Below are 72,089 nucleotides of genomic sequence, written 5' to 3' on the forward strand. Positions count from 1 at the left end.
AACATACTGGGTAAACCAACTCACGTACCTAACAAACCACACAGACACAAAGGGGGGTGGGGGAGGGGGGGGGTAGAGCCCAAAGTCTTCTGTGTGTTCACCAACTCTATTCTTGCCTTTCCTCTGAGGAGCAGCCTGTAACTGTGGCAACCCTATTTGACGTCTTCCCTACCTGTACCCCTCCTACGCGTTGTCTGTACTGGCTCTTCATAGGAGAATGCATCTAGTTATATTATGGCATGATGGTGGTGGCATTCACCCCCGGGATGTCTGAGTGGTCTAGCCACTTGGTCCAGATTTTAAGGAAATTTGTGCCGGTGTCGTTGACCAGACTTGTCAACTGTTCCATCCGGCAGATATACCAGATTCTGTTCCGAATTTTTGTAATCGTGGGTAAGTCTGGTAGCTTCCACAAAGCTGCGAGTTCGCACCGCATGGCTGTTGCAAAGTGTGCAATCAGTTTTTGTGCCGGTCTGCCTATGCCCCGAGTGCGCCTGCCCAGCAAGAACAGCAGGGGTCCAGGGGGACCGGTTGTCCGAGAATACTCGTTAGCCAATCCTGGATTTCCTCCCATAAAGGAGCCACTTTGGGGCAACCCCACAACATGTGAAGCCAGTCTGCCTGTTCCCCGCATTGTTTTGGACACAATGGGGGGTAACCTTTGACGAACTTTGCTAATCGTGTTGGGGTGAGATACCACCTCATTAGGACTTTATATGCATTCTCCTTCAAGGTGGTGCATATAGAGCTTTTCGCTGCTGCCAGTACTATTGTGGACCAGTCTTTGTCTTCTACTGTCTCCCCTAAGTCTGTTTCCCATTTGATTCTATAGTTAAGTTTAGTGTCAACGTCCTGCCTTGGGCAGACGACCTCTCTGTATATCCGAGAAGTGAGTCCCGTGGTGTCCGTGCCTCTGGAACACAGCTGCTCAAAATTTGTGCGCTTGGGGCGTTTGGGAATTTTCGTGTAAAATGCTCGCACCTGGAGGTATCTAAAAAATTCGGAATTGGGCATCTCTGTTTCTGATCGAATTTGTTCGAATGTTTTGATAGCTTGGCCTCCTTCCAGGTGTAGTAGCCTAGTAAGGCCTTTTGCTTTCCAGACCGCTAGGTTCTTGCGTAACATACCCGGAGCGAAATCAGGGTTCCCCGCAATCGGGGTCATAAGTGTGTGCTGGGTTGTCAGGGCACACTTGTGTTTGGTGTTCTCCCAAGTAGCCAACGAGCAATTCACTGCGGCTAGCGGCTCACTCAAGGTCTGATATATCTTTTTGGGTAGCCAAATTAGGTCTTGTATGTCTACGGGGTCACAGCATGCTTTTTCTAACTCAACCCATCGTCGCAGGCTAGGATGCATGTGCCACTGAATAATTTGGGTTAATTGTGCCGCTTTGAAGTACGATATCAAGCAAGGTACACTGGCGACACACTTTATTCGAGCTTGGCTAGTCCCACGAATTCGGGTATACCCGGGTGTATTGAGGTTTGTGACTGTTTTCTGCCCGAGTGCATTGAGTTATTTTCCAAGCAGGGATTGAAGCATTTTATTCCCGCTGGCTGCAATACTGCACAGTATATATATATATACTGCATTACAATTCATGAATTTATGCCATCTGGTAGACACGCGAAGCATTGCAGCCTATTAAATCCTAATCATTATCATTTAACAGATCAGCCGCCCATCAGCCAGGCATGAACCCAGGCTGGGAAGGCAAATGCAACGGGGCTTGTCAGAGGTGAGGAGCGGCGCATTCCAGGTATCTGCCAGGTACATACCGGGTATTTGCTCGAATAAAGTGTGTCGGTGCAGTACCCCTAAACCTCCTCTAACTGTTGGCCTAGTGAGAATGCTATTTTTTATACGTGGTTTTTTATTACCCCAGACGAATTTCACCATAGAGGACTGTAAACGGAGGATGTCGTCTCTGATCACTTGTATCGGAAGGGTCTGAAACAGATACAAGATTCGGGGGAGGAGATTCATCTTAAGGCACTGGATCCTGCCGATCCATGAAATTGTGTGGCCTGACCAGATCCGTAGATCCTCCTTCAGAGTCCTAATTAGCCTGGGGTAGTTGGCCTTGTAGAGGGCCTTGTACTCTTTGGTTATATAGATTCCTAAATATTTAATGGAGGAGGCTTGCCATTTGAAATTAAAATTCAATTCGATTAATTTTTCTGTGACCTTTGGCAGGTTGATATTTAAGGCTTCTGACTTTGTCTGATTGATTTTGAAACCCGAAATCTTATTAAATTCGTCTAGCAAGCTGAAAACATTTGGCAGGGAGGTAAGGGGTTTGGACAACATTAGTATAATGTCATCTGCATACAGGGCCACTTTGTGTGACTGATCCTTAATCTGTATACCTGTTATATCGGGGGAGTTGCGGATGTGTGCCGCTAGGGGTTCTATACATAATGCAAAAATAAGTGGGGACAGGGGGCAACCCTGCCTGGTGCCGCTCTTTATTGGGAAATCTTCCGACGGGAAGCCCTGGTGTCTGACCTTCGCCTTCGGTTCCCTATAGAGAGCCAGAATAGCGCCCAACATTCTCCCCCCTATGCCAAACACTCTCAGCGTCTCTGGAGATAGGGCCAATCGATGCGGTCGAAGGCCTTTTCAGCATCCAGACTCAATGCCATAGACGGGATATGTTTTCTATGTGCCAAATCAATTAGGTCTATTATCCGCCTGGTATTGTCTGTAGCTTGCCTCCCGCATATGAACCCTACTTTATCGGGGTGGACCAGCATCGGCATGACTGAATTCAGACGGTTAGCTAGTAATTTGGAGAAAATTTTGTGTCTGAATTGATGAGAGATATTGGCCGGTAGCTTTTGCAATCTGCTGGGTCCTTCCCTGGTTTGGGGATCACTGTTATAGACGCTTGGAGCATCTGGCCAGGAATAGGGGCACCATCTAAAAATGAGTTAAATAGTCGGACCAGGTGAGGTACTAAGGTTTTTCTGATTTTTTTATAGTAAAGATTAGAGAAACCATCCGGGCCTGGGGCTTTGGATGGTTTTAGTGCTTTTATTACCTCTGATATCTCCTCACCTGAAAAGTCCTCCTGTAATGCTTCCCTTTCCAATCTGCTCAGACTGGGTAGTTTTGCCTCAGTTAGAAATGTCTTCAGCTGCCTATGAGTGCTCTCGCAATGGGAGACCTTCGCCCCATCGTACAGGGTCTCATAGTAATTTTTGAATTCCTCTACGATTAGTTTGGGATCAGAAGTAAGGTCACCATTCTTGGTTCGAATTGCTTGAATATGGAAATTACGGTTACTATTTTTGAGTTTATTGGCAAGTGGGGTATCTGGCTTGTTCGCTTTCTCGTAAAATTGTCGCCTAGACCAGGTCAGCTCCTTCTCAGCTCGGGAGGACATCAATAAATTTAGTTTTGTTTTAGTGTCGCGCCAGGCCTGTAGGGTCTGCGCTTGTTTGTTAGTTTTGTGTAGGGCGGAGAGGGCTGTTAACTCGGATTGGAGAATCTTAATCTTGTTTTCCCTTGCTTTTTTCTGCCTACTTGCTATCCCTATGAGCTCTCCACGAAGAGTCGCCTTATGGGCCTCCCATAGGGTGGATTGAGATGTCACACTACCGACATTCTCCTCAAAGTAGACCCTGATTTTATCCCTTATTGCCGTTTCAATTTCAGGGATTTTCAGAAGGAATTCATTAAGCTTCCACGTCACTCCTGGTCTGTCTAGTCTGAAGTCTGTGCACCGCAGCTCTATGGGTGCGTGATCTGACCATGAAATATCATGGATGCCCGTATGGGAGATCTGCGAAACCATTCTGTTGGACACAAAGAGGTAGTCTATCCTGCTGTATCTGTCGTGTGGGTGTGAATAAAATGTGTACTCCTTTTCTCCTGGGTGCTGTTCCCGCCAGATATCTACTAGTCTGTTTATCCTGAGGCTGTGGGTCCAAGTTGCTCTGCTTTGTGTGTGCTTCGGTACTCTGGGTGTGCACCTGTCGGCCTTAGGATCTAATGTGAGGTTGAAATCACCGCCTAGTATGATACCGCCTTGTGCCACTCTATGTAGGGTTGTAAAAAATCTTGTAAAGAAGGTATCAGCTCCTTCATTGGGAGCGTATACATTGGCTATTGTGAGAGGTTGTCCTCCCACAACGCCTACTAGTATTAAGAAGCGCCCATTCTTATCCTTTTTTGTTAGTGTTGTGTTAAACGCAAGGCGGTTGTGTAATAAAATTGCTACTCCTCTTTTTATTGGCTGACGCAGAGAGCCATGTTCTATATCTGCTATCCAGATACTTTGGGGAACTGGTCCTTGAGAAGTGGGTCTCTTGGAGTAGTATTATGTCGGGGTCCTGTCGTCGGTAGTCTGTGAAGGCTAGTTTTCTTTTCAGGGGGCCATTAAAACCTTTTACATTATGTGATAAGATAGTAAAATCCTTACCCATTGGTGTTTTCAATATGATGTGCTACGTTGCCTCTTTCTGTCTGGGTCGCGACTCTCTTCAGAGTGTGGTTCTGTGAACTGCTTTGTACACTGCTCATCTGTACAGGGGGGAAACATTGGGGTATACACATCGGGAGCATGGGGGAGACAACAAATAAACCTTGATAACTTTTGGCGACTTCAGGGGACCGAGTCCCCTGGGGTGCCTGAACTGCCCCTTGTGGGATTCCGGTTCGGGTGGGCTCACCTCTGAACAAGTCAGGGTGAGCTTGACCCATTTCCACCGGCCCACCGGGGTCTTGCATGGGTCCCTTGGGGTCTAACCCCCAAGTATCCATGAGGAGACTCATGGCGACGGCGAGAGGGCAACCTCCCCCTCCCCCACCTCTTTTAACCAATGTTCATGGCAAACCGTTATAGCCAATGCGATCGTCCAGCATCTCGAGGACCTCGGGCACAGTTGTTCTGTATGTATCCTATCTATGTGGGGTACTTTCCTACCTCCCTGCTCATGCCCTCTGTGTAATCCCACCTCGCCCTTTTACTCTTATGGGTCTTGGGGTCCTTTATTCCCTTCCCTCTATTCCTTCTATTGTAGGGACTCTCCCTTCTTGGCCCTTACCTCCGGTGCTTGTGTCTATTAGATCATTCGCCCCCCTGACTGCTTCCGCGGCTGGTGCCCTCTGTTCGGTACTACCGGGGTCTATCTCATCCTTGTTGGATATTCTCCCTCTCCTTACCTCCCCTGGTGCCCTAATGCTGTGTGTCCGGGCTATGTGTGGGTATTATGACCCTGCGTTCGGTCCAGGGTATCTGTCCTTCCGGGTCCTGCTGCGGTTCCGGCGCTCCTGAATGACGTGAGTCCTCTTTTCCCCGTCAGGTCGCCTCTACCAAGATGGCTGCACGGCCATATCCGGTGACGTCCTTCCGGTCTTTGGTCTTTAGCAGCCGGATGTCGACGGAGGCGGACGTCTTCCCGCGCTGGGCCCTTCTTCTTCCGGCGATGCAGCTTTCTTCCCGCCACGAGTCGCGATGCCTCCATCTTCCCTTGATGCGTACCACGCGCTTCTTCCGGGTTGCGGGGCAGTCAATGTCGCCGGGATAGCAGGTAAGTCTCTTATTTTTCAGGTTTGGCCTGAAGCCCTGGGGTAGAGTGTTCATGTCCCTCATTAGATAGGTGGTGTTGTGGCAATATGAAGCCATATTCTGCTGCTCAGCACTCCGAGATGCAAGCGGTCCAGTTAACCCAAACTTTGCGCCATAACTTGTAGGCAACCAAACAGTGAAATGTACATTTTATTTTGACAGTGAGTGAGTGCTTTGTGCCTTGTTCACTCTTTCTCCGTCTCGGTGGTAACTCGGGTCTTCCGGGATGTGCCGGCCTGTTGCCACTCGTTATCCGATTCTGCCTCTTTCCGGGGGCTCACGGCTTCTCCGTTTGTCACCCCCAGTCTGCACAGGAATTCATCCCCTTCCTCTAGGTTTTTCATTGAGGTGGCCCTCCCGTTTTTGATGACTAATAGGCCAAACGGGAAGGTCCACCGATAACGAATAGCTCTGTCTCTGAGGAGTCGGGTGATCGGTTGCAGCTTCAGGCGTCTGGCCAGGGTCAGGGGGGACAGATCCTGGAAGAGCTGCATGGAGATACCCTCAAATTTACATGCTTCTTCCCCTCGGGCTTTTGTGAAGATTGCCTGCCTGGTGCGGTAGTAATGCAACCGGGCAATCACATCTCTCGGTTGTGCATTCGCCAGCGGTTTGCTCCTTAGGGCCCTGTGGCACCTATCCAGCATTAGTTCTACCGCCGGGGTGTCCGGGAGCAGAGTCGCCATCCATCTTGTGATGAACTCTTCTATCTCCATTATGTCCTCGGGTATGCCGCGGATACGGATGTTACTCCGGCGGTCCCGGTTCTCGGCATCCTCTTGGCGCTCAGCCAACTCTGTAATTTGATTTTGCAGGTGGGAGGAACGCTTGTCTGACTTTTTAATTGTTGTGGAGACAGTCATCATTTTGTCCTCCAGGGCCCCGGTTCATTCTCCAAGGCCCTGTACCTCTTTCCGGAGTTCTTGTATTTCGGCTCTAAATAACGATTTCATATCGTTATATAGCCGGTCAAAATCACAGCGCCGTACGGGCCGCTGTTCCGGCATCTCCTCCAAATCCTCCTCGCGCTCCGACCCCGATCCTGGCGCTGAGCCTGGCGCCATTTCTGCCCTCCCGTCTCTGGATGCGGATCTGCTCAAATATCTCCGGAGATCCCCCGTGTTCTTCTTTTTAGTGGATGGCGGGGCCATCGCTATGTGTTCCGTCGCCGGTAGCAGTGAATTTTAAATATGAACTGTGAGTTTGGTTTGCCTTATTTTGAATAATGCTTTGGCGGGGGTAGGAGCTACTGGATTAGGCAGCTATTCCCCTCACCATCGCGCATGCGCCTCCCTCCTCCCCCTTTTTAATGGTGGATCTCATTTTGCTGCAGGTAAGGAATCTATTATGGTTCTTCCACCTCATACAGAGGTATAGGGAACAGATACAGTGTAGCGTAGGACTTGCACTTATTATGGTTTACCTTGACGTTTGGTGTGCAGGCTTGTGATGCTTTGGCCAAAATATCTAACTAAAAAAACATATATTATTATTATTAGTATTAGCATTATTATCAGTACTGAAGCATTATTTCTTGTAATTATTACCATGTATGTTCTGTCATTTGGATTTAGCACTGGGCACCCCCCGTCGTTTGCTATATTCACTTGCCAAAGCCCTCTGGCACTCTATGTGACATTACACGATGTTAAATCCACTCGCATGGGGCGTGCAAATGTATAGGTTTGTCGAACACTCTATATATATATATATATATATATATAACAAAATGTATAACGGGTGCCGATAAAAATATCAGTAATTAATAAAGTAATACACAATGTGTCATGGAAGATGTTCAGGGTAGTAACCAAGTGCCAATTTTCTTTGATCCTAAAGAGAATAAGAAAAGGGCCACAATAATGAAGTATGAAAAGGAAACATTATATAGAAATAGCAAATTGGCTACTTACAACATAGCCGATAAAATCAGGCAGCATGGGTGTGTTTCACCTTATAGACAATTAGTGTTCAGATCAGCTGGCTCCCATTCTGCTTGGAATCCTCTGTGCCTGGAGTTCTTAACTCCTGCATGTAGCTTGTGCTCACCACAAACAAGGCGGGACCCCAGAACTGAGGTGGGATAGTATGAAACTGCGCACCTACAGTAGCGGAGAGTCATGCCGAAGGGTGGATAGTCAAGAACACCAGTCTGGTCTGGAGAGAGTGGTTGGTCTTGATACTTGCCAAGCTCGTAGGTAGGAGCCAGAAGAGTAGTCAGTGTGAGTGCCGTGGTCTGTGGTTGGAGCCAGGAGGAAGGTAGTTGGTCCGATAGCTGTGGTCAGGGATGGTGAATAGCGGATGGTCAGAGGCAATCTGGGGTCAGTAATCCAAAGAGTGGTCCTAAAGTCAACCCGGGTCGGTACACAGAAGAGATACAGTAAGCAGCAGGGGGTAAAAGCCCAACAGGAACAAGGCAGAGACTGGGACGTGGGAACACAAGGCTACCATGAACTAGGCTTAGCAAAAGAATGAAAGGAAAGGTTGAGCATATATAGGAGATCTGGACAAATAGGATTGAGGGGAGGAGAGGAGGCGTGGCCTCCGTGAAAGCACGGATATGCTGCAAGGTGCAGGAGACAGGAGGGAGAGAGATCAGTGTTGACGTGCAGCTGGAGAGCGGTGCACACGCGTCATGTGTGCGTGTCACGTGGTAGCAGCGGAGGGGCAGAGCCAAGCTATGTGTGATCCTTGAAAGCCCTCCATGGGTGTGCATGCTCTGTAAGGTGCACGGGAGGCTGTACAGCAGGAGGCAAGAAGTAAGTGTGCCGCGAGGAACGCACTCTCTGATCGCTTGCAGCAGGATGCTGTGCAGCAGGAGGTAAGGAGGGAACATGCCGCATGGGACATGTTTACCCGATTCCTTTCAGTACCCCCCCTGAGGAGCAACCTCAGGATGACTCCAATATGGCTTGTGGGGGTACCAGGCGTAGAAGCGCCGCAGCAAACTGGGAGCATGTACTTGGTGATGGGGTATCCAGGACTGATCCCCTTGATCTTCTAGAGTCGATGATGGACTGTATCTTGTACTCCTCTTTTCCTTGTATGATCACTGGTTTAGGTGTAGAAGAAGTGCTAGGAAATTGAGAACTCTGAAAAACAGGCTTAAGGAGAGAAACATGAAAGACTGAAGGTATTTTCATAGAAGGAGGCAGTTGTAACTGGTTCGCAACCGGATCGATTTGCTCCAAAATGGAAAATGGGCCCAGGAACCTGGGGGCCAGTTTGAGGGTCGGTGTCTTCAGCCTGTTTTTTTTGGAAGAGAGCCACACCCTGTCTAATTGGGCACCTTGCGCTGATGGCGGTCCGCTTGAACCTTTTTTCTGTGGGTTGCTTCCACAAGAGTCCTCTGAATCTTCCTCCATGATTCTTGTAAAGAATTGATTCTGTTGTCTGCTGCTGGGACCCCGGAGGGAGAAGAGGAAATGGGAAGCCGTGCCGGGTGAAATCCATAATTAAAGAAGAATGGTGATTCTTTTTTTTTATTTTGTAACTTATATTTTATTCATAGAAAATTCAGGTACAAATATAACATAGCATATTCATGTGTGACTTGAATACAGCATTTTCATACAACAACAATACGGAAATCTGTTAAAAATGAAGACAGGACAAGACCAGACAAGACGAACTAGGACAAAACAAAATGACACATAACTAGACCATCCCATCGTAGGAAAATCACAACACAAAACAGGGTGGGGTGGGGGGGGAAGGACCAAAGGGGTAAATGAGGGGAGAAGTAGGGGCGAGAGGAACCGATGAAGGAAGGTGACGGGGGGAACCACCTCAGCCTGCCCGCTTCCAGCCAGCATATCACCATGTCTCATCTCATCCCGTGCTTCTGTCCGATGTCCAGCCCCATTGCTGTGTGTCAGAAAATCTTGCTACAAATTTGGACCTCTTATAAAACCCTATCAAAGGAGAATGCGCCTAGATTGTGCCAGATTGTGGCACGATTCACCCCTGGGATGTCTGACTGCGCCAGCCAAGGCTGCCAAATTTTTAGATAATTGACGCCAGTGTCATTAACCAGACTCGTTAATTTCTCCATCTGCAGACAAACCAAATCCTGTTCCGAATCTTTGGGATTCAAGAGATCTCATTAAGTTTCCATACTGCTGCAATCTCGCACCGGTCACCAGGGCCAAATGCCTGATTAGCTTACAATTTGCATTTGGCAGGCCCGCCAGTGGTCTATTCAATAAGAACAGCCACGGTTCGAGGGGAATCGGGAGGCTTAAAATTCTCTGGGTCCAATCTCTAATTTCTTCCCAAAGTGGGGCAATCCGTGGGCAAGACCACAGCATATGTAACAGGTCAGCCGACTCTCCACACTGTCGAGGGCACAGCGGGGAGAGTCCCGGCACATACCTAGATAATTTTAGTGGGGTGTGGTACCACCTCATTAGGACTTTATACGCATTCTCCTTTAATGTGGTGCAAATTGAATTTTTAGCTGCGGCCAGGTAGATCTTGTTCCAGTCCTCATCCTCGAGAGACTCGCCCATGTCGGCCTCCCAGAGGGCTCTGTTGTGATGGTTCAGGGGATTCCTTCCCCTTCTTTCTCTCTCTCTGTCCCTTCTCTGGCCAATCCCTCTGCACCTACCCATTCCTGTCCCACTCCGTCTCCCTCTCTCACTGCCCCATTGCCTCAGCGCATGCCGCGCAGGTCGTGCGCACCCGCGCGGTCCCCGAGCCCCTGCGGCAACACTCCCCGCTCCCAGTCACCCCCTGTGCCCGCTGCCTGTACCTCACCTCCGGTGGCGGTCCCGTCCGGTCCTCTGCATCCCTCCGCTGGGGTGCCCGTGGCGCGGCGCTCCGTGCGTCTGGTGACGCAGCCTGTGCGCGCGCACCTTCGGCTTACAGAGGGCGCATGCGTATGCTCCTCTTCTAAGCCCTGTCACACTCCTGACTCCTCCCCCAATCCTTGCAGGCGATCTCACTCTCTGATCCTTCTGTCTCCTCCTCTTCTCTCCCTGACCTATCCTTGTTGTCTCCCACTTCTATCTCTGCTTCTCCCCTTTCTCCTATTGGTGTGTCTCCCTTTATAATCCCTGTCAGTCCTCTCTATCATCGCTCTGCATAGTTCCTGTTTCACTGTGTGTGCTGACCTATGCTGTGCTCCCTCTGTGTCCCTGCTGTATCCTGCTCCTGTGTTACTTTGGATTTCCCTGGCTTTGACCCCTGCTTGTCCTGGACTACCCTGCTCTCTGTACCCCTTGAACCTTGCTACGAACTCTACCTCGCTGACTTCTGGAATCCTTGGACCTGGCTTTGAACTCTGACTACTCTACTCTCTGGACCCCTGGACATTGGCACACGGACACGACCATTCTTAAGCTTAACCCTACAAGACGTTGCAAGTATCTTAACCACTCTCTCAACAGGCCCAGAAATGCTATACCACACTCCGGGCTTGCTCCCACTGCTGTGGGTGTGTGGTGTAATACCGTTCCCACCTCAGTATTGGGGTCTTGCCAGGTCTGCGGGCATACAGGTGTGACATCTGTACCTCGGGTATTTCTGTTGAAATGACCACTTCCCTATATAACTGCGATGTAAGTCCTTATGTATCTGATTCAGCCAGACAGAGTTTTTCAAAATTAGTCAACGTAGGGTAGGGAGCTAATTTATTATAAAATGCTCTGACCTGAATGTATTTGAAAAATTCGGAGTGAGGGATATTTTTTTCAGATCTAATGTGCTCAAATGATTTAACCTTTTTGCTCTTACCCTCCAGGTCCTTAAGACGTAAATATCCCATGTTTTTCAAAATAGAGGTGTTCCATCTAACAGGCCCGGAGCAAAATCGGGGTTCCCCCATAGGGGGGCCATCTGTGAGTTTTTAGTTTTTAGTAGTGAAGGAGTGTCTGAACTTAGATGCATTCCATATCACCAGCGAGTTGGTCATAGAGGAAAGTGGCAAATCGGCATCCACTCGTGCTGTTTTTGGGAGTGAAGGAACTTGTCCTGCCAATTGGAAAAGGGCTGGAGGCCTTGTGACTGGATACACACACAGCACCCTGCAGACTCCCCGGGAAGCTTTGGCACGCCCTGGCACTGTTATCTCCAATCTGATGAACGTGCAGGCCAGGGAAAACGAAGGAAATGAAACGGAACACAAGCCAGGTTTCAAATTACTTTGCCTCAGTTTATTAAGCATTGGGTAAAGATTTTTACACAGAAAAAAAGAAAGGTTTGGTTAGAGGCATAACATAGGTTTAACCTGGGTGTGCTTGGGTGTGGCTTAGATTAGAGGCATGATTTAGGGGCAGGATATATTAGTGGCGTAATTCTCCCAATACAGGCACTGTCTAAATACATAGCCTATTCATTGTCTATGTTTTAAAAAAAACTTGAATTTCTCTAGCAATTATGTTAGATAATTTTGCCTCTCGCAGAGAACCAGTCTTATTGTTTACTGACTAAAACAGCAGGAAACTGACAACACAAAAAGTATCTTAGCATAAAAAGTATCTTAGCAAAATCCTGAGCAAAGAGGAAATGTAATTTGGCAGAAGCTGAAAACCTAAGAAATTATATTTCAGCAAAAGCCTGACTACATAATCTTAATAGGTTATTGCAGACAAAATGGATGGTTTAACACAAATGCAGATCCTGGCCTTGCCTAGTGTCCCTAACAATTCCCTCCTTATTGTTCTCTAAAGAACAAAACCCTTACTTGGTACTCCTCTCTATGACTAGGGCCTTGTAGTGACCAATAGAGTCTGCAGATAAGGAAAATGGCTTATGTCTCACATAATTTAAGGGTCAGCTATTTGGGAGAATTGGTGGTGGCTAATTTCTGCTAGGAGCGATTGCACAAACATCCTTCTTGCATGCATCTTTCAAACTGCATTTACTCAAAATGGGCCAAAATGGATGCTATGGTCAAAATGGATGAATTGTGATCCTTTCCTTGTGGTTGACTCATGCCCTTTGGTGACCTCCCACCTTCGTCATATCCAATCTTCTCAATCCCCCAATATCCTTAAGAGACAATCTATTTAATGAACAGTTAACCATTTCATAGTCCTGCTGGATCAAGATGTCCAAGTTGTGCATAACTTCATGCCTTCCCAGCCATTACATCGGCCCAGTTGACTTCTTCCTCGGTCTCTTCTTCTGGGGGACTGGCGACATCATAACCGAAAAGAGGCAGAGCGTTGGTGGGGGATTGCAGCGTACTTCTGGACCAACATTTTGCTGTACTTAACACAAAGAGGGCAATGAGTAGGACAGATACACATACAAAAACATTCGCTAGCTACGCTTCCAGAGAACTAATCCAACCACCAAGTCCCAATGGTTCCTGAATCCTGGATAAATACACAACATTGTGCTTTAACTACTGTAGGGCACATACATACCTCTCCCTTTGAGGCTAAAATATAGTCAATATCTATTCCATTCTGCAGGGCCATTAATCTAAACTAAACCTATTCTTGGTTAAGTGAGTAAATGGCTGTCGTTGTATGATTGAGGATATCCCTGTAAACCTATCATACAGTAAAACAACTCTTACATTTGTGAATAAGTTCCCCGAAACTTGTTCTTCCCATAGACTACTTTTTTAGCACTAGGGTATTAGGTGTCTCTATCCTGTTTCCAGGTCTACCTGTGAGCAATTAACATAACCGTGTGTTTGACTGATAAAACATCCTCCCACCGGGATATCATTCTGCAGGGAGATTCTATTAATCGATAAATCCAAACAAAATGAACAGCGTTAAGCAAATAATACCTTATACTATTTTTGTCATCCTTATGGGATGCCACTTACACAAACATAGTAGAGCATACATTGTAACTGAAAAATAATAAAAACCTGTAAAAATAAAAAGTTCAAAGTTCGTGTGTTGAGGCCTGGACTTTTGCCTGTGACCTTTCTCCCTTGATGAATAGTGGTCAGGAAGTATAATGCCCATCAAAACACTAATTTGCAGGCACTTTGTCTTTATTAGCTGTTTGTGCCGAGGCTGGCACTATTTTGACGTGCGTGATGTGCATCCATTATCATAATTAAGCAAACTTTTACTGCAGTGCTTGGGGTGAGTAGTATTTAAATGGCCTTTTCATCTGGGATGAAGAGCGTGCTTGCTTAGAAAATACTTGACCATTAACCCATCTCGCGTAGGTGCACTTTCAGCTTTGACCTGTGCCTAGAGAGACTCAAAAAATATATTAGTTGCATGCAATACTTATTCATTGTTTTATTACCAATAACATGGTCCTTAATTCATTCCTTTGAACTACTGATAGTCATAAGTGTCTCATAGGGAGATAATTTATACCTAGAAATAAATTTTTGTATTAATATGGTTACTACTGTCTTAGCATCCGCATATAAACAGAGGTATCCCCTATTAACGCTTCTCAAATTTCAAACTAAGCAACCAATGTGTACTTGACTTCACTACAATCCAAGTTCCTAAGACTTGGTACCTCAGCCTGTGCCAAACCAATTACTTCCATAATTAACTCTATCCTGTATGCAGGCCATATCCCTAAGACCAGGAAAACTGCCAGAGTTGTCCCAATCTTAAAAAATGGGGACAAAAACACTGTCTCAAACTACAGATCAGTCTCTCTTCTCCCAATACATACTTGCTCTCATTCATACCTAACTGCCATCTGCCATCTCCTCTGATGCTAATGGTGTCAACCTTTTAGCCATTTAATACTAACTAACCTTAAAACTCGCCCCACAAATCAAACATCCCAACAGCCAGCACTCATGGCTATTGTCTAACACGCACAGGTTGCTTGATATATAGCAAAATTAAACTGGTAAATAGATTTGCATGTGTAGCGACTATAATTTTTTTTACTGCTTGTGTTAAAAGAAAAAGCCTGTAGTAGGTATTTTAACATCTGTGGCATTATCAATAGTAAACCTGTAAATATAAGAAAACCCCTGAAATCCTGAGCAGGAGATTTCCTTTTAAAATAGACAAAAGATTTTGCATAGGACTTCACACTATATTCTTGTAACTCTTTGCGAAGTGCCGAGCACATGGCCAGCTATAATTTATTAAAGACATTCCTTATTATTCATTTGACTTTAAAAAAAAATTATTTTCAAAGCTTTTTTTTTTCCGGGCAAACAGCCAGCCTGATCCAGGCGTTTCGCCAAAAACCTTGAGCAGTACAGATAGCAGATAACGGGTTTTGCCGTTTTATACATATTAATTGCTGGACTAATCCCTCGTGCAAGGGATTGGAACATTAGTTTAATGTTAAAAATGAAGCTTCCTACAGAGTTCTAAAACTGCATATTGTATGGCCTTTCAAAAATTAAATAACAGGAATTTTATACCAATAAGTTAAATTACTTATAAATACCAAATCTATGCCAACTAGAGCATGCAACATTCTTCCACTCATTCCTCTGAATGCCTTCTGAAAGAAATCTCATACTTTTACAAACTTCCTTCACTATACATTTTTGCTATCCTGTTTCAACTCTGCCCTTTCTTAAACTAAACAAAATTATTTATCTCCATTAATCAATCTCTTCAAACATGCAACAGTTATACCATGACTCAAAAACAGCAAGCTTGACCCTGCCTGTCTTGTATGGCTTCTACACTGCTTATTAAACGGAGACAATTCTCACAAAAATAACTGATGACCTCCATGCTGCTAAAGACAGATGTCATTACATTCTGCTCATATTTCTCAACCTCTCTGCAGCATTTGCCACCATGGACCCCCTTCCACACCACTGTTGGAAGCACTATCATTCATCCAGTACTCCAAGCACGCTGCTTTGGTATCACACTTGACTCCTCTCACATTAATGTTACTTTTATGTCTGGATCACTTATTCCATTACCCATTAACTTTACCATTTGCTACCTATATGATTACCACGTGCACCACTCCTGTGAAGCGCTATGCACATTAATGGCGTTATATACATATATAATACAATATATAATTGAAACAGTGTTTGTGAGCTTTTACCAGCATTTTTAAACAAAAACATTCCCAAACATATCCTAATCCTGTAGAAATAAAATTGAAATGCATTTTCTTACTGGTTACACATAATACAGGACACACAACACAAAACCGTCTCTCATACACAGCCAGCCAACTTCACAGAAATAACAAACAGATGATAAAACATTTCAAAATTACCTTGTTCTCAGAAATAAACTGCTTAAGCACAGAGCTAGTTAATTTTAATGTGAATGCATTCTTTAAACTGGAAGGGAGAGGCTGTGACCCTCCTTTTGTTAAGATAGAAATATAGCAAATGGAAAGAATGTGTCCGGTTTAAAAAGTCTTCGCCTGGCCAGGATGAATAAACCTTTCAAACTATCACCAGGGAAATGTAGTTTATAACTAGAGGGTAATAACACCACTGGGCAATTATCCTCTAGGGTGAACTTACCAATACCCTTTGACCCTCCAATAAAAGATCTATCAGTGTCATGTACTTGAGCTGCTGAGACTTTGAGCACTATTACATACAAACACAATACCAAGCAAGGGAACCATTTTTAACTTTAATCGAATATAAAAAATTGTGTAGAAATTTGGTCTTAATAAAGTGTCATATTTTAACAGACTCAATGTGAACATCATTGGACCTATATAATTTATGGTCTGTTGTGCGCCAATAATAGGGATTTCTACTAGTGGCAAGTACTCTCTAGTTACAAACCGCTATTCTCTGACATTTCGTCTATCTCCCTGGTAGCACACAACCTCCATATGTCCCTGTGACAGGGTAAATAAAAGCTACCAGTTATATGCCTGGAAAACCTATGTCTAGTCTGCAGTGCAGCACTGACTAGGTTAACTTCAGCTGGGAACCTCAGGACAATTAGTTGGATCCCAGCTGCCTAATCAAGGTGTGTTAAAACCCAGGCTGTAGACACATGGAGGGTTGTTGTTGATGAGAGAGGAGTAAGCTGCTGCTAAAGAGATTTCCTGATACAAGGTCTGATAAACAAAGTAACTGAATTATAAACTGTCTGTCTCCTGCTTAGAAAAGGGTAGCAGCCTGAGTTACACACTGTCTGCTAAAGAGAAACTGTTTTGTTTTGTTGCTGAAGAAAAGCTATTTTTGTTTTGTGTGTTGTTTATCTGTTAAGGCTAAATAAATAAGCCTTGGCAAGAAACCCACATGTGTAGTTGCATGTACCCTGCAACATATGGTGTCAAGAATTGGGAAGGATTTTGAAAGGCCCCTGCAGTTAAAGGGCCATACACTGACCCAATTCCAGAGGTCTGCCAGTCCAGAACTTGCACGCACACCCCCAATATTCCTGAGGAAAATGGCTCTGAATGAGGATCCAGAGGCTTTTTTACTGACATTTGAAAGAGTTGCCGAAGCTCAGGGCTGGGCTACAGATCGCTGGGCAACTGCTTTGGCCCCGCTCCTTATAGGAGAAGACCAGGGCTCATATCAGCGCCTCCCAGCAGATCAGGCAATGGACTACCGACAAGTAAAAGCCGCCATACTGGATCGCTTAGGTCTGACCCCAGAGACCTACCGGCAACAGTTCCGGAACATGAAGTACACCGCTAAGATGAGACCCCGGGTCCTCGCACAGAGGTTATTGGACTTGTGTACACACTGGATACAACCCGAGGAGTGCACTAAGGAGGAAATTCTTGAGCAGGTGGTTTTGGAACAATTTCTACAAATAATACCCCCTTCCGCATGCTTGTGGGTAAAACGCCACGCTGCTGAAACCCTGGCTTTGGCGGTCCGACTCGTGGAGAACTTCCTTGGGGCTGAGCAGCAGGCGAGTGTCCTGGATCCGACTCCACCGGCACTTGCGGACGCCCAAAGAGGGAGATCGGATCAATGGGGAACCTATGGCCCGTCATGGAACCGCCACGTCCAACGGAAGGAGCAGTCATTCCAGAGACCCTCATCTCCTTCCGGATGTCGGCTCGTCGCAAAATGAGAGGAACTTCCAACGACGACGTCCACAGGACCCACCAGATGCCTGGTCTCCAGTAACCGATCCAGCAGAGAGCTATCCGCAACCCCCTCCTGCGAGGGAACCCTCTCCATATTCCGCCTGCGGAGAACAAGGCCACTGGTATGTGGACTGTCCACTGATGTATTGTTCATTCAGCAGAACCGTCGCCTCGGCTTTTACTGGGGAAAATTACAAGCCCTGGCTACTTCCAGCCCTGATTGGGGGAAAAACCATGCAGGCCCTTGTAGATTCGGGCTCTGGGAAAACTCTGGTCCTACAGGAACTGTTACCGCCCAACGTGTGTACTTTTGACTCCCCGTGGAGCATAGAATGTATACACGGCGATGTAAAATGCTATCCGACGGCCAAAATCCGGCTACAGGTAAAAGGTCAGGAGGCTTACCTCGAAGTAGGAGTCGCTCCTTGGCTCCCTGCCCCCGTTGTGCTCGGTCGAGACTGGCCTTTCTTTTCGGACCTAATGGCCCCAGTCTTTCACGAGGAGCCTCCTTCTAGGGCTCAGGAGAACCCTGGCAAACTGTTCCCCTTCTCGGCAGACCTTTTTCCAAGTAGACTCTGGGTTGAAAAGACACAGAAACACAGACGCTTGGACAAACAGGACTGGTTGCAGAAATCTGGGTCTCAAGGTGACCATTCTAGTAGTCAGAGGTCACAAGTGATGGCTGGGGATGGCCAAAGGGAGGGGGATATAGGCCCTGGATATTTACCAGACCTGTACCTCCCTGACTTTCGCCAGAAGCAAAGGGAAGACCCAGTCCTTGCTAGACAGTATGACAAGGTGGTGAAAATTGATGAACAGATTTTAGATGCACTGGGGGTGATAGTATTCCCCCATTTTGAGCTATCAAAGGATATCCTATATAGGGTGAATAGGCAGACACAAACAGGGGAGGTCACCAGACAGATATTGGTTCCCAAGGCGTTTGTTAAATCTGTGTTCACTCTAGCCCATACTGTCCCTTGGGGTGGTCACCTGGGCAGGGATAAAACATTGGACCGTATTTCATCCCGATTCTATTGGCCAGGGATGCATAGTGATATTGCTAAGCTATGTGCAGCATGTCCGGAGTCCAAGCTAACTAGTCCAAAAGGACAAAAACCAGCCCCTTTGGTTCCTCTACCCTTGGTGTCAGTTCCCTTTGAGAGGATTGGGGTAGACTTGGTAGGACCTCTAGAACCTTCTGCGAAAGGACACAGGTTTATCCTTGTAATAGTTGATTATGCGACAAGATATCCTGAGGCGTTCCCCCTGAGAACAGCAACGGCGAAGCAAGTAGCCAACAAGTTGTTGGAACTGTTCTCACGGGTTGGACTTCCCCAGGTTATGTTGACAGACCAAGGTACAAATTTCATGGCTAAACTGATGCAGGATGTCTTAAAGTTACTAGAGGTCAAGTCTGTTCGGACATCTGTCTACCATCCACAGACAGACGGATTGGTGGAAAGATTTAACCGAACTCTAAAAGGGATGCTGAGGAAATTTGTAGATTCAGAGAAGAGAGCCTGGGATGAACTTCTCCCTTTTCTGCTGTTTGCAGTGCGGGAAGCTCCCCAGGCCTCCACGGGATTCTCTCCATTTGAATTGCTCTATGGCCGCCAACCCCGGGGTATCCTAGACCTCCTAAAGTAGTCCTGGGAAGAACAGCAGTCCCCTTCTAAGAATACCCTGCAATATGTACTAGACCTTAGGAAGCGCCTAGATGTGGTCGGCTATTTTGCCAGGGAGAATCTTAGATCAGTAGATAACAAAAAAAAAGTTGGAGCGCAGAGAGAAAAAAGAGGTGGTATTAGGCAAAATCACTTTAATGGGTAACAATACATATAAAAACTTACAATCAGTAAAGCTGCATCGCCCGTAGGGTTCCCAAGCCTGTCCTCACTAACGCTGCCTCACTAGGCAGTGCCCTGCTGCGAATCTCTGCCCTGCTCCAACCCGGAAGTGGAAGTCCAATGCTGGGCTCTCTCGCGAGATCGCTCTTAGGGGATGTGATGGCTATGGCTGTAATTCAACTCCGAACCCCTATAGGCTACGGGTACCACTCTCCAAGACCGAGTGTGTACCCTAAATTCTATGCAACCCCTCAACGCGTTTCGCGCGATCTTGCGCTTCGTCAGGAGGTAATAAACATCTCAGGGGGCTGCCTTATATAGGCCACCACCCCCCTGATTGTGCTAAATCTATTACACATGTGCATACTTGTTACAATGTTTAATAGATTTAGCACAATCAGGGGGGTGGTGGCCTATATAAGGCAGCCCCCTGAGATGTTTATTACCTCCTGACGAAGCGCAAGAACGCGTGAAACGCGTTGAGGGGTTGCATAGAATTTAGGGTACACACTCGGTCTTGGAGAGTGGTACCCGTAGCCTATAGGGGTTCAGAGTTGAATTACAGCCATAGCCATCACATCCCCTAAGAGCGATCTCGCGAGAGAGCCCAGCATTGGACTTCCACTTCCGGGTTGGAGCAGGGCAGAGATTCGCAGCAGGGCACTGCCGAGTGAGGCAGCGTTAGTGAGGGCAGGCTTGGGAACCCTACGGGCGATGCAGCTTTACTGATTGTAAGTTTTTATATGTATTGTTACCCATTAAAGTGATTTTGCCTAATACCACCTCTTTTTTCTCTCTGCGCTCCAACTTTTTTTTGTTATCTATTGACTGTTGGCCCGGGTGATCGCCGGAGGAATTGGGAGCTGCGGGAGAAGGTAGATAACGGAGATATCCAGGAGACAACAGACAAGCGCAGCCTCCATTTTGCTGAGAATCTTAGATCAGCCCAGGACAGTCAGGAGAGATATTACAATCAGAATGCTCGCATGAGAGTGTTTCACTCAGGAGACCAGGTGATGTTATTGTTACCCAGTTGCGAGAGTAAACTCCTGGCCAAATGGCAGTGCCCATTCGAAGTACTCTGCCGTACGGGTGATGTGGATTACGAGATCGCTCAACCAGGGTCCAGGAAGGGTAAACAAATTTACCATGTGAACTTGCTGAAACCCTGGAAGATGCAGCGGTCTCTATTCATCCATCCGGTGGAGGAGGAATCGGACTTGGGTCCTCAGCCTCCACGGGAGAACATTGTGAGTGACGATAAAATCCCAATGGGTAAACAGTTGTCCTCTGAACAAAAAGGGGACTTGTTAGCAATAATTACACAATTCCAGGATGTTTTTTCTGACTTACCAGGACAAACTAACTTAATTTCCCATGCAATCAAGCCAGCACCTGGGGTAAAAGTACGTTCCCGTCCTTATAGGTTGCCTGAAAGTCGTAGGGCTCTGGTAGAGGAGGTACAAGAAATGTTACACTTAGGAGTGATTGAGGAATCATGCAGTGAGTGGTGTAGTCCACTAATTATGGTCCCTAAACTCGATGGGAAGGTAAGATTTTGTGTGGACCTCCGAAAGGTCAATGCGGTATCCAAGTTTGATGCATATCCGATGCCAAGGGTGGACGAATTCATTGACGCCCTTGGTAACGTGGAATATATATCCACGTTGGACTTGACAAAAGGACACTGGCAAATACCCATAGAGGAAAATTCCAAATGCAAAACAGCCTTTGCCACTCCCATGGGTTTATACCAGTTTGTGACAATAAAGAAAAATATGGCGCCAAAAGTTAATTGGATAATCCTGTACTCCTCAGGGGATCAGCACACTTGCTTGACAGGCCATGTAGGGGAAAAACATAAACAGACACAGATCATAGTGCAACACTGTAGGGTTAAAACAAGTCTACACTAATACACACACTGCACATATAACATAGAAACTCCTAGTGACTATAAAAACTATTTATTAAATAAAAAGAACTATGCCATAAAATGGTATGGACAAATGAGAACACCGCTGGTCATCCAGATGGGAAAAATCAGAGCCCTACTTACAAGCAGCAAGGCAAATACAGGCAATGCAACAAAGAGTCCTCCGGGTGCTGCTGATGTCTTTGCAGAGATGTGATTCCTGCTGCACCGCGACTCTCGTGCTGACTCTCCCTCCAGGGGTTAACAGGAACAGTGGCAGTGTCGGAGGCCCGCTCGTGGGGCTCACAGCTCTACTCCACGTGAGTGTTTGAACTGGGGCGCTCCCTAGAATGTGCGGCTAGAGGATGTTTCAACGCCTATGATATATTAAAAAATTAAAAGATGTAAAAAATTGTATTGTCGTGTAAAAAGAGTATAAAAAATTATACTGGCCCTTGTTGTTGATTTTTGGCTGCTGCTTGACCTTGAAAAAGGGAACCCCGAGTCCTTCTTAGCGTTGCAATAGAAGTATGGAGGTGGTCAGCGCAAACTCATGGACCTCACGGTGTTGATGGAACAGAGTGGAATTCAGTAAAAGATGGAATAAAAGATAATAAAACACAGTATTAGTGCATACATCCACATGTGTGGGGAACGAGGGGGGGAGGGGGGAGGGGAGGAGGAGGGGAATAGAAGGGTGGGGTGATAGTGGATTGCCACTGGATATATAATAAATGAAATGTGAACAAATAGTTTCAATGACTCACACGGGCTTGTGTGAGACTTCACCCTCAACGCTGACTGTGGTTGGTAAATGTAAACTCCTAAAGTGGAGTAACAATAAACAGAAAACTCACACGGCCTAATGTGAGTTCGTTCCCTCAGTGGGTGATGTCAGCCTGCTTAGGTGATGTAGGTACTTCTCAGCAAACAATCCCCAGTGGGTGTAGTGTGTGAGTGGCTCTTTCCCCGTCCCCATAGACCAAAGTATAACAGAAACCAGAATTAGCAAAATAAACAGGTCTTTAATGGTAACAGTTTATAACATGAAACATGAACATGAAAAACAAGCATGAATATACACAGTGTAAATACAAAGTTAATAACGAACACACTCACACTTATTTTTCCCTTGGCTGTCCCACTTGTCCTTATATTCCAGGAGCTTGTTCCTGTCCATATCTTGAACTAAAGAGATAGTATAGATAAAGATAAATTATGTTATGGCCAACAGCCATTACAATCCGCAATGGATTAGGAATATTCCGAAAGGACAATTCATCCGATTTAGGCGCAACTGCTCCAGGTTGGAATCTTTTATAGAGCAAGCGGATGAACTCAAAAATAAGTTTCTAGATCGGAATTATCCCATAGACGAACTAGAGAATACTATCTCTTTAGTTCAAGATATGGACAGGAACAAACTCCTGGAATATAAGGACAAAGGGGACAGCCAAGGGAAAAATAATATTTCCTTTATAACACAATATAACGCCATGGCCCCCAAAATAAGGAATATTTTTGCCAAACATTGGCCTATATGGTTGCAGGATGCAACTTTGTCACAGATACTAACACCACAGCCATCTATTGTTTTTAAGAAAGCTGGTAACTTTAGGAACAAACTGGCACCTAGTTACGCTTTAAACCAAGGTGAAATAAAAATGAACATCAATCAGGTTAAAAATTGGTTTAAACCATGCAGTAAATGTATAGCCTATAAGTACAGCTGTTGTAGCACAGAATTCAAATCTAATGTCACCACCAAAAACTACAAAATCATGTCACATATTTCATGTAAGTAGGAGTTTGTCATTTATATGTTGCAATATGTGGGTCGCACTGGTCGTACGTTTCAAAGACGTATATATGAACATATCTACAACATCAAAAAGGGTTTAACATCACACAGTGTGTCCCACCACTTTTTGGTACATCATGGCAAAAATCCAAAGGGCCTTATCTGTCAACCTATTGAATTGTGTACACCCAATTGGAGAGGTGGTAATAACATTCAACACATCAATAGGAGGGAGGCCTTTTGAATCTATGAACTTAAGACTTTATCCCCATATGGGCTCAATATTGATTTTGAACTGGGCTCCTTTTTAGGTAGATGAGATGGCTCAAACAAACATTAAGTTAAGTGCAACCATTACTTAATGGATGACACCTTATCCATTTGTGTATTATGTTGTTAGAGACGTAGTGATTTGATATTAATGACATGCAGGCTATACAGCCTAATTGGGCAATTAATTTTAAATTTTTAATTGGTTAGGGTATATGTATATGTCATTCAGTGTCAGTATTTGTAGCCCCTGAGGAAGTGGAGTAATATCCATGAAACGCGTAGGGCAGGTGACACAGTCACTTTGAGCTTGGTATTGGACTTTTTGGGATACTTGGTCACATTTGAGCCCCATTGCAGCCGTCAGTTCTTGGCATACAGGACGCTTGTACTGTCCCTTTAAGGAGATGGGCATTCTCTGAGACAGCCTGTGTAACCAGAGGAGCAAGTGAGGAGAGCAGCCTCACGTGGAGTAGAGCTGTGAGCCCCATGAGTGGGCCTCTGACACTGCCACTGTTCCTGTTAACCCCTGGAGGGAGAGTCAGCATGAGAGTCGCGGTGCTGCAGGAATCACATTTCTGCAAAGACATCAGCAGCACCCGGAGGACTCTTTGTTGCATTGCCTGTATTTGCCTTGCTGCTTGTAAGTAGGGCTCTGATTTTTCCCATCTGGATGACCAGCGGTGTTCTCATTTGTCCATACATTTTATGGCATAGTTCTTTTTATTTAATAAATAGTTTTTATAGTCACTAGGAGTTTCTATGTTATATGTGCAGTGTGTGTATTAGTGTAGACCTGTTTTAACCCTACAGTGTTGCACTATGATCTGTGTCTGTTTGTGTTTTTTCCCCTACATGGCCTGTCAAGCAAGTGTGCTGATCCCCTGAGGAGTACAGGATTATCCAATGAACTTTTGGCGCCAGGTTTTTCTTTGTTTTCACTTTTTCTGTTAGTACTGACAGTATTACTAGGCAGCCTTTATATATATATTTTGTACTTGTCACACTGGTGTTCTAGTCTTTAGCGCTTGTTCACATTTTTTCTTTTTCACAGTTTGTGACAATGCCATTTGGACTGCATGGAGCCCCAGCCACATTTCAGAGACTCATGGATAAGGTACTGAGGCCCCATAGGACTTATGCCGCAGCCTACCTAGATGACATTGTCATTTATAGTAAACACTGGCGGGCCCATCTAAATAGGCTGAAAGCGGTCCTCAAATCTCTAAGAGAGGCAGGGCTCACAGCCAACCCTAAGAAATGTGTCTTGCATAAGGCAGAAACCAAATACTTAGGGTATGCAGTGGGAGGTGGAAAAGTAAGGCCACCAGCCGACAAGGTAGTTGCCCTGAAAGAAGTTCCGACCCCGCCAAAAAAAACGCAGGTATGCTCTCTGCTGGGTTTAGCAGGGTACTACCGGCAGTTCATCCCCAACTATTCGGAAGTGGCAGCCCCTTTAACGGACCTCACAAAAAAGTGTGCCCCTACACAAGTGGTGTGGTCAAGGGATTGTCAGAGAGCCTTTAAGGACATAAAAAGGTGTCTATCAGAGGGTCCCATCCTTAGAAGCCCAGACTTCAACAGCCCTTTTATAGTGCAAACAGATGCATCAGAGATAGGGCTAGGGGCAGTGTTGTCACAACAGATTGAGGGAGTTGAACATCCTATCCTTTTCCTGAGTAGGAAATTGTTCCCAAGGGAAAAAACTACTCAGTGATTGAGAAAAAGTGCCTCGCAGTAAAGTTGGCAATCGAGGCGTTGAGGCATTACCTGGCAGGAGTCCATTTTATTTTGGTGACGGATCATGATCCACTGAAGTGGTTAAATAGCATGAAGGATTCCAATGCTAGATTGACTAGGTGGTATATGGCCCTCCAACCCTTATCATTTGAGATTCAGCATAGGCCGGGAAAAGAGAACGCAAATGCTGACTTCTTTTCTAGAGAAGGGGTGGATGGTCGGGCTTCCGCCGTGCGTAGCCCCAGCCACACACTAACAGGGGAGGAATATGACAGGGTAAATAAAAGCCACCAGTTATATGCCTGGAAAACCTATGTCTAGTCTGCAGTGCAGCACTGACTAGGTTAACTTCAGCTGGGAACCTCAGGACAATTAGTTGGATCCCAGCTGCCTAATCAAGGTGTGTTAAAACCCAGGCTGTAGACACATGGAGGGTTGTTGTTGGTGAGAGAGGAGTAAGCTGCTGCTAAAGAGATTTCCTGATACAAGGTCTGATAAACAAAGTAACTGAATTATAAACTGTCTGTCTCCTGCTTAGAAAAGGGTAGCAGCCTGAGTTACACACTGTCTGCTAAAGAGAAACTGTTTTGTTTTGTTTTGTTGCTGAAGAAAAGCTACTTTTGTTTTGTGTGTTGTATATCTGTTAAGGCTAAATAAATAAGCCTTGGCAAGAAACCCACGTGTGTAGTTGCATGTACCCTGCAACAGTTCCCCTTAGTATAACAGTGTTTGGTGCGAGGTACCCCCACCCCTTTCAAAACAATCACTAGAGACAGAGTTGAATATACTCGTTCTTTTCCGTTGTTATGTATTTCTAGATTGGTGTACACCTTTTAAAACCTTTTAAAAATGTAATCATGACCTATACACATATGATAATCAAATCATGACCTATACACATATGATAATCAGCATGACCCACAGTATCTTTCACAGAAGACATCATTCAGGAAAAAATTCATCAGGGTTTTAAACAAACTTTTTACATGAGGTAGCGTGTTTTTTTTTGCTTTTTTTACAGGGACTTGCACTCTGAGCCCCCACGGGCAAAGCAGCAGTTTCATGCTTCTGGCTCTGATAGGGACACTCTCTCTGCCAATGACCAAAATCACTACAATTAAAACAGGCACCATTATTCTGAGCTCTTCTTCCTGATTGATTTCTGGGACCAGCATAAACCATTATTAGTTTATAGAAAAACAGCTAGATTATGATAAATAATTGCAGATAAGTAATAATAGAATTCTTATACTTACAAAATATACAATGGTCATTCACCCAGATCAGAGATGACAGTCCAGTCATGCACAAGATTATCTGGATTTAAACCAGCATAATTTAGGTACTGAATTTCCAGAGGGGGGGAGGGGGGTGAGACAATGTAAAAATCACATATACTCACTTGCCGCCTTTGTGTATCCCACTTCTAACACCAAAACTGAAGGAACTTACCATGCCAATTGGAAAAGGGCTGGAGGCCTTTTGACTGGATACACATACTGCACCCTGCAGACTCCCCGGGAAGCTTTGGCACACACTGGCACCTTTATCTCCAATCTGATAAACGTAAAGGCCAGGGAAAACAAAGGAAATTAAACAGAACACAAGCCAGGTTTCAAATTCCTTTACCTCAGTTTATTAAGCATAGTGTAAAAAGTTTTATACAGAAAAAAAGAAAGGTTTGGTTAGAGGCGTAACATAGGTGTAACCTGGGTGTGGCTTAGATTAGAGACGTGATTTAGGGGCAGGACATATTAGTGTCGTAATTTTCCCAATACAGGCACTGTCTAAATACATAGCCTATTCATTGTCTATATTATCAAAAAACCTTGAATTTCTCTAGCAATTATGTTAGATGATTTTGTCTCTCTCAGAGAACCAGTCTTATGGTTAACTGACTAAAACCGCAGGAAACTGACAACACAAAAAGTATCTTAGCATAAAAAGTATTTTTGCAAAGTCCTGAGCAAAGAGGAAATGTAATTTGGCAGAAGCTGAATACCTAAGAAATTATATTTCAGCAAAAGGCTTACATAATCTTAACAGGTTATTATAGACAAAATGGATGTTTAACACAAATGCAGATCCTGGCCTTACCTACACTACCGACACAGTTTATTGCACTGCGGCCAGTTCCGCAAGCCGGGAGATTTCCCGGCTTGCTAGTGCACGCCCGGTGACGCGCGGTCACGCGTCATCGGGAGCCTGCGCCCCCTGCACGCGCGTCCAGGGCTCCCCGAGGGAGCCCTGGTGTCCCGCGATGTGGGGGACGGCGGCAGGGGGTTCCGGGGGACCCGGCGGACCCGGCAGCGGGAGGGAGAGCGCCCCGATCGGAGGGCGCTCTTCCGCTGCTTCGGCGCGCGCCCGGCACCCTCCGGCGCGCGCCAGTTTACTGCTGCGGCCGAGAACGGGCAAATGCTCGAATAAACTCGGCCGCAGCAGTACTGTCCCTAACAGGGAGCCAAACCAATGATTTCAGCTCTAGCGTGGAGCAAACCGCTCCCTCTAATTCCACCCATCTTTTCAATGCAGGGTTGGAATGCCATTGAACAATTTGGCTTAACTGTGCCGCTTTATAATAGGATAACAGGCAGGGTACCGCCAAGCCCCCCTCTGGTGAGGATCGCTTCATAATTGATCTGTTTACTCTCGGCTTCTTGCCTCCCCATATGAATCTGTAGATTTTAGACTGAAGCGAAAGTAAATCTTTCAGTCTCAGTGGCACCGGTAACGTTTGGAATAGGTATAGGATACGGGGAGAAGATTCATTTTAACACTTTGTATCCTACCTATCCAAGAGATTCTCTGAGAAGACCACTTCAGGATGTCAAACTTCAGAGACCGGATCAGGGGAGAATAATTTGCCTTTTAAATGTCTCTGACATCTCTGGTGATGTGGACTCCCAAATATTTAACCTGGTTCTGTTTCCAGTTGAAATTAAAATTTAGCTTTAGTAATTGTTCTACCTCTTTGGGGAGGCTAATGTTAAGAGCCTCGGATTTAGCTTGATTGATTTTGAATCCAGATATTTTTGAGAATGTACACTGGCGACACACTTTATTCGAGCTCGGCTAGTCCCACGAATTCGGGTATACCCGGGTGTATTGAGGTTTGTGACTGTTTTCTGCCCGAGTGCATTGAGTTATTTTCCAGGCAGGGATTGAAGCATTTTATTCCCGCTGGCTGCAATACTGCACAGTATATATATATACTGCATTACAATTCATGAATTTATGCCATCTGGTAGACACGCGAAGCATTGCAGCCTATTAAATCCTAATCATTATCATTTAACAGATCAGCCGCCCATCAGCCAGGCATGAACCCAGGCTGGGAAGGCAAATGCAACGGGGCTTGTCAGAGGTGAGGAGCGGCGCATTCCAGGTATCTGCCAGGTACATACTGGGTATTTGCTCGAATAAAGTGTGTTGCAGCAGTATCTAGTAAGTCAAAGAGATTTGGAAGAGAGGTGAGGGGCTGTGATAGTAATAGTAAAATGTCATCGGCATACAATGTTGCCTTGTGAGATTGCGAGTATATATCTAAACCCGCTATGTCCGGACAGCTACGAATCCGAGCTGCTAGGGGTTCTATACAAAGGGCAGACAAGAGTGGAGGTAACGGGCACCCTTGTCTCGTGCCGCTTTTAATTTGAAATTGAACAGATGGAAAGCCCTGATGTATGACCCTATGTATGTATGACCCTAGCAGTCGGGCTTGAGTATAGCGACATAATCACACAACTCAACCGATCCCCAAAGCTAAACGCCCCGAGCGTCTCTTTTAAATATGGCCAGTCGATCCTGTCAAACGCTTTTTTCTGCATCCAGACTTAACATCATATTTTGTGATTTTCCTCTATTAGTCAATTCTATCAGATCATAGATTCGTCGGGTGTTAACCGCTGCTTGCCTACCTTTAATAAAGCCGGCTTGATCTGGATGTATCAGTCTGGTAATAAGTGAGGGGAAGGGGGGTGTGGAGAAAGCTCAAGCTACAGTCTAGGGGATCGTGCCAGGGGTAGAGGGTTTAAGAGCAGCAACTACACTTGTCTAGGCAAGAAAAATGACCCCTTTACAACAAGCACTCATCTGATAGTGGACGTGAGGAAATAAAATAAGTAAACCTTTATTAATTATGAGGGTAAAAAAGAAAGTGAAGGGATAGACACACAACGCAATAAAAAAAGTATTAAACAAAATACTTCTCAGTCCTTGTATTTAGACTGGTTAAAATATAGCTGTAGGGAACCTTGTAAGAACTGGCACATGCAGAATGGATGTATAGCTTGTGCCTCAGTGTGGTATCGATGTTAAACCAGTTCTAATATCTGTCACTGATGTAATGGACAGATAGTGGTATGTATACCACCAACTGATAAAATTGTTACTCTGCAAGAGTGTTTCAGTGGTTGGATAGGTGAGTAGGGAGTAATCTGTGCACAATATCTCAGGCTCCCATACCAGATATCTCCAAATACTTAAATCTCTGGATACTACTCTATATATTGAAGAGTAAGCAAAATTGAATAAAAAGGACCCTATGGGCGACGCATCAAATTAAAATTGAACATTGAAGCTACTGTGTAGCTGGGAAATCAGGCTATAAAGCAGAGAGCTTTAGATATAAGTGTATAGAGGCTCCCTAGTAAGGCACATTTTACAGTAACTGATTAATGCTATGGAGTGCCTAAGCCTGCAAGGAAGCAGTAGAACAGGTATGTTATACACAGTAAATTTGTAAACTGCTTCACTGGGACCTCCGTGGGAACAGCACATATGTAGCAATCAAGGTAAGTATGTAGGTAAGTATATTTATTAATGTATAAACAGATGTTTCAAGGTGATACCTTAAAGCCAGTTGGTAACAGTGACCAGTATATAGGATAGATATATCTCCCTGATACCACCCAGATATATTATTTGGTGTGGACACAGTTAGAGGAGTATCAATAGTACAGTTCAGTCCATTGACCCAGGTAATATCCATATAGGTCACTACAATACATATTATATTTCTGTGCAGTGTAGGCACAAACAGGAATCATTTATCCAAACACTCAGACTAAAAGTGTACCGAGATAAATAGTACCTGAGTGAGTGAGACCTGATGCCGTGAGAACGTTATATTAATCGGATAGTAGTAGCCACTGCACAGACTCGTGCTGATGTCACAAAGGAGCGCCCAATGTGCAGTGGCGTCTAGCGTTTAGTGTAGCTACGAGGCAGCCATTAGAGGGCTGAACTTTATCGAAGCTGCCTGTCACTTATAATATACTTCCCTCCACCCGGCTAGCTAATGTTCGGTGGTGTTCATTAATACACCACGCCGGGTGGAAGTTGTGGCTACTACTATCCGACTTATATAACTTATATAACTGAACTGTACTTTTGATACTCCTCTAACTATGTACACACCAAATAATATATCTCGGTGGTATCAGGGAGATATATCTATCCTATATACTGGTCACTGTTACCAATTGGCTTTAAGGTATCACCTTGAAACATCTGTTGATACATTAATAAATATACTTACCTACATACTTACCTTGATTGCTACATATGTGCTGTTCCCACGGAGGTCCCAGTGAAGCAGTTTACAATTTTACTCTGTATAACATACCTGTTCTACTGCTTCCTTGCAGGCTTAGGCACTCCATAGCATTAATCAGTTACTGTCAAATGTGCCTTACTAGGGAGCCTCTATACACTTATATCTAAAGCTCTCTGCTTTATAGCCTGATTTCCAAGCTACACAGTAGCTTCAATGTTCAATTTTAATTTGATGCGTCGCCCATAGGGTCCTTTTTATTCAATTTTGTTTACTCTTCAATATATAGAGTACTATCCTGAGATTTAAGTCTTTGGAGATATCTGGTATGGGAGCCTGAGATATTGTGCACAGATTACTCCCTACTCACCTATCCAACCACTGAAACACTCTTGCAGAGTAACAATTTTATCAGTTGGTGGTATACATACCACTATCTGTCCATTACATCAGTGACAGATATTAGAACTGGTTTAACATCGATACCACACTGAGGCACAAGCTATACATCCATTCTGCATGTGCCAGTTCTTACAAGGTTCCCTACAGCTATATTTTAACCAGTCTAAATACAAAGACTGAGAAGTATTTTGTTTAATACTTTTTTTTATTGCGTTGTGTGTCTATCCCTTCACTTTCTTTTTTACCCCATAATTAATAAAGGTTTACTTATTTTATTTCCTCACGTCCTCTATCAGATGAGTGCTTGTTGTAAAGGGGTCCTTTTTCTTGCCTAGGCAAGTGTAGTTGCTGTATCAGTCTGGGCAAGATCTGACTCAGTCTGTTGGCCAGTAATTTGGCGTAAATTTTAACATCAGTGTTGTTCAGGGAAATTGGCCTTTAACTTTTACAATCCAGCGGATCTTTGCCTGATTTGTGGATTAATGATATAGACGCCCGAAGCATCTCACCGGAGATTGGGGCTCCTGCTAAGATCCCGTTATACATGTGGAGCAGCCTAGGGGCTAATACTTTGCTAAATATTTTATAGTATAGCCCTGAAAAGCCGTCCGGGCCAGGCGCCTAGGACGGCTTTAACTCTTTTATGGCTGTAGCTAATTCTTCCATAGTGAATTCAGCCCCCAGACTCTCTCTGTCATCGTCTGTAAGCTTTACCAGATTCGAGTTTGCCTAGAAATCCCCTATGGCCTTACTCGTTTTGGGGGTGTGTGCCACTTTCTCCCCGTTATAGAGTAATTCATAGAATTTGCTAAACTCGTCTACAATAATTTTGGGGCTGGCCGAGGTGGAGCCAGATTTTAGTCTAATCGCCTGAATATTGATGTTGGCCTGTCTATTTTGCAGTAACTTGGCAAGCATCAAATCCGGCCTGTTAGCCTTCTCGTAAAATTTCCTCCTAGACCAACACAGCGAGTTGTCCGGTCTGAGCGTTAATAGTAAATTTAATTCAATCTTAATGTCCTTCAGTTCCTTGAGGACCTGCGGGTCTGGCCTTTTTTTATGGCTCTCCGAGAGGGCGCTTAGTTTAGACTGAAGGGTGGCAATTTTGGCATCCCTCTCCCGCTTGCGTCTCATTGCGACACTAATCACCCTGCCCCTAAGGGTCGCCTTGTGAGCCTCCCGGAGGACTAACTGTCCATTGGCTGGGGATGATACCCTTATGAAAAATGAAGAGCAATATCTATTCTTTGGGCGAATGCACGCCAAAATTTGCGTAGGCCTTTAAGAGGGATGAAGTGAGATTGTTTTGAAAATCTGTCGATGACAACCAAAATAGTATTCATTCCTTTTGAAATAGGAAGCTTGACAATAAAATCCATCGAGAGTTTACTCCACAGGTCTTCAGGCACTGGCAGTGGGCGTAGGAGACCCGGTGGTTTGTTGCGTGCAGCTTTACCCTGTGCACAGACAGAACAGGACTTGGCAAACTCTTCAATGTCCTTTAGCATGGTAGGCTACCAGAAGGTTCATCTGATGAGGTCAGAAGTTCTTCAGGTACCAGGATGACCGTCAGACTTAGATGAATGACCCCAGTTTAGAATATTTTAACGAAATTGAGGATCAGCATATAGACAACCATCCAACACCTCAAGACCATCGGGAATGCGTGTTTGAGTAGCCAAAATGTCACCAGGACATCAAAAGAATTGTCTGAAATAACGTATTTGGAAGGAAGAATATACTCTGATATATCTTCAGACTTGTCTTCGACCACGAACTGCCGGGACAGTGCATCAGCTTTCATGTTTTTTGACCCGGGAATATTGCAAATAAAATAATTGAACCTAGAGAAGAAGAGAGACCAACGGGCCTGACGAGCTCAAAGACGACAGGCATTTTCTATGTACAGCATGATCTGTGAGAATTGAAATGGGATTTTCAAGAGGTGCCTTCATTCTTGTAGATCGAGTTTGATAGCGAGGAGCTCCATTTTGCCAACGTCATAATTCTGTTCCGCCGAGGAAAACTTCTTAGAAAAGAAATCGCAGGGGTGAAGCTTGGCATTAGGGATTGCCTTTGAGAAAGAATAGCGCCTGCGCCAACGTCAGATGCGTCCACTTCAGAGTAAAAGGTAGTTTGGGATCTGGATGACACAGGATAAGTGCAGTGCCAAAAGCTTCTTTGAGAGATTTGAAAACTTGAAGTGCCGCAGGTGGCCAGGAAGAGGTGTTTGCTCCTTTCTGTGTCAGGGCCGTGATAATAACGTAACATGACTGGGACATTTCCTTGCATAGGAGATACTGGCACCCCATAACGGGGCCTGTATCTCGGGAAGCAGGGGGTCCCCGGACATAAAACCAACGCGGTAAAGAGTTCAATCTGCACGACACTGAAGGAGAATGCATAGAAAATTATGATCAGACGTATCTCACCCCACAAAAACTATCAAAATTTGAGTGAGGCTACTCCACATTGTGTCCTGAACCTTGCGGAGAGCAAACAGACTTGCTTCACATGCTGTGATCTTGCCCTCGGATTAGGCCACTCTGGCAGAAAATTCACATTTGGCTACAGAGGATTTTAGTATCAAGTTACCATTTGATCTGTGCCTGCTCCTGATTAACAGGCCAGCTCAGCAGAGCTGTCCAGAGAAGAGAACACATTTGTTGCACATTTTGCAATGGCAACGAGGTGCGAGATCGCAGTATTATGGAAACAAAAGGATTCTCCAGTAATTGGAAAAATTAGAAACACAATTTTTTTTTATTAGATGAAGAAACTTATAAGCCTAGTGAATGATACTGGCATTAAATTCAATTGGATATATCAGGGGTGGGTATAACCTCTATTATTCTATGATAGAGGATACTGTTGTTGGTTATGTAGTGCATACATGGACACTAGGTGAGCACTCATGGGGTCACATGTGCTCAGAGCAGCGAATGTCCAGAGGAGAGGACTAGTGGGCTTTTGATTAACAAGTTTTGATGGAGGGGTCACCATTTCCTTACCTTACCTTTCCCTACCATTCTGTTCCCGTTCCTCCCCCCAAGTTGTTATTCACTGACAAGGTCCTATGAAGACAATGTGATACAGATGTAAATTGATTATATGCAATGTATTGAAATTGTACTCTGTCTGAACGAATTGGAAATAAAATTTAAGTTACAAAAAAAAAGTAAACATATAAAAAATCCCAGAAATCAATAAAGAATTTACTAAAGAAACACCAAAATTAAAAATGCTAACACCAAAAAAACCATAAATAGAAAGAAAACACCAAATAAACACCATTATTAAAAAGAAAAACACCAAAAATAAGCCACAGTTAAAAAGCAAACAACAAAACAATAACAGAAATGTAAAATAGAAAAAACAAAAAAAATCCCATTATTAAAAATCAAACCACAAAAGAAATAGTAGAAATAATTAAAAGCAAACAACCAAAATACATCTCAAAGAAATAAAAGCAGTAATTTAACAAAAAATGGATTGCTTGTTAATATATGTACAGCTCAACAACGTTATAGCGCGATTCGCTACAACGCGTTTTTTTTGTGGCAAACTTCAAAGGATTTGCTGAGACACAAACACACGCACGCACACACACACACACACACACACACACACACACACACACACACACACACACACACACACACACACACACACACACACACACACACACACACACACACGCACACACCCTAAGTCTCATATGAAGGTAGATCCCCAAACAGTGTTCAGTTGTAATTGGGGAAATCCAGAATATGCAGGTCTCCAAAGCTGTAATGGCCTCTCTTCTCCACACTGACAATGTGAGGTTCTAACCAGCTGTGACTGAGATATACACTGTTCTTTAATAAGCTTATTTGCACTATATATGGTAACATTTGTTTGTTTTACATTCACCAGATATTTTATTACACTTTTTTTATATTAAAGTTAGTGACACCTAATAGTTTATTTTAGTCCAGCACTAATTCAATTCACCACACACTACCTCTCTTGCTGGTGCCTCCCTTCACCCCCCCTCCCCCTCACATGCTACCTCTCTTGCTGCTATGGCCTCCCTTCCCTCTGATGTTTCTGCCTTGCAACGTGGGGAGAGGCCCTATGTCACGTTAAAACAGATTAATAGTAGGTAGAAGTTACTCTCTGCTGATGTTACTTTCAGACTACATACTCCCCAGCCACCCCACACACTACCTCTCTTGCTTATGCTGCTGCTGCTGACACCGACACACACCTCAATACTAACTGGTTGAAGAGGGTGCCTCACAGGCCCAGTGCCCCCGTTTGTATACTACCCACCCTTGTGGGCCTCAAGCCCAGACGCCTCCTCTGATGTGGGACTATCCCCTCCATGGGGCTCATCCTGTCTGCAGGTCTGGATCGCATCCGCTCTCTTCACATTTGCAGCACATGCGCATACACCCCTTTTCCCCCCACTGCCATTTTTTTTGAGATCCCGGTTATAGCACGGCCTTATCATGTAGCCCTCAAGAACCGCATTATAATGGGGTTCAGCTGTATGGATAACCCTAAAGGGGCATACATTAATATTTTGCCAATCAATGGCCAATGAAAAAAATTAAAATGAAAAAATACAATCAAAAAACCTGCAAAATTAAAATAACATACATTCAATGATTTTTCTTACCCTTTAGATGTCTTCACCCTCAGATTCCATGGGTCTCAGGAAGCTCTCAAACACAGATCCCAGGTCCTAAAATACAGTAAGTTGTTTTCTTCTTCTTTCTTTTCTTCATCTGTTAATTGTAATCCAATTATGGGTCTTCTTTCTTCTTCATCTTCTTCATATGCCTCTTCATCTGTATCTTTATCTGTACTGCCCATTGTAATTCAATATAGAGGAGATGTTGCTCCTTCACCTTCTTAGCATCAAATGAGATGGTACAGGCCTTTTATATGGCTTGTGATATCACTTTTAAGTGGTAAATAGTTCCCAGGCAATCTGATTGACTGGGATAATCATGTGATATAATTTTTTTTTGGGTGGATGTGACATCATGTAAAGGGAGTGAAGCCAGTCAATCAGAAAGACTGTGCTTCCTTTCCCTTTAAGATGATGTCACCACAACCAAGATGGCTGCCATCACATGTTACATCAACCAATCAGATTGTGAGATGTATATCCCCAATCTGATTGGTTGTATGAAACCATATTATGTAGTCAAGTTTCCTGCTTTTTTTGGACCGGAAATATCTTGCAAAAGGGAACAGCCCTGTTATTGACAATTGAACTGGACTTTTCTAAGCCGAGATTTTTTGTTGCTTTAAACCTATGCTGATTTAAGCTCTTTTTGTATTCTACAGAATGTTTTGTGGCTGAATAAACCAGCCTATTCAGGTGTGTTGACCTTGCAACAGGTTCTGAGCTAGGTTAGGGAGAGATAATCAGAGGTGAGCGTGAGGGTCCTAACATCTTTTTATTGGTGCTACCACAAAATAGAAGTTCAGAAGAGTTATGGTGTATAAAGAAATGTTAACATTTAATATTAGTGTATCATCATATCACCATTATCATCATCATCATTTTTGTAAGTAAATACAGGCCTCCATTTAAGGGGCATTGCAAAACTATACAGTTAGTTTAAGAACAGACAGGAAAAGACAGAGTTATAATAATACATGTTTGCATTAAATGAACAGGGGTTATACATTCAATTTACAGACATTTCATGGAGAGTTAAAGATATGATTATGGGCATATGTAACAGTAGCACCCATGGGGTATGCTAGAGTTTTCTTAGTACACCCTTGTCCCAAACGGGAGTTAAAGGGTAACTTTCTCTTGCAGGCAATAGTTGTAACCAATTCAAGTAACTTGATTTTGATGGGATACTTTTCCTAAGCCAGGGGATAGAGGTGCTACATAACATTTACAGACAAGATTAAAATGGTGTTAGATGAGGCAAGCTTGGCCTGCAATGTGTTAGAAGAAGCCCTCTCTCAAGGAGCTTACAATCTATAAGGCAGGGTAACTTGGAACAATAGTTACATGCGGATGAGATGGACGATGAGTTTCAGATTGCAATAGAGCAGTTATAACATTACCAAACATCAGAGAACAGCAGCACATGGTTGTTACCTTTGGAGAGACTCCTGTGTTCTCATATCAGAGACGTTGTGAGCTCAAGTGACGGCAGCTGGAAGCAAACAGACTCCCCCATAAAAATATGCAAGGTGGATGAGAAGGTGACGATCTGCAGGTTTTATAAGCTGTCTTTTTCTTGATTAAATAAACCCTGTCCATGCCGACTTAAGGGACAGTAGCAGCGAAGGTGAAGCATAGTAGGGAGACCTTCTTTGGGGGGCGAGGTGAGGGTACCTTTGGGGAGACTCGTGTGCAAAGAATGTTCACAGAAATCTGAAAGCTGCAAAGCAGCGAGTCCTTATAAAAGTGTAATTCAGTTCTCAAAGCATCTTGCTACATGAAAACATTCTATCCTTGAGTATTTCTTTAACATTCTGGTTTCTCAGGGTATAAATGAAAGGGTTGATCAGAGGGACAACAACAGTGTTCACGACTGCCACCAACTTGTTAAAGTCAGAAGTCTGACCCAGCGTTGGCCTTGAATACATGAATATACAGCTGCCAAAAATTAGGGTCACCACTATGGCATGGGAAGAACAGGTGGAAAAAGCTTTTCCTCTACCCTCCGCGGTTTTAATTTTTAATATGGCTATCGCAATATTACTATAAGATACAAAAGTAACCAAGAAAGTAAATAGCAATATGGAAGAGTTGGCAAATATCAACATCTGGATTGCAGTTGTGTCGGTGCAAGAGTTCCTAAGAAGTGGACCTACATCACAGAAAAAATGGTCCATCACGTTAAAACAAAATGACAATCTCAAAATTAAGGTTGCAGGTACAAGGATGGAGAAAAATGAACCCAGCCACACTCCAGCTATAAGCTGCAGATATACACGTCTGTGCATGATTGCTGTGTAACGTAGGGGGTGGCAAATAGCTACAAATCTGTCATATGACATTACACCAAGGAGTAGGAACTGAGCAGTTCCCACTAGGAAATAAGTACATGACTGGGTAAAACAGAAAGAAAAAGATATGGACTTTCCATCCACCAGGAAAAGCCCCTTAGCATGTTTGGTACAATGGTGTTGGTATAACAGATGTCCATGATAGCCAAGTTACATAGAAAAAAATACATAGGCCTATGGAGTCTTTGGTCTAAGAAGACCAATGTAAGGATGAGGACGTTCCCTGCCATGGTGAGAAGATAGGACAGCAGGATCAGGCAGAAAAAGAACACACCCAAGTGTGGAAACAAATGGAAACCCAACAGGATGAACTGTGTAACATTGGTTATGTTTCTCCCATCTACTGTCTGCATTCTAAGAATGTAAAAAGCAGGAGAGTCAGGAGCAAGTAAAGCACATAATAAAACACAGCTGGTGAGAATGGTAAACATCTGTAGATGTTGGAATTAATAACAATGATAAGGATTCCAGGCAATTCATCAATACGATTCACAAATAAGTGACTTATCCAAATAAATGCTCTCTAAGCGAAGTGTAGAGGTTATTCCAGGAGGCTGCTAGAAAGAATAGAAAAATAATATAATTATTGTGAAACTACAACAATTATCCTATGAACAAGTGAAGAGGTCAAAACTGTTTTTGATCCAAGCCCTTGTGAGATTAGTAATTGCCTAGTATTAACTATTCTTTAAAACAAAATGCTAAATGTACAGATGTTTCAACATAGTCAAACATACTTCAGAAAATGAGAAGGTTTCCAAAGAATTCAATGATTATGTTGCCATAGAATTCTGCAGTATGCGGGGTACTGTATGAAAAGGAATAGATACAGATGTTGTCAGAGTTACCTTTTTCGTGGCCGCGGACCAACAGGCTGAAATCCTCAGATTGTCTGTGGTTTGTCCACAGACCCCACAAATAGTTAATTTTGCTATAAGGGAGAATTAATCATTCCAGGCCAGTCCGTTTGTATTAGCTGTGCAGAGGAGTCCCATAGAGTAAATACCTCTCCGTGTCTCCCCAGAGCTGTTCTTACAGACTCTAGTCTGTCCTGAACCTTAATGATGTAGATGTGCGAATATGGGGCTCTACAGTACTTCATGAGGGGAAAAGCTAAAGGACCATTTTCAGTAATTTACGTCATCAACGACAGGACATTTACATCATTTATCTATAGAAGTTTGAAGCAGGGGGTCTCCGGAGCTGAACCCCATTAATGTCAGCTCTGAAGACCTCCTGCTTCTGAAGATACAGAAATAGGGGCCACCGGTAGCTCCTGGAATGGGACTCAGTTCCCGAGACCGCCTGCTTAAATCTGTATTTAAAAATGAAAAAAAGATTAATGTAAGAGTTGCTCTGGCGAGGAAACTGCTTCTCTCTGGGACTCATCTGCGCATCTCTTACAGACGCGTGGCTGGCTTGATAGGATTAACACTGCGGGGGTCCCATTCAGAAGCAGAGCCCCCCGCTGAGTTAATTCTCCCAGGGCGTTTTCTGATTTCTAGGCAGCAACCAAGCGCGGCGGCAGCGTGTTCTGCCCCTGCAACGTTTTGTTATTACATTGACAGTAAGTCTGGCCCCATGTGTATGATGGCTACACCAGGACTGAAACTCTAAAGCTTACAATATGGGGTCTATGTACCAAGCATCAGAAATGGCTTTAAAGTGCAAAATTGGCAGTCAGAAATATCAATTATTGTTTTCTTTGATGCACAGAAAGGAATTGCGCTAAACGTACACGTGTAAATGGTTAACACTAAAAAAAAGAATGTTTCGGAGTCCAGATAAAAGAAGAAAGTGCCTCAAAATAGTCAGCCAAGTTCAACTTGGCATAGACCCTAAAACATAAAACATAACGTGATAAAAGTTCTACCCAGTGACTCTTACACCAAATAATGTGACAATACGGTTAACAATATCTAAATAGGAATAGAAAACACTTAGGAGGGACAGGAGGTTGCTGCAAAAATATCCAGTGAACTTTCCAAAGTTCTTCCTGGAATGTTCCTCCAAATTACTGTAGGAAGGGAGCGCAACCGAAAAGAACAATATACTGTGGTGTATTAGTCTAAATAAAATGCAATGTGATATCTATGGTGTTTATCTATGCACTCACAAATTCCCTGATGTATTAGGCGCTCAGGAAATATTATTTATTGACCTTCAATGAAAGATACAGTACAGTATTTCCTGAATGTCTAATACTTTTTGGGGATTTCTGAGTGTATACAGTAGGGTGCACACCTTAGATTGAACTTTATTTAGACAACAGTAATACATTATATCGTTCTTTTCTGGTGCACACGTTATCTAATTTGGAAGTAAACCCTACAATGTCTGTTAATGTGTTTGTGCATAATACATTTTTATGTATCAATCAAAAATATATTTGATGCAGCAAGGATGTTTCATTACATAGGTTAATAAAATGTTTTATTTTCACAGTATGGCTATTACAAATAATATTACAATAATATTTGATATTTACTAACACCAGTTCTAAATACAAATACACACAATTCTGTTTTAATCTAAATTGTATTTATAAGGTATTTAACATGAAGCGGTATGTCAGAAAAATGTACTGTTAAACAACAAATAATGCATCAAATGTTAGAAGTCTTCATACGTATGATGCAAATTTTGAAGCACTAAGATTTAGAAGTTTTTTTTTCAATTACAATTTTAAGAAGTAGACCCATGGAACCAAGCCACGCTTTCCTGCTGTAGAACTGACTTTTAATTTGATGTGTTAAATCACTCTAACCATAACACCATATAAAGAAGATCAAAGAAATGTGCATGTACTGTAGATAGAGGTGGGATTTTGTCTCTGTCAATTGTGCTTTTTTGAACCAATATTGAAACTGTGTGGGCCATTTCCCCTATACATTTACACGTATAGGAAACATGGGAATCAAATGTTTGAAATGGTCGAAATAGGAGTTAGAATTCAGTGGAATGGTTTAGACTCTAAAGTATGAGGAAAATGTCGGGTTTCATACAGTATTTGAGAGGGAAATGAAGGCAGATTCTTAGAGTTAGGGAGGAGAAAGTAAGAATTGGACTTTGATAAGGTTGAGATGTCCTGTAGCAAACCTTAATGTTCCCAACATCGGGGTAAGCTGCTACCACGTTACCACAGTTGCCCTAAACGTTACCACAGTTGCCCCAACACTGGAGGATTAATGCTACTGGGTCCTATCCAGAAGCATGCACCCTCCACAGCACGGCCGCGGCAGACACTGTCTCAGGCACAGTGGACTTTCGCTCTTTCAGTCACGGCTCTGTAGGAGGTAAGTCTTACTCCATCTGCACTGTATGTTAGATGCAGAACATCAGATAAACCTACCTTATGTTTGGTGAGTACAATACAATTCAGGTTGCAGGCAATAAACATCTGTGCTGAAGATTTAGCTTGTAGTTGACTCCATAACTGCAAACAAAAACCAGTACTTCACTTTCCATTCTACAAGCAAATAACTTTCGACAGTTTGCTTTAAGTCCTGTCCAACAAATTATTGTCCTTCTGATATGTACCTGTAGTATTTTACATCAAATAACATAACAGAACACATTGTGCAGACTTACTGTAAGTAATAATAAAATCTTTATATATATAGTTTTTGCCCCCTGGAGGTTAATTACTTATGAATTGCGTATATACAGTAGTGTGGACCAAACAGCACCACTCAAGAGAGAAAGAGTAATTATATGATATAGCTATTGGTGCTCGAGGACAGAAGGAATCCCTAAGTTCTAAATACCAAAGGGCAGTAGAACAGATACTAATGGGACTATAATAGCACACAAATATGCATAAAATGTGTAAGATAAAATATTCATTTTAATGATGCAAGAATAAAAATAACAGTGGATAGTACAAAAAGAGCAAAGAAAAGTTCAATATGAATGAAATAAAAAATAAAAATGTGTACAATACTATGCAGAGTACATAAAAAAAGAGAAATAATACTTATTCACCACTGTAGAGAATAGCCAAGAGGCAGCAAAAAGTAACATATACTACAGTATGTACTCATTACCCCTCTAGATTGTGAGTTCTCACCAGCAGGGCCCTCATTACATCTTTGTATATGTTTGTACGAGTTTGTCCTCACTTGTATATAACTGTTTCTGATTTTCTAATATACACAACTCTGTGCCCCATTGTACTGTGCTGCGGAATATGTTGGCGCTTCACAAATAAATAATAATAATATATACCTCTGAAAAAAGAGGGCAATGCTGGGCACTAATACTGAAAAATTCCATATGTAATTGTGCTAAAAACAGGTAAATAATGTAGCAATAGCTTACAAACAGTAATAACCTGCAGGATTCAGAAAAAGTGTAAAGGGCAAGGGAGAAAGGTAGAGGGAGAGAGAGGTATACAAAGACAAACACACAGTTACATCTCCGTCTACAGGTTGCCGCTCCCCAGATGCTGCTTCTCTCCCTCACTGTCCTGCCGGTGACTGCGGGGGGGGACTGACTGGCGCTTGTCGGGCCTCTTGCTGCCGCTTGGCAGCTCCCCAGGTTTTGGCTTGCCTACTGCATTGTCCAACGCTGGGCCTCTCATGCCTCTGCGTGCCGGAATTGTTTCGCCGTGACAGGGCAGCCATGTGTGGGCAATGCAGGAGACAGGCCAGAAGCTGGGGGAGATACCCGGCATCAACAAGAGGCCCGACCAGCACCAAGATCCCTCACAGCCACTGGCAGGACAGTCAGGGAGAGAGGTATGCCCAAAGTATATGTGTATATATGTGCATTTAATTTGGGGGGTGGGTAGTGTGTTTGTGTGTGTGTATTTTTGGGGGTAGTGTGTGTTTGGGGAGTAGTGTGTGTGTGTGTTTGCGGGGTAGTGTGTATGTGTTTGGGGGGGTAGGGTGTCTGGGGGGTAGTGTGTGTGTATGTGTGTGTGTGTATTTGAGGGGTGAGTGTGTATTTGGGGGGAAGTGTATGTATGTTTGGGGTGTAGTGTGTGTCTATTTGGGTGGCTAGTGTGTGTGCATTTGGGGGGGTAGTGTTTGTGTATTTGGGGCGTAGTGTTTGTGTGCATTTGGGGGGTAGTGTGTTTGTGTATTTGGGGGGGCTAGTGTGTGTATTTTTAGGGTGGGCAGTGTGTGTATTGGGAGGTTAGTGTGTGTTTGGAGGGGTAGTGTGTGTTTGGATTCAGTGTGTGTGTGTGTATGTGTGTTTGGTGGTAGTGTGTGTGTTTTTTGGGGGGTGTTTTGGGGAGTAGTTTGTATTTGTTTGGGGGATAGTGTGTGTGAGTATATGAGGGGTAGTGTTAGTGTGTATGTTGCCATCTTACCCCCACCCTAAGTGAGATTGGGGTGGTTAGGTGTATCTGACTACTTATCAGTGTGGTGCTGTACCTGTTTGGCAACCAGGAGGACTGAGCTTCTGCCACGGGGAACCTGGGGTATGTACTTATCTTCATGGTGCAGCGCCTCCACTGATGAGGGATCCCAACGTGGTTGGAGTGTGCCTTCACCAGAACAACCATACAGTAAATACACACAATGGGAATAAACAGTATTTACTGAGCATCATCATAACCTTCGCATACTCGCATTGCATAACACCAATACATCAACATGTCATATGAATTACATTACAACCCAGATGTGCATACCATCACCGACATATCCATCTGTGTACCAAGGTGCCAGGGCACTTAACCTCTGAGTGTCCACCAGCTGTAAAGTTAGTATGAGTGTGAGGAACAGCGCTTCACTGTGTTGGGGCCCGTTGGTGCACTTAATGTATACTAGCTTCCTGGTTATTGTCCTAACCAGGAGAATCCTTGAGTGATAAGCAACTCTGCAACGTGATCCCACAACGCACTGCGCAGCTCTCTGGAGGAATCGGTACACACGCTGACTCCACAGGGGAGGGATCCCCAGCCGGATGATCCTTTGCAAACTGTCTCTGTTATGGAGTCAGATACTCTTCCAGCTACACGCCGTACTTACAGTCTGGCACTGTCCTGCAGCATCTCTCTCTCTCTCTCTGAGTATGGTGAAGGAGTCCCTGTCTTAAGGCAGTCCCTATAACATACAGTATTCCTCTACAGTATCTCAGGGGACTAACTGGGTCCTGGGGTATACCTCTACCCTTGTCCCTGCATGTAGAAGATCTCTTGCTGCAGATACTGTCTGATCCCAGACTCTGGCAGTTCACCACGTGCAACTGGCACTGGTGATATTACATAACACTGTGTAACTTAGAAAGCAACCCCTTTTCTTCCTATGAGGGGCCTTTCCCTAACACAGCCAAAGCAAACTACTCTGGCTGCTCTGCAAACAACACGATTGCAACTAGCTATCCTGCTCAGCTAAAGTGGCAGCAGCCCTAACTGGGGTCTGTCCCTAGCTGCAGTATCTCACTGGTGACTCAGGGCAATCTGGGCCTGGGGAGGGTACTGGCCTAGTGCAGCGGGTCACTGACCCCTGCACAGACACATCTTATCCCTAGCTCTTCCAGGCACCAACTGCCACCAACTGCCACTTCTCTCTCCTTCAACTGCCAGCGTGAGCCCCCTATTAGCTGCCTTGCACCATGTGACCCTAACTGCCTTCACTCTCCTTCAACTGCCAGCCTGCTAATATCCCTAACTAGATGGCTAGCCCCGCGGCACCTGCACTTACGCCAGGGGGAGCGCTGGAAGCGTATCATAGCCGGGGACCCGCACTGGTAAGGGGAACAGGGCTATATGTGTATTTGGGGGGTGTAGTGTATGTACTGTATGTATTGTGTATTTGTAAACAACAAACTGTTTTGCACATAAAAACAGTGGGGAAAAAAAAGGGACTTATTATTGTGAGATGCATTTTATTCCCCTGCAAATTTTTTCCTTTCCCTAATTTTGTCGTATAGTAATGCTTATACAGTATTGTGACTGTAGGGATAGCTGGCATCACAAAACTGAAATGAAGCCTAGCTAGCTACCCCTAAATCATGTAACTTGTTCACCTGTGTAAGGCTTATTTCAACCAAATGTATTTAATATCTGGGGGAGAACAGGGAATGTATAATGCACTATGTATGTGAGAATGTATTCCAAAGCACTTTATTCCCTGTTAATGCAATCCCCAAGTCTAGTTGAGCAAGCAATATGAGATAAAGTGTTTTGTGATCTATGTGTAAGCACTGTGATGTGTTTGGAGTCCGCCCTGCATGTGTTGATTGGATTATGTCACTGTATGTACTAATTTCTAAGATAGCAGACTTGTAATGTGATTTGCATGTGTACATTTGTATGGAAGGGACTCTGATTGAATCAGCTGAAGTTCCTGTAGATAAATGAGACAATGGTTGGGAGTGTGAAGGTGTTACAGACATGGAGTGTGAAAGAGTGGACAATCAGGTTTGCTCTGATTGGCCAGCAGCCCCCCTCCCATGTTAAAGGATAGCCACAGAGTGATATATAAGGGATGCTGCTGATCAGAGAATTCAGATTTCCTCAGAGAGACTAACAGAGGGAGAGCCACTCTGGGAAGGAGTGTTGAGATTCCTTCAGAAGAACATATGATAGACAGAGAGACTGAGTCATTCTGTGAAGGAGTTTGATTTTGACTCTGACCAGCTGGAGATACGTGTCAGAGGCTCTGATGTGTGATCAGCCCTCTGATATTGTGGAAGAGAAGCGGACAGGGCAAGCCTTCTTAAAGCAAACCCATGCACCTAGCGAGGCCAGTGTCTACACCCCAGGCTCCCAGGTATTGTATCTTGTTTTGTACATCTTTGTTTTATCTGCTGGCGTGCCAGAATAAAACCCATTTTATTCAACAACTTTGTCCTGTCTGGTGCTAGTGATCCTGGTGGTTTCGGTGTAAAAGTACTATATATAGTATACAGTATATATTATATATATGTAGTATATATCTATTAGTGTGTGTACAGTATATTTATGTGTTTGTGGGGGTGTAATATTCATGTATGTGTTGCGGCTCTCACAATATTTTGGACAAAAATCTTTTATAAAATGGTTTTTCTTCCTTGAAAGGTTGCAGTCCCCTGCTCAGGGTAGTGAAAGTATGCAAGTTTGCTTTCTAATATGTCCAGGAAAAACTACACCTCCCATGATGCCCTAAGGGGCAAAGACTGATGGCTTGCAGGGGAGGGGATATATAGGAGGCTGAAAATTCTCTCCCAGAGTCTGGGAAGTAACCAGTGTCACATTTCCCGTTAGGCCCGAGCCAAGGGAAGTAAAAAATTCCGCCCCATATGCTTTTGCCGCACTCTCGGGCCTATCGGACCTACTGTAATGGCAAGACACTTGCCTGTCTCAGCTGCCTCCTTTCTGCCGCCATCCTGCTCCTTTGGCATCCCAGCATCAAATGAAGCCACGGACATAATGAACGAGGCATCACACAGTGTCTCATTGTCATAGCAACATGATATTGCGATGTCAAATAACGTCATGATGTCGCGTTTCCATGACAAACTAGCATCACCATTTTGTGATGTTCTAATAAGAAAGTTGAACTAATGTATATGTATATGCTGATTTTGTTTAATAGAAATATGAGATCTGTATTGGGTGTGTCTGGGGTATTGGGGGGGAGTACCATTTCCATACCAATCAAGTTCTGTTCTGAGTGCCAACTACATTTGAGTTGCAACACAGTATAACTCTGTATACAGCCCTTTAACAGTTAATAAACTCTTTGACTTTATTATAATTGTCTGCATTACTGATATACTATCACTGAAAAGGAGCTCAGGATCTCAGCGCTATTAGCGACATCTTGTATATCCTCAGTTTTTGGGGTACAAAAACTGTTACACCTTGGAAAAGAATACTTAATACAGTATATTTGACAGTAATATTCAGATTCAGGGGCAATTCTGGAGTGTAAAAAAGTGTTGATGTCCACTTATATTGTGGATAGAATTGTGTTGTTTTTTTTAGGTTCAATTAACAAATAGAGCAGAGTTGAAAATTATGGAAAGCAAAGAGAAATATAACCCGCTCAACCTAGATTGACCAATGGTCAAAGACACAGATCGGTGCACAAGGGTAGGTAATGAACACTGAGAAAGAAAGAAACACCGGGTGGAGCAGAGGCACTACCTCCCGGATAATCCCTTGATATTGCACTCAGGATCTGTGAGGGGAGAGTGCCCTATCTAATAAGAGATATACAGTCAAAGAAAAAAAAATCTGGTCCTATACGCGGTGAAATATGAGTATGAATAAATTAAAACCAAATGTATTAGTTATATAATGGAATAAAATGTATCAGACCAGAATGGTGCAAAGTGAGTATTGAAAATTATGCATACAGTACCCATCATTATAACACTATAGTGTGGACTTTTTTTTTCCATTCTGCCTTGAGTACTGTATTTATGTATGTCTGTATTTATAAACCGCCATTAATAAACATAAGTGAATCCCTCCGCTTCTCCCATTGGCTAACAATTAATGGGGAAATAAATATACATAGTAAGTCTGTAAGACAAAGGAGAAATTTGGTAACATTCTTTGATCAAATAATGACAAGCCTGCTAACCAACGTCTCAATAGCTAACTCGTAAGTCTCAATAGCAGGTCCCTAAGCTAAATGCATACAAATGTTCTGTGAAATATACCCTAAAGGAGTTAATAAATTAAGGGGATTAGAAAACAACATTAACACACCCACTCTGTCTATAGTAGTACAATATAATATATTTTAGTATAGTGGTGCACTAGGGTAAATGTGGCATTTGAGAAAGAAAGAATAGGGTGACTGCTACAAGACTGGAAACAATCTCCCCAAGTAACCCCTTACAGTGCACTCGTCTATAGATGGGACATAAGGAAGTACTGTATCAAAAAGACAGTCAACACCGGCACTGATGCACAGTGTAAGAAATCAAATGGTTATACATAACCCCTTGGGAGTAGTGAATAATGGTTGATATTAAAAATTATTTATTAAACGTAATAATTAAAATAAACCGGGGTAGAACGGTTTACATACATACATTTAAATATAAAATATACGTAGGGTATGTCGCTAAATACGCTCCCCTAGGATCTGGTGTATAGATATGTTCCTATACAGACCTAATGGTGTATCATATTTATGGTGTAAATTCTCTTCGAGTCCTAATTAGTGTAGCAGGGTTTCTGAAATATTCCAATATCTCTGACACTGCTATTGTTCCAGCAGTGGAATGGCCTAATGTAGCCACCTTGTATTATACCTGCTGATGGACCGCGGTATATTTTGTAGGTGTACTTATCATCACTACTACAGTAAGCCTATAAATGATTCACTGTGGAGTGTATGCTTTACATACAAAGATATCGCCTATGTGAGGCTAATATAGGTTCAGCAGGGAGATGTACGTGTTTAAACAATAAAAATGAAGCCAATGGTGTCAACATACTGATTCAAAGATACATAAACCGTTTCAAACACAACCACTACCATGGTGACTTTAGGTATCTGTCATCATGAAGTGCGTCTTTCAGCAGGTACAATTCTCTTGTATACAAGGCACTATTGAGTGAATACATTTTTTTCACCACAAAGTGTACATAATAAATAATGGGAGAAGTGCAGGGATTCACTTTCTGGTTTTTTTCACATATGTATGGCCAATCTTTTCACCAGCAGCATTCTCCTTACACGGAGAAGCACAGTGAATATATATATTTGTTTTAACAGTTTCTGGTGGGCCGAATTAAATCCCTAGCAGCACGCTTCCAGTTGGCACCACTATTAGGGTGTGATTAATGTATTTAGCCAATCCACCTGTAACTGCTTATTGAGCAGCTTGTGGGAGGTTAGTACCTCCTTTTCAAGGTATATAATCTCCCAATAATGTCCCTGTAAATTCACTTTACTTGCACACATGTAAGTATCTTCACTGGTATATACCAGTTTTTAACTGCACTAAGTTACATAAGCTTATGCTTAGTTTATTAAAACCTTCAGGGTATATTTCACAGAACATTTGTATGCATTTAGCATAGGGACCTGCTACTGAGACTTACCTTGACGTTGATCTGCAGGCTTGTCATTATTTGATCAAAGGATGTAACCAAAAGTCTCCTTTGTCGTACAGACCTAGTGTTAGGGTCTCTTAGACATCCTTCTCCTAGCCATAGTTCCTTTCCTTGTCCATCGGGTGTGCTGCTGCATTCTGTCTGCTCTTGTTGCTCCTGTTCTCTGTCCTTATAGTTCCTTCTTCCTGTTTGGGTCTTTGCCTTTGCTTTATGCCAGACTCCATGCCATTGCCCATGCTTCTGCCACAGCTTGTTCCTGTATCCGTGCCTGTACCAGTCCTGTTCTGTATTGGAGTCCTTTTCATATTAAATGCCCTTGCTATTTAACTAGATTGCCCAGTCTGTTTCCTGCTAGCAAGTCCAAGACCTGTTCCTGCTCCCCTGCCCAGTTCCTGCTCCCCTGTCCTGCTCCTGCCTTCCTGTTGCTGAACCTCTGCATGTTGCCCACGACGATCCTGCTTGCTGCCTGCCACTGACCCCTGCTTGCCCAAGACAATCCTGCTTGCTGCCTGCCACCGATCTCAGCCCGTGACCCCAACAATCTTTGCCTGCTCCCACTGTTCCGGCCACCAAGGTTCTACCCACTCCTGGAGTCTCCTTCGTGACACTTTAGTTTCACTGTGTTTATTTATTTCCCCATTTATTGTTAGCCCAATGGGAGAAGTGCAGGGATTCACTTTCTGTTTATTCTGTTTTTTCACATATGTATGACCAATCTTTTCACCTGCAGCATGCTCCTTACACAGAGAAGCGTGGTATATATATATATATATATATATATGTTTCAGAAGAAAAGGAAACCCAGTATTATATCAGCACTCAGTCAAACTATATTTATTTATTTATAAAATATTTTACCAGGAAGTAATACATTGAGAGTTACCTCTCGTTTTCAAGTATGTCCTGGGCACAGATGTCCTGGGCACAAATAATACATGGATACAAATACAGTAGAAAAAGGTGAATTGTTGTCGGTCACTGCGTAGATAGGAACTCAGCCAAGGATGAAGGTTAAAATCAACTTTATTCAGACATGGTGCTGGACATCACAGAGAGACTCCTATCCTCATATGCATATGAGGTTGCTTACAATATATTTACCCATACTTAGCTACACACACTCTATAGAGTACCGGACATCATGGGGTTCATTCCCCTTATTCTATAGACTGGTTACAAATACAGTTACATAAATGAACAGGGTATACATTATATACAAGACATTGCGTGCACAGTTAAAGAAAATATATATTATGGGCGTATGAAACAGTTACAGACCAGATTAAAATGTGAGACAGCCTTAGATTTGAAAGAACTTAAACTGGTGGTGGATGTGAGAGTCTCTGGTAGGTTGTTCCAGTTTTGGGGTGCACGGTAGGAGAAGGAGGAACGTCCGGATACTTTGTTGAGCCTTGGGACCATGAACAGTCTTTTGGAGTCTGATCTCAGGTGATAAGTGTTGCATGTGATAGGGGTGAGGAGCTTGTTCAGATAGCTGGGAAGCTTGGCCATGAAAAATTTAAAGGCAAGACAGGAAAGGTGAACTTTGCGCCTAGACTCTAGTGATGACCAATCTAGTTCTTTGAGCATATCGCAGTGATGTGTGTTATAGTTGCATTGGAGAACAAAACGACAAATTGAATTGTAGAGGGTGTCAAGTTTGCTAAGGTGGGTTTGAGGTGCCGAGCCGTATACTATGTCTCCATAGTCAATAATTGGCATTAGCATCTGCTGTGCGATACGCTTTCTGACCAGGAGACTTAGGGAGGATTTGTTCCTGTAAAGTGCCCCTAGTTTGGCATAGGTCTTGGTTGTCAGGATATCAATGTGCATCCCGAATGTTAAGTGGGAGTCAAACCATAAGCCCAGGTATTTGAAACTAGTGACAGGGGTTAGGGTGGTGTTAGCGTTGGTTCTAATCAGGAGCTCAGTCACTGGAAGCTTTAAAAATTTAGTCTTGGTCCCGAATACCATTGTTACAGTCTTGTCAGTGTTTAAAAACAGTTTTCGAGTCTTAAAAAGTCAGACTGAAGTATGTGTTGAAGGTTAGAGAGGCTATGGCTGTGTGCATATAGGATTGTGTCGTCTGCATACATGTGTATTGAGGTTTCCTTACAAGCTGTGGGAAGATCATTAATGAACAAATATGTATAATGACATTGTTAAAATACTTTATTGGAAAACAATGAATAAAAAAATGGGCTTTAAAATAAAAAAATGTGTCAAACAGCATGTGACTGTAATCATTCGTAACTTAACTAAAGGTAGTTAAGTAATATATAAATATGGAGATCCTTGATAGATATTTAGGATCTGGTGCTCTGTAATATAGCCTGCTAGATTATGGAGATAGGTCCGTGATGTAACCACCACACACTAAATGTCAGTCCTAATGTAAATGTATATTCTCAGAGCGTGTATGCGCTTAGAATCTATGGTGACATATAAGTGGTGTATAGGTATAACATCTAAGCAAAGCAAAGCAGAAATCTGTGTGTGTCTACCTGTAACTGCTGTATTAGTCCCATACAGACACTCCAAGATTCTTACCGTAAAGGCAATGCTGGAGGAGGCACTCTGTGAGTATAGCCCCTATTATAAAACAGAGGTCTGCAGGTATGTACTAAATGTAGGGGTTAATGCAGACACCCTTATAAGGTACCTTGAGCAATGTATTAATAGCCCTTGTAGTGTAGACAAAAATTATGGCTTGGGTACGGGACTAATAAAGGGAGTACTCGTGCATCCTCCTTTGAGTCCTAGGACGCTGATCGTGTATTTCCTCCGCACAAGATATGTAAGGCTGCAGTGGTAAAGGAGTGTATACCGTTACCCCACACAGTCCCCCATGTTCAGGCAACTGTGGTTAGTAAATACACCAAGTACATCCCTATGCAGCCAGAATGTGCTGGAGGTATATACAGGTAATAGTATGATTCTACAAAATGCGGTGGGTATACTAGCAATGGTAAGTATAATATATACCAAGACCCATATGCACCCACCCAGTCAGGGAAGTGTTAACGGGTGGTATGTAGGAAAAGCACTCCTTTATGGCTGATCCGTGAAGTTTTTTACGGATAGATATCCTTAAAAGGGAAAACCCCTTTTGAGCCCTGTCAGCCCAAGTAGCACATAGAGGTAATAAATGTCCAAAAGGATTTCCTCAATAGGATAAGTGTTACAATTGATATGAGCTAATTGTACTCAGGGTCACTGTAAGGATCAATCAACCAGCCGAGAACTAGATTTGTGCTTCTTCCAGACCGGCATTAAACAGCTGATTGAGGCAGAGCCCCGGCGGTAGGCAAGTATCATGTGGTAAGGTTCAGACGGACCCCCTAATCAGCAGGCAAGTGAAGGATCATACATAAAAAAAGGTAGAACACATATGACAAATATCTAGCAATGCATTGTCCCCTACATCAGCGCTGATCATAGGTATATCAGCGCTGATATGCTCGAGGACAAGTCTAACTGTGTGGTGGATAGATAACGGCCCCTATGATGATCTATTCCCACAAAGGATATTGCCTTCAAGTCTCCTTGCTGACATTTATTTACATGGTTGGCAACCGGGGTATCTAGTTTATTGCGAATTGATCCTACATGGTCCAAAATTCGTGTTTTGAACTGGCGGCGTATTTTGCACACATACTTTTTCCCACACTTACAGGTCCCCATGTGAACAACTCCTGTGGTATTGCAATTAATAAACTTACGTATATTAAAGTGCTTAGAGTTATTGTGGTTACTGTAGGTTTTTGACACAGTTACATATTGACAGGCTTTGCATCTTTGACAATGAAAGGTGCCCTCAACCCGAGGTGGTAACCAGGTGGCCCTAGGTGATTCCGCAGTATAATGACTGTGGACTAGATGATCTCTCAAATTCTTAGCCCGTCTGCTGACCATGGCTGAATATGGAGGTATAGAGTCACATAGATCTTCGTCAGCCCTTAGTATGTGCCAGTGTTTGTGCAGAATTTATTTGCCACCTTCCATTGTTTATTGAAGGTGCCAATGAATCTTACTATTATCTGGTCTGGTTCTGTGGGTTTATTTTTGACCAGTTCTGATGTGTTCTTTGTGTTTTGCCCATTTGAAGGCCTTCTTTACTGTTTTTTGGCTATAACTCCTAGCTATGAAACGATTTTTCATGTCAATGGCTTTGTCTTCAAAGTCCTTGTCATTACTACAATTTCTTCTTAGTCGAAGGAACTGTCCAACCGGTATTCCTTCTATCAGTGATCTGGGGTGGTGACTGCTTGCCAAGAGGATACTGTTTGTAGCTGTATTTTTGCGATATATCGTTGTATCTAGAAGGCCATTGTCACCCTTGGAGATCTTGTGTTTAGCACACATTGCGGCTGTGCGGGAGTTTTCCTTGTGTTTAGCCCACATTGTGGCTGTGCGGGAGTTTCCCTTGTGTTTAGCTATATATTTGTTTCGCAGTATTACCAGATCTGATCCATAAAGATCAGACCGGGTTTGTAAAGGGTAGAACTTCAGCGAAGAACATAAGAAAAGTATTAGGAGTCCTTTATTGGACCAAATAAAATCCACAAGATAATTCGAACAATGTAATTATTTTGGTAAATGCAGAAAAAGCCTATGATAATGTTAGATGGGAATTTTTCTTTGATATACTTCAAAGAATAGGAATATCGGGCATGTTTCTTAACATGATTAGAACTATGTATGAAGGTCCAATGGCACGGATCATGGCAGCGAGAATACTCCCACAGGAATTCAATTTATACAGAGGAACAAGGCAAGGGTGTCCCTTGTCGTCATTGTTATTCAACATTGCAATGGAACCATTGGCTATGTACCTTAGGGACATGGCAGATTATAAAGGCATTGAACTAGGAAATAAGGAAGTGAAGTTGGCTCTTTTTGTGGATGACCTTCTGATGTTTGTCTCTAATCCGGAAACAGCAGTTAAAAAAATATACGAGACACTTAAAGAATATGGAAAATGTATGGGGTTTATAGTTAATGCCTCCAAAACCAAGATTCTAGTGCTGCCTAGCAACAATAATATTAGTGAGAGGAATACCTCCCTTTAAAAAGACAAGACAGGAAATCAAATACTTGAAGGTTAATATAGACCCGACCTAGAAAAATTGTAGTCCAGCAATTTGAAATTAATCCTAACAAAGTGATTAAAGAGCTGGAAAGTTGGCAAGGCCTCCCATTGAACTTAGCGGGTAGATGCCAACACATTATGATGATCAGATTCGCTAGGATTATATACACATTGCAGATGCTTCCTATCCTGGTTCGCCATGCAGACATAAAATTGATTAATAGTGCAATAAATAAGTTTATATGGAACAAAGGCAGAAATAGAAATGCAATGTCAAAACTATTTCTTCCAAAGGACTTGGTGGAGTGAGTTTGCCTGACATTAGAAAATACAATTTGGCATTCATAGCCAGGCATATGGGAGACTGGCTAATGGACAAAGAAATATATTCCTGTACGAAACTTGAGGAACAAATGGGGCTCCCAATGACTGTAAAAGAGATCCAACACATGACTTGGGGAAATATACCTTTAGTAATTAAAAAGGAACCCACTGATAAAAGATACATGGGCCATGAGGAAGACACTGGGAAAAAGGTGTGGAATGTCCGGCAAAATATCCAAATTTCTGCCTATACAAGGTAATATGAAATTTGTACCATGCCGATCTCAAAATATGCTTAAGACGTGGGAAACCAAGGGAATAAAAATTATAGGGCAGCTGGTAGATACAGAACGGGAAAGCTTTATGTCATTTGAAGAGCTCTGAGTTAAGAATAAATTTCTACAATCTCACTACTTCCCCTACATGCAGATCATACATTACTGTGTACATTACTGTAAGAGCCTAGAGAACTACTGTATAAGAAAGAGATATTAGAAAACAACATGTTTGATAGCTACTTTAGGACTGCAAATGATATTCGATCTCTGAATTATATGATGGGATCTGAGATAAAGACCATGGCAAGCAATTGCAAAAGTAGCAGCCAAGTGGAACAAGGACTTCCCAGAAATAACAGAGATTGACTCTTTGCTGGAAGGATTGGGTAGAACCAGGAAAATAATAATATCAGAGACATGGAGGGAATTACAATGTAAATTTCTACATGGAGCATATTATACGTTTGATATTGAATATAAACAGATAGAAAAGGTCAAAATTAAATGCCCCTAATAAATGTCTGCTTATTAAAGCGGATCTAAAACACTGTCTATGGGAATTCCCATGTATAACTGATTTTTGGGGCCCAGGTTTTAATATATACATAGTACATGGCATAACAAAAGTGGTAACTGTGAAGGAACCTCTATCATTTTATTTGGTAACATGGATGGAAAGAAGTTAATGGGGACTCAGGAACCCCAAGGATTGCTGAAATTATACTCCTGGCAACTAGAAAGTCTATAATGGTGCAATGGGTGAAGTATGGTCCTCCAAACTTGGAAACAGTTAAAATATATCACTCAGCAAATGACCAATAATAAGGATCTAAAAACTGAGATATTTTTTACAAAATGGGAACACTTTATTGACTTCTTACCACAGAGTGAAAAAGACCAAATATATCAGGCTTTCCCGCACACATCCTGGAGTCCCTTGTGGCAAATTGCACAAGGTCATAGATGAGGTTAACAGGGGGAGAAAAGAACCAGGTTAAACAGGTATCAAGACAGGAGAGCAGTATTGTTAGGGACAATAGGGAAGACCAGAAGCTGCATTTGTCACATGCTTTTCATCTTGTCTGATCTTGCTAGCTAAAATATATTTCTTCATGTAGTCAGCTTTTTACTGTTTTATCTGTAATAGGAGGCTAGCTCCCTGGGAAGCTAAATCACCCCACATACAGTAGCTGCCAAGGAAACCAAGGTTATAGATAATGTAGGTAGTGGGAATGTTATGTATTCCAGACAGTGCCTGTCCTGGGAGATTTACGCCCCATAGATCACCCCACTAGCATGTCTTGCCCCTAAATCATGCCTCTAGCCTAAGTTACGCCGAAGTTACGCCTCTAACCAAATGTTTTCTTTTTTCTGTATAAATCTTTTTACCCTATGCTTAATAAATGAGGCAAAGGTTTTGAAGCACTGCGTGCATGTCGTTTCATTTAGTTCTTTTCCTGAGCTCGTACGTTTTATCAGATCGGAGTTACCGGTGCCAGGGCGTGGTTCCAAAGCTTCCTGGGAAGTCAACGGTGTGGTGCTGTGTGTGGACCTAGTCACAAAGGTCTCCATCCCTTTTTCCAATTGGCAGGGCAATCAAGTATATCCAAAATTAACGTCTGTAATATGTGCCTGACTAAAATTATTTTTTGTGCATTCTGTGAGTTAATTTTTTAATTTCAAAATTGTGTAATTTTTGTATTTTTGAGTTAAGTTTGAGCATCTGATTTATACCCTTTTCCTTAATGTTTACCAGTAATGTTGGAAAATAAATAGCAAGAACAATGAGGAAAAAAAAAATGTATGTGATATGGCTCAAATTCAAGGCCGCCGACAAGTGTCCCAGGCCCGGTTCCTGCAGGGGGCGCAGCAGCCAGACAAAGTAGTTGTCAGTCTTCTGTCTTGGCTCAACTTCTTTGCCCGGCTGCTGGTCCTCTCGTTGACGCCGGGCCCAACTATCGCCAGCTGCCGGCCTCCCTCACTAATACTAACACAGTCCCATGCCAAGCCTCTGATATTGACGTGCACCAAGCCTCTCACCGGCATCAGAGGCTTGGTGTGGGACAGTGTTATTGTTATTGAGGGATGCTCGCAGATAGGGAGACTCCTGTCGAAGCCGTCACTTAGAACGGTGAAACGCGTAGAGCGTGACCCTCAGCCTATGATCGAGAGGGAGAGAGATTGCTGGGAAATCTGTGATGTCACTATCCAACCGGATGAAATACCGGAAGTGGCGTATCCATCTTCATACGCCTGGATCACTACATGAAGTTCACAGAAGAAGCATAAAGATACCTTTCCAAGTGTGTGCTCACACTTGGCCGTGTGAGTATAGTGCATTTTTATATTTATATACAATCCCTTTACCTCCATTTCTATCTTTGATTGTTATTCTATAGAAATATTACTCTTGATTTACTTCCTTGATAGCAGAATGAAAAGATACCTCCCCTTCAATTGCACTCACACGTGCCCGTGTGAGTGTTTGCAGTATTTTCTGCGTTTATGTACATTTGGAGTTTTGATATTATTATCCATCATTATCTATAACTTTTTTCATTCATTCATTTATTCCGAGGGCCACACTATACCAAAAAACAAAGAGGAGAAGAATATAGACGGAGAAAGAAGAAAAGAAAATCAACACAAGAAGGAGAGAGAAGATAGAAAGAAACCTTGATGCAACAGCATTTGCACAAGGCCGTCTAAGTGTTTTGAATATTTATACACTTCCGATTTCCCCCACGTGAATTGTCTCAGGGATTAACACACCTGAACCAGCTTGATTTATTAGTTCTTTTCCTCAACCTGTACTCCCCCATTTTTTCCTTTTGTGTCCAGCAACATGGATGGGAACCAAGTTTATAAATGTTTGGGTCCTGCATATTTTTCACCGATCCCAGGAGGAACAAGAAGATGGTGTCTCCAGTGCTCTCCCAGACCTGTTAAAGGGTAGCAACTTTATTTGTTTGCAGAATTAGAGCACATATCCCAGTATTAGGGGCCCAGAGAGATACAGCACTAAAGAGAAGTCCTGCCATAGTAGTGAGTAGGTTCTCACCGCAGGGCTTATGAAGGAGACCTGAGTGGGGCGGTCGGAAATTACAGGAAGAACGTTTCCAGTTCTGTCCTTGGCAGTGGAGAAAGGCTTTCAAAAGAGCTATCCATCTACAAACCTCATATTGTATTGTATGTCTTTATTTAAATAGCGCCATTAATGTACATAGCGCTTCACAGTAGTAATACATGTGGTAATCAAATAAATAACAGATAATATAAATAACAGATCATGGGAATAAGTGCTTTAGACTTAAAAGTAACATTAAGGAAGAGGAGTCCCTGCCCCGAGGAGCTTACAGTCTAATTGGTAGGTAGGGAGAACGTACAGAGACAGTAGGAGGGAGTTCTGGTAAGTGCGTCTGCAGGGGGCCAAGCTTTATGTATCATGTGTTCAGAATATCCACGGTGCATTCATATGCTTCTTTAAGCAAGAGTGTCTTAAGGTGGGTATTAAAGGTGGATAGAGAGGGTGCTGGTCGAGTGCTGAGGGGAAGGCATTCCAGAGGTGAGGGACAGTCAGTGAAAAAGGTTTAAGGCGGGAGAGGGCTTTAGATACAAAGGGGGTAGGAAGAAGACATCCTTGAGAAGAACGTAAGAGTCTGGATGGTGCATAATAAGAAATTAGGGCTGAGATGTAAGGAGGGGCAGAAGAGTGTAAAGCTTTAAAAGTGAGGAGAAGAATGGAGTGTGAGATGCGGGATTTGATCGGAAGCCAGGACAGGGAATTCATGAGGGGAGATGCTGAGACAGATCTAGGAAAGAGTAGAGTGATTCTGGCAGCAGCGTTTAGTATAGATTGTAGGGGAGACAGGTGAGAGGCAGGAAGGCCGGACACCAGGAGGTTACTGTAAACAAGACAGGAGAGAATGAGGGCCTGAGTCAGAGTTTTAGCAGTCGAGCAACAGAGGAAAGGGCGTATCTTTGTTATATTGCGGAGGAAAAAGCGACAAGTTTTAGAAATGTTTTGAATGTGAGGGGCAAATGTGAGAGAGGAGTTGCGTGTGACCCCTAGGCAGCGTGCTTGGGCTACTGGGTGAATGATCGTAGTTCCAACAGTAATGTGGAAGGAGGTAGTAGGGCCAGGTTTGGGAGGAAGTATGAGGAGCTCTGTTTTAGCCATGTTGAGTTTAAGGCAGCGGAGGGCCATCCAGGATGATATAGCAGAGAGACATTCAGAAACTTTGGTTTGTACAGCAGGTGTAAGGTCGGGTGTTGAAAAGTATATTTGTGTGTCGTCAGCATAGAGGTGATATTTAAACCCAAAAGATGTTATTAGGTCATCTAGAGAGAGTGTGTACAGAGAAAAGAGAAGAGGTCCCAGGAGGAAACCTGAGTGCATGTGTCTAATACAAATTCTGAAAACCAGTCCTGTTGTTAACCTGAAGTAGTTAACTGTTAAATAAAGTTCACAAAAGTTCCTGGCATCCTCCATCTTTATTTTTCTCATCATAACAGGTCTGTGTGGATTTCCAGCCCGCTGACATGAAAGGTAAACCGCTGAGTTATACTGTACACACACATTGGGACTATTTTGTTGTGACACTTTTTCTTAGCCGATGGGCTAGAGGTGTTACATACAGTATCCTTTAAAAACAAAAATTAAAATTATGTTATAAGAGGTAGGCTAGGCCTGCCATGTGCTAGAAGAGACCCTGCCTCAAGGAGCTTACAATCTATAAGACAGGGTAAATTGAAACATTAGGTACAGGGAATGAGATGGACGATGAGTTTCAGATTGCAATAGAGCAGTAGTAACATTTCCAAATACATGGCTGACACGCATTGGCTGCCCTTCAGCTGCTGCCAAAGGCTGTTGCGTTTGGGGAGTTTCTCCTTTTTACAGCGCACAGCCACAGAGAGTCAGGGTCAGTATAATGATAAACTAATTTATTAGACAAAAATAATAAAAAAACTGAGGTCTAACACTCTCCTACGCATTTCGTGCCTTGTGGCACTTATCAAGGAGATACACAGATCACAGAGCAAATGTGAGTATTGCGTCTTAGCACATTTGTCAAGGGACTATCCCAATGAGGCTCTGAGGGCTGAATTCATTTTCACAAGCTCACTGATTTCAGGAAAACATTGTCCCTTGTTACAGATATTTTTTAGAGAAATAATATTATGTATATGCAATCAAATGAAGGATATACTTCACATCTTTCATTCTATGTATTCATTTTTTTAACAGTGAAGATATATAATACAATTATGTGATCCAGTACTTGAGAACCATTACCACTGATTTTTTTGTTGTTGCAAATACTGTTGCCTTTGGGGAGAATTGTATGTTCTTATATCAAAGAAGTTCTGAGTTGAAGTGACTGCAGTTGGAAGCAAACAGACATTCCCCTTTCCCCCACCCTCCATAATAACAAAAATGCAGTGGGGAGGAGAAGGTGATGATTTGTAGGCTTTTAATGCTGGCTGTCTTTTTCTTGATGAAATTAACCCTGTCCACGCTGACTTAAGGAACAGTAGCAGCGAAGGGGAAGTATAGTAGGGAGACCTACGTTGGGGGATACCTTAGAGGAGACTCCTTATAAAAGTGTAATTCAGCCCTTATAGCATCTTGCCACATGAAAACATTCTATCCTTGAGTATTTCTTTAACGTTCTGGTTTCTCAGGGTATAAATGAAAGGGTTGATCAGAGGGACAACTACAGTGTTCACAACTGCCACCAACTTGTTAAAGTCAGAAGTCTGACCCAGCGTCGGCCTTGAATATATGAATATACAGCTGCCAAAAATTAGGGTCACCACTATGGCATGGGAAGAACAGGTGGAAAAAGCTTTTCCTCTACCCTCCGCGGTTTTAATTTTTAATATGGCTATCGCAATATTACTATAAGATACAAAAGTAACCAAGAAAGTAAATAGCAATATGGAAGAGTTGGCAAATATCAACATCTGGATTGCGGTTGTGTCGGTGCAAGAGTTCCTAAGAAGTGGACCTACATCACAGAAAAAATGGTCCATCACATTAAAACAAAATGGCAATCTCATAATTAAGGTTGTAGGTACAAGGAAGGAGAAAAATGATCCCAGCCATACTCCAGCTATAAGCTGCAGATATACACGTCTGTGCATGATTGCTGTGTAACGTAGGGGGTGGCAAATAGCTACATATCTGTCATATGACATTACAGCAAGGAGTAGGAACTGAGCAGTTCCCACTAGGAAATAAATATATGACTGGGTAAAACAGCTAGTCAAAGATATGGACTTTCCATCCACCAGGAAGCCCCTTAGCATGTTTGGCACAATGCTGTTGGTATAACAGATGTCCATGATAGCCAAGTTACATAGAAAAAAATACATAGGCCTATGGAGTCTTCGGTCTAAGAAGACCAATGTAAGGATGAGGACATTACCTGATGTGGTGAGGAGATAGGACAGCAGGATAAGGCAGAAAAAGAGTACAGACAAGTGTGGAAACAGAGGGAAACCCAACAGAATGAACTGTGTTACAGTGGTCATGTTCCTCCCATCTACTGTCTGCATTACAAGGATGTAAAAGCAGGAGTCAGGAGCAAGTAAAGCACATAATAAAACACAGCTGTGGAGACTGGTTAATATCGGTAGATGTTGGAATTAATAACAGCAACAAGGTTTCCAGGTCATTCACCAATTCGATTCTGCAAATAAGTCAATAATCCAAATAATTTGCAAGCGAAGTGTAGAGGTTAATCTTGGAGGCTGAGAAAGAATAGAAAAATACAACCATTATCAAATTATCCTATGAACAAGTGAAGGGGTCAAAACTGTTTTTGATCCAAGCCCTTATAAGATTAGTAATATCCTTGTATTCAATATTCTTTAAAACAAAATGCTAAATGTGCAGATGTCTCAACATAGGCAAACATACCTCAGAAAATGATAAGGTTTCCAAAGAATTCAATGGTAATGTTGCCATAGAATACTGCAGTATGCTGGGTACTGTATGACAGGGAATAGATACAGATGTAGCCAGAGTTACTGTTTTCATGACCATGGACCAACAGGCTGAAATCCTCAGCCTGTCTGTGTGTTTCGTCCATTGCCCCCCCCCCCCCAAATAGCAAATTTTGCCAAAAAGGGAGAATTAAAGAAGCGTTAATCATCCCAGGCCAGACTGTTTGTATTAGCTGTGCAAAGGAGTCGCAGAGAGTAAATCCCTCTCCATATGTCTCTGAGCTGTTCTTACAGGCTAAAGTTGCATGAAGCACTGGTTGTGCAGGGCTGGTAGGAAAATGAGAGGATAAATAAAGACCACTATAAAAGTTGGGGCTCAGGGGCAAAACAGCAATCTTACCCCTGTCAGTTCATCCATCCTGGGTCCAATAGTTCCTCAGCAGTGAGTCTTTTCTTCTTCTCTTTTTTCCTTTTCTCTATCCCCTTTCCCCCTCTCCCTCCCCCCTCCTTCCCTCCTCACCCCTTTCCTACCCTCTCCTTCCTCCCGCCTTTCTTATTCATCCCTCTTTTTCTTTCCTTTTTAGGTCACACTTTTTCTGTCTCCATTTGGGTTTAGTGATACATATTGATCATAGTCTAATAGTACAACACAATTTATAGTACAAAATGACAGATCATGTTCACATAGATCCACTTTGCAGCATCTATTTACAACATGTGTTTTTATTATTTTTTCAACTTTTATCTTGTTTGTATACAATGAGCATCATTTAGAAACTGTTTTGATATGTGCTTTAATATATTATGATTCAATGAGAATTATATTAATAATGTTGCTATGTGTTACCATGCAGCTAGCTTAATACGTAGATTAGTTCTCCACTTGATGCTCACAGCTGTTATGATTTTAATTAACCTCCTGTTTGGGAGGGTTTGTGCTTTAAATATGGGGCTTGCAGGCACCCTCCTTACTCCAAGACGAAGCGCCTGTGTGCGTGAAACATGTAGAGGAGGAGGCTGTGCTGCAGCCTGCTGTGTCCACTGTGTGTCTCCAGTAAAGATTTGATGTTCAATTTTGGACTGTGACGTCATTGGGCTGTTTTGCTGTTGCTCTGGATGCACCTCTCCCTTCCTCTAGTCTGTCCTGAACTTTAATGGTGTAATGTAGATGCCCGAATATGGGGCTCTAAAGTACATCATTAGGGGAAAAGCTAGAGGACTATATCTGGTTATTTACTTCATCAACGACAGGACATTTACCTCATTTATCTAGAGAAATTTGAAGCTGGGGGTCTCCGGAGCTGAACCCCATTTTTGTCAGCTCTGAGGACCTCCTGCTTCTGGAGATACAGAAATAGGGGCCACCGGTAGCCCCTGGAATGGGACTCAGTTCCCGAGACCGCCTGCTTCAAACCTGTATTAAAAAAAAATCCGGTTGATGTAAGAGTTGCTCTGGCGAGGAGACTGCTTCTCTCTGGGACTCATTTGCGCATCTCTTACAGACGTGTGGCTGGCTTGATAGGATTAACGCTGCGGGGGTCCCATTCAAAAGCAGAGAACCCCGGTGAGTTAATTCTCCCAGGGCGCTTTCTGTTTTCTAGGCTGCAACCGAGCGCTGCGGCAGCGTGTTCTGGCCCCTGCAACATTTTGTTGTTACATTGACAGTAAGTCTGGCTCCATCTGTAAGACGGTTACACCAGGACTGAAACTCACAAGCTTATAATATGGGGTCTTTCTACCAAGCATCAGAAATGGCTCTAAAGTGCAAAATTGGCAGTCAGAAATATCAATTTCTTTCTTTGATGCACAGAAAGGAATTGCGCTAAACGTACACGTGTAAATGGTTTACACTAAAAAATAATGTTTCATAGCATATAAAAGGAGAAAGTGCCTCAAAATAGTCAGCCAAGTTCAACTTGGCATAAACCCTAAAACGTAAAACATAACATGATAAATGTGCTATCCAGTGACTCATACCAAAGAATGTGACAATACGTTAAAAAAAATCTAAATATGTAGTATATGTAATATGTAATATGCAAAAATCACCAGTTAACTTTCCAAAGTTCCTCCTGGAATGTTCCTCCAAATTACTGTAGGAAGGGTGCACAACCGAAAAATAACAATATAGTGTATTAGTCTAAATAAAATGCAATGTGATTTCTACGGTGTGTATCTATGCACTCACAAATTCCCTGAATATCAGGCACTCAGGTAATATCATTTATTGACCCTCAATGAAAGATACAGTACAGTATTTCCTGAATGTCTGATACTTTTTGGGGATTTCTGAGAGCTTACAGTAGGGTGCACAACTTAGATTGCACTTTATTTAGACAACAGTACTACATTATATCGTTCTTTTTCTGGTGCACACATTATCTAATTTGGAAGTAAACACTACAATGTCTGTTAATGTGTTTGTGCATAATTAAGTTGTTATGTATCAATCAAAAATGTATTTGATGCAGCATGGATGTTTCCTTACATACGTTAATAAAATGTTTTATTTTCACATTATGGCTATTACAAATAATATTACAATAATATTTGATATTTACTAACACCAGTTATAAAAACAAATACACACAATTCTGTTTTAATCTAAATTGTATTTATAAGGTATTTAATATGATGCGGTATGTCAGAAAAATGTACTGTTAATCCACAAATAATGCCTCAACTGTTAGAAGTCTTCATATATATGATGCACATTTTGAAGCACTGACATTCAGAAGTTTTTTTTTTCAAATACAATTTTAAGAAGTAGACTTATGGAACCACGCCACGCTTGGAAGAAGATATATCTCTGGTGCCTATGAATATAATATAACAAAAGATATTAATTATATAAATTGTATACAACCCGGACTGGCAGTAGTATCAGGATCCGAGGATGGAGATGTCAGACACATGAAAATAAGAAAAAATACAAAACATAGCATAGTACTGCATAACTCAACTATGATAACAATAAATAAATTACATGCAACAAAAACATACATACAGTAACCTATAACAAGCCGAAAGCTGAAACGCACAACTGGTGTACTTCAAATATATAAAAAACATTTATTAAAACAACAACACTAAAAATAATATAGAATCAATGATCTCCCTATGAAAAAGGTCCCACAAATGACTCCATTGTATGGCTGAAATGTCCACAGTTAGGATATTGATTATACAGAAACTCAAATTCTTGTTTAGAGATGAGTCTGTTGATCTAAACCTGTATTTAGAAACTTAAATAATTGAAGTTGATAATTGACAGTTGGGTTAGAGGGGAGGGGTTGGTAAGTGGACCTGTCGCCAAGAATTCTTAGAGATTCTTGGATATAATATTCCTTGTCCATAATTACCAACCTCCCATCCCCCCTTATCAGCAGGTTTAATAACGATCGAGTCATTCTCCTCAAGCACATGTAACACCTGTTTCTCCTCTACACTAAGGTTGTCTCTAGTGATCTTATATTTACGACTCTGTATCTCTAGGTCATCAGTGACCATTTGCGCAAATTTATTAATGAAAGGTCCACTTATAAACATACTGTAGGAAAGAGGTAGAGGGTTTCTTAAATTTAGAAATAGTGTCAGAGTTGTTATGCGTAACAGCGATAGGCAATTTATGATCAAAATTTTGACGAGAAATAGCGTCTCTATGAAAATATTTTTTGAGACACAATTTGCAAACATATTGCTGAATGTCCACATATAGCTTAAAGCTATTGGGACCCATAACAGGAGCGAAGGACAAGACTTTAGAAAGGACATCTCTCTCTTTGGCGGAAATTTGATAGCGACTAATATTAAAATTTTTGGAATAGGAGGGTATCAATGTCTTTGTACTTTTCATATTCATTCCGCCACCTTTTGTTCTGCTACTGTGTTTTTTCTTTTTCTTTGCCTGGATGAACCCCCTCTTCCTAATAGATCTCGCATAGCTTCTTTGACGGACTGTTGATCTTTGTTTTGTCGCCAATCCAAAAAAGAGAAAGTGGGTTTATCTTCTTGGTCAGGGATAGAGGCATCTCGTTCCTGTTCCAAATCTACCAACGGTTGGTACTTATTTTTATGTTGGTGTTGTTCAAAAATCTGATTTGTGTCATTATCAGGTAAGGTAACATTCGTAACAGGTGTAGATGGTTTATTACTCTTGCTATTATTGTGTGATGTCTTAGATGGCATATTGCCTCTCTTTGTCCTATTTGGAGAAGCGAACTGTACTGGGTTAATAATAATAATAATAGCATGTTCTTGTATAGCGCTGCTAGTTTTACGTAGCGCTTTACAGAGACATTTTGCAGGCACAGGCCCCTGCCCCGTGGAGCTTACAATCTATGTTTTTGGTGCCTGAGGCACAGGGAGATAAAGTGACTTGCCCAAGGTCACAAGGAGCCGACACCGGGAATTGAACCAGGCTCCCCTGCTTCAAACTCAGTGCCAGTCAGTGTCTTTACTCACTGAGCAGCTCCTTCTTAGTTCTTAGTGGCCTCCTTGGTACTTAAAGTGGTTTTGCCAAAGTGACCTTGGACTTTATGTGAGTAGTCCCTAGGGGTGGCTCCTCTATTATATTTGTACCTATCAGTTTCTCTTGGAGTTTTTTTCCAATTCCTGTAGATCCCACTTTTATAATCAATTTTATCTCTTAGGAACTTTTTTTGTTTAAGACTAATGATTTCCTTTTGCATGTTATCCATTTTGATTTTAATTTTAGTTTCTAAAGCTGGTAACTCACTATGATTTTTAAAAACTTCAAAATTGATCTTTCATTTCGTTGATCTCCTCATCCAATTTTTGGAGGGATGCCTTTCGTTTAGAGATCAATAGGCGCATAAGCTCAAAAGAGCAGTTATCTAAAATGTGATTCCACTCGAGGGTGAAGGCCTCACTCTGAAAATCAGTAGTGGCCATTTTAAATATCCTCAAACCTATGAATATAATATATAACAAAGGATATAAATTATATAAATTGTATACAACCCGGACTGGTATCAGAATCCGAGGATGGAGATATCATACATATGAAAATTAAAAGAAATACAAACCATAGCATAATACTGCATAACTCAACTATGATAACAATAAATAAATTACATGCAACAAAAACATACATACAGTAACCTATAAAAAGCCAGAAGTTGAAACGCACAACTGGTGTACTTCAAATATATAAAAAAAACGTTTATTAAAACAACAACACTAAAAAGAATATAGAATCAATGATCTCCCTATGAAAAAGGTCCCACAAATGACTCCACTGTATGGCTGAAATGCCCACTTACCAGATGGAAGTGGTAGTACACAGTTGACAAATCGGAGAGTGTCCCCTCTCATCTGTGGCACAAATATTCCAGACTGGTCTGCTTAGCTGAAATGGTATATTTATTGGCTGTGTCCATGCAGAGGTAAGCTGCACAATGCAAACCTTCAGAGTTGGAGGATTAATGCTACGGGATTCTACCCAAAAGCAGGACCATCCGCAGCACGGCCGCGGCAGACACTGTCTGCCTGTGGCGCAGTGGACATTCGCTCTTTTAGCCACGGCTCTGTAGATGGTAAGTCTTACTCCATCTGTACTGTATGTTAGATGCAGAACATCAGATAAACCTACCTTATGTTTGGTGAGTAAAATACAATTCAGGTTGCAGGCAATAAACATCTGTGCTGAAGATTTATCTTGTAGTTGACTCCATAACTGAAAACGAAAACCAGTCTTTCACTATACTTTCTACAAGCAAATAACGTTCCACAGTTTGCTTTAAGTCCTGTCCAACAAATTATTGTTCTTCTGATATGTTGTATGTTACATCAAAGAACATAACAGAGCCCATTGTGCAGATTTACTGTAAGTAATAATAAAGTCTTTATATATATAGTTTTTGCCCCCTGGAGGTTAATTACTTATGAATTGCTTATATATAGTAGTCTGGACAAAACAGCACCACTCAAGAGAGAAAGAGTAATTATATGATATAGCTATTGGTGCTCGAGGACAGAAGGAATCCCTAAGTCCTACATACTAAAGTGCAGTAGAACAGATACTAATGGGACTATAATAGCACACAAATATGCATAAAATGTGTAAGATAAAATATTAATTTTAATGATGCAAGAATAAAATAACAGTGGATAGTACAAAAAGAGCAAACAAGAGTTCAATATGAATTAACTAAAAACTAAAAATGTGTACAATACTATGCAGAGTACATAAAAAAAGAGAAATAATACTACTTTTTCACCATTGTAGAAAAAAGCCAAGAGGCAGCAAAAGGTAACTAATACTACATTATGTACTCATTACCCCTCTAGATTGTGAGTTCTCATGAGCAGGGCCCTCATTACATCTTTGTATATGTTTTTACAGGTTTGTCCTCACTTGTATATAACTGTTTCTGATTTTGTAATATACAAAACTCTGTACCCCACTGTACTGCGCTGCGGAATATGTTGGCGATTCACAAATAAATAATAATAATATGTACCTCTGACAAAAAAGGGCAGTGCTGGGCACTAATACTGAAAAATTCCATATATAATTGTGCTAAAAACAGGTAAATAATGTAGCAATAGCTTACAAACAGTAATAACCTGCAGGATTCAGAAAAAAATGTAAAGAACAAGTGAGAAAGGTAGAGGGAGAGAGGTATACAAAGACAAACACACAACGTTACATCTCCGAACACAGGTTGCCGCTCCCCAGATGCTGCTTCTCTCCCTCACTGTCCTGTCGGTGACTGCGGGGGAGACCGGCTGGCGCTTGTCGGGCCTCTTGTTGCCGCTTGGCAGCTCCCAAGGTTTTGGCCTGCCTACTGCACTGTCCAATGCTGGGCCTCTCATGCCTGTGCGTACCGGAATTGCATCGACGTGACAGGGCAGCCATGTGTGGGCAGTGCAGGAGACAGGCCAGAAGCTGCGGGGATACCCGGCGGCAACAAGAGGCCCGACCAGCCACCAGCAGGACAGTCAGGGAGAGAGGTATGCCCAAAGTGTGTGTATATATGTGTGTTTATTTTGGGGGGTGGGTAGTGTGTTTGTATATTGGAGGGTAGAGTGTGTTTGGGGGGTAGTGTGTATGTGTGTGTATTTGGTGGGTGAGTGTGTATTTTGGGGGAAGTGTTTGTATGTTTGGGATGTAGTGTGTATGTATTTGGTTGGGGGCTGGTGTGTGTGCATTTAGGGTGTAGTATGTTTGTGTATTTGGGGGGGAGCTAGTGTGTGTATTGGGAGGGTAGTGTGTGTTCGGTGGGTAGTGTGTGTTTGGGGTTAGTGTGTGTGTGTGTGTGTGTTTGTGGCATAGTGTGTGTGTGTGTGTTTTTTGGGGAGTAGGGTGTGTTTGGGGGATAGTGTGTGTGAGTATATTGGGGGGTAGTGTTAGTGTGTGTATTTGCGGTGTAGTGTATGTATGTATTGTGTATTTGTAAACAACAAACTGTTTTGCACATAAAAACAATGAAAAAAAACTAAATACTTATTATTGAGAGATGCATTTAATTCCCCTGCATATTTTTTCCTTTCCCTAATTCTAATTAAAGTAAGTTTGTCGATTAGTAATGCTTATACAGTATTGTGACGGTAGGTGGTAGCTGGAATCACAAAACTGAAATGAAGCCTAGTTAGCTACCCCTAAATCCATGTAATTTGGCCACCTGTGTAAGGCTTATTTCAACCAAATGTATTTAAAATCTGGGGGAGAACAAGGAATGTATAATGCACTATGTATGTGAGAATTTATTCCAAAGCACTTTATTCCCTGTTAATGCAATCCCCAAGTCTAGTTGAGCAAGCAATATGAGGTAAAGTGTTTTGTGATCTATGTGTAAGCACTGTGATGTGATTTGGAGTCAGCCCTGTAAGTGTTGATTAGATTATGTCACTATATGTACTCATTTCTAAGATAGCAGACTTGTAATGTGATTTGCATGTGTACATTTGTATGGAGGGGACTCTGATTTAATCAGCTGAAGTTCTTGCAGATAAATGTGTATTGAGACAATGGTTGGGAGCGTGAAGTTGTTATAGACATGTGGTGAGTGTGAAAGAGTGGACAATCAGGTTTACTCTGATTGGCCAGCAGCCTCCCTCCCATGTTAAAGGATAGCCACAGAGTGATATATAATGGTTGCTGCTGATCAGAGAATTCCTATTCCCTCAGAGAGACTAACAGAGGGAGAGCCACTCTGGGAAGGAGTGTGGAGATTCCTTCAGAAGAGCATCTGAGAGACAGAGAGACTGAGTCATTCTGTGAAGGAGTTTGATTTTGACTCTGACCAGCTAGAGATACGTGTCAGAGGCTCTGCTGTGTGATCAGCCCTCTGATATCGTGGAAGAGAAGCGGACAGGGCAAGCCTTCTTAAAGCAGACCCCTGCACCTAGCGAGGCCAGTGTCTACACCCAAGGCCCCTAGGTATTGTATCTTGTTTTGTACATCTTTGTTTTGTCTGCTGGCGTGCCAGAATAAAACCCATTTTAATCAACAACTTTGTCCTATCTGGTACTAGTGATCCTGGTGGTTTCGGTGTAAAAGTACTATTTATAGTATATATATTATTGTATTTTATGTCTTTATTTATATAGCGCCATAAATGTACATAGCGCTTCACAGTAGTAATACATATATATAAATAACAAATAATATAAATAACAGATCATGGGAATAAGTGCTTCAGACATAAAAGTAACATTAAGGAAGATGAGTCCCTGCTCCGAGGAGCTTACAATCTAATTGGTAGGTAGGGAGAACGTACAGAGACAGTAGGAGGGAATTCTAGTAAGTGCGTCTGCAGGGGGCCAAACTTTATGTATCATGTGTCCATGATTATCCAGTGCTATTCATATGCTTCTTTAAGCAGATGTGTCTTAAGGTGAGTCATAAAGGTGGATAGCGAGGGTGCTAGTCGGGTATTGAGGGGAAGGGCATTCCAGAGGTGTGGGGCAGAAAGTGAGAAAGTTTTAAGGCGGGAGAGAGCTTTATATACAAAGGGGGTAGAAAGAAGACATCCTTGAGAAGAACGCAAGAGTCGGGATGGTGCATAGCGAGAAATTAGGGCTGAGATGTAAGGAGGGGCAGAAGAATGTAAAGCTTTAAAAGTGAGCAGAAGAATTTGTCCTGTCTGGTACTAGTTATCCTGGTGGTTTCGGTGTAAAAGTACTATATATAGTATATATATTATATTTATGTAGTATATATCTATTAGTGTGTACAGTATATGTATGTGTTTGTGGGGGTGTAATGTAACACATACATATGTGTTGCGGCTCTCACAATATTTTGGACAAAAATCTTTTATAAAATGGTTTTTCTTCCTTGAAAGGTTGCAGACCCCTGCTCAGGGTAGTGAAAGTATGCAAGTTTGCTCTTCTAATATGCCCAGGAAAAACTACACCTCCCATGATGCTTTAAGGGGAAAAGACTGATGACTCTGCAGGGGAGGGGATATATATAAGAGGCTGTAAATTCTCTCCCTGAATCTAGGAAGTAACCAGTGTCAGATTTCCCATTAGGCCCAAGCCTAGGGCAGTAAAATGTTGGGGAAGCAAACATTTCCGCCCCCATATGCTTTTGCCGCACTCTCGGGCCTATCGGACCTACTGTAATGGCAAGGCACTTGCCTGTCTCAGCTGCCTCCTTTCTGCTGCCCTCCTGCTCCTTTGGTATCCCAGTACCAAATGACGACACGGACATCAGGAACGAGGCATCACACGGTGTCTCATTGCCATAGCAACATGACGTTGCGATGTCAAATAACGTCATGACGTCGCGTTTCTATGGCAAACTAGCATCACTGTTTTGTGATGTTCTAATAAGAAAGTTGAACTAATGTATATGTTTATGCTGATTTTGTTTAATAGAAGTTTAAGATCTGTATTGGGTGTGTCTGGGTTGTTGGGGGGGAGTACTATTTCCATACCAATCAAGTTCTGGGCCGATTGCCAACTACATTTGAGTTGCAACACAGTATAACGCTGTATATAAAAAGTGGGTAACCGGTGCATCAAAACACATAAGTCCCAATAATATTGTAATAATTCTTCCGTAGGGAACACCCCAAAATGATGGTGAGCAATGGAAACATACCCTAATAGGGCAAGGGTCTAGTACCTAGTGCTAGCCAGCACAATGAACAGTACAAACATGGTCCCAACCATAATAACTAGGCTTGGTATGTAAGGAAAAACTCACTTTTAGTTCCAGAGGAGCAGTCCCATCAGGTATCTTGAGCAGCGTGCAATCCACCAAGCAAGGGAAGTAGAACAGATGAAAAAAGGCAGTGCACTGCCTGTAATAAATGGAGGAGGCTAATGTTAGCAAAAACAACCTTTTAATAAATAAAAGGAT

General features: G+C 42.7%; 1 protein-coding gene and 1 pseudogene across 1 annotated transcript; both read right to left on the bottom strand.

Moving 5' to 3' along the window:
• Nucleotides 1-35,769: 35,769 nt before the first annotated feature.
• On the bottom strand, nucleotides 35,770-44,572 carry LOC142465081 (olfactory receptor 2AP1-like; annotated as a pseudogene).
• Nucleotides 44,573-60,347: 15,775 nt separating this feature from the next.
• On the bottom strand, nucleotides 60,348-61,465 carry LOC142464531 (olfactory receptor 6M1-like). The gene has a single exon (XM_075567908.1). The coding sequence runs from the start codon at nucleotides 61,358-61,360 to the stop codon at nucleotides 60,419-60,421; it is 942 nt and encodes a 313-aa protein (XP_075424023.1). The 5' UTR covers nucleotides 61,361-61,465; the 3' UTR covers nucleotides 60,348-60,418.
• Between the last annotated feature and the right edge of the window lie 10,624 nt (nucleotides 61,466-72,089).

Source organism: Ascaphus truei, chromosome 13 (assembly GCF_040206685.1).
Source record: "Ascaphus truei isolate aAscTru1 chromosome 13, aAscTru1.hap1, whole genome shotgun sequence".
NCBI classification, from domain to species: domain Eukaryota; kingdom Metazoa; phylum Chordata; class Amphibia; order Anura; family Ascaphidae; genus Ascaphus; species Ascaphus truei.

What these genes read in the sequence shown, in the direction of transcription:
- LOC142464531 (XM_075567908.1), bottom strand. Translation starts at nt 61,360, where the DNA reads ATGCAGACAGTAGATGGGAGGAACATGACCACTGTAACACAGTTCATT.